This window comes from Phyllobates terribilis, unplaced genomic scaffold, assembly GCF_046119375.1.
Source record: "Phyllobates terribilis strain yellow unplaced genomic scaffold, ASM4611937v1 Scaffold_309__1_contigs__length_2245554, whole genome shotgun sequence".
In the NCBI taxonomy this organism is placed as follows: domain Eukaryota; kingdom Metazoa; phylum Chordata; class Amphibia; order Anura; family Dendrobatidae; genus Phyllobates; species Phyllobates terribilis.
Genome location: NW_027363069.1, coordinates 1,150,423 through 1,222,511, shown reverse-complemented (window position 1 = coordinate 1,222,511; position 72,089 = coordinate 1,150,423).

Here is a 72,089-nt window from a genome sequence, read left to right as displayed (position 1 = left end):
ACATGACGCGTTTGTTGTATTCAGGGGCAGGAACAGGGTAAGACAGTCCACATCCCTACAGTTTTGTATCTTGGGCTCTGTGCACACAGCCTGCTCCAAGCTTAGCCGGTAAGAGTCCTATCTATGTGGTACAATACTGGGGTTCATCGTATGTTTTCCGCATCTACTGTATGGAGGTTTCTCTACTATCAATAAAGAGAAGGGTTTTCGCAGCCTTATTCTTAAGAAGACAGGGGGTTTAGCTCCATGTCACACTACACACCGTGGTAAGGTGTATGAGGGGAGCATAGCCCGCCTAATCTAATAGTATGGGCGTCACTAATAGGCTGTAAACCAGACACTGTGCGTGACCAGCGCCAAAATATCTACCAGTACCTCATATATAGATTTTGCACGTTATTTTTATTCAGGGTTCAGACAAGCCCATCAATGCTGGATTTGTAAACTAGGGGGTCTGTCCTCATGGGGTGCACTTAGATAGTGCTTTGCAGCCTGCCTAATCTAACAGTATGAGGGTCACTAATAGGCTGTAAGCCCTATATTGAGCACTATCTGTGTTAGGCGTCAGGTGTTTTCTGGATCCGAAATGGGTTCAGAATCATCAGTGGATTCTGTGGTCTCCCATTCCGGTCCAGATGCTTCTCAGCATCGTCATCGGTCCCAACGCCTAGCTGGTGCACGAGATGTACAAGCTGTCTCTCGGGTCTTTGTTCCTAGCAACATGAAGGATAGGTTGCGGAGGGAAACAGGGCTGTTACAGCCTAAGTCCAGGATACACTGCACTGAGCATGCCCGTGACATGGTGGACCGTGATTGGTGGTTTGGGAGTCAGCTGATCCGGTGACGTGGCACCGCCTGATTGGTCGCGGGTGACGTCACCAATAATGTGACGATGGGCAGGGCTTAATATTTAAATAGCACGCCCACAAACATGGCGGCGCACTCTGATCATTGAGCTGAGTTGGTGTTATTGTGTGGACGCTTGGTCGTTTCGGCTCCACGTGTGCTTTTGCTGTTATAGCTTCTGACAGGCAGGTTTAGCAGGGGATAGACAGCCTTAAATGGAGGGAGGCAGGTAGCTTCGTCTGACACTCTGGCTCCATCAAGGGGGTCGCTATACACCCCGAGCAGACTGCGGACTCCGTATTCCCGGCACCGCCTGTTAGCCACGTGGAGAGATACTCCTCAGTCCGGTAGCAAGCCGGCTGGGAGCACGTATAAGCCGACGTGAATCACACACGCATCCGAGCGCCTGCTGCGTAGCCTCTGTGCAGTTAACAGGGCTACGGCTCCATTATTTGTCGCACATCTCTCGTGCAGTTAACGGAGATAGTGCGAATCCCTATTCCTGTTCCGGTGTGCAGTAACACGGGGGGGATTGTTATTTCAGTTGGTTGTTTTACCTTCTTACCCGGAAGGTGTTCGTCCGCAGTCCTCCAGGCTGCATCACGGACCCCGGGTTCGTTTGCTTTCCATTATTTAATAAAGTTGTTTGCAACCATTCCCCTAACAATCTGTGTGTGACCAGTGACCTATACAAGCCATTTTTTGTGTGCAGTTTTAATACTAAGCAATGACTCCCTCCAAGAATTGGTAGGTTATGAGTTGGTTGTCTCATCAGTATTTTGCACCTGTGCTGCCCCTGCCTTTATTATATGGTTTGCTTCATCCTGATTAGTGCATTCGTTTTGAGACCTGGGCTGGAGAATAAATACTGTTCCTCTTTTTTGCTGTGTTAATAATTTTTTTCAGTTTTAATTCAACTACTCTAGCATCAAGCTCCTAATTCGCTTTGTCTAAAGGAAGTTAGATGGCAATGTTTTATTGTGTGAGGTATGGAACTCTCTACCACATGACCTTGTAATACTTAATTCTCTAAAAAAAAGTTCAAGGAGGTCCTGTGTGACTTTCTTGAATAACATTACAGGTTATTCATACTAGATTTTGTTATGGGACGTTGATCCAAGCAACTAGTCTGATTGCCATATGTGGAGTCGGGAAGGAATTTTTCCCCTAATTTTGGGCAAGCAGCATCTGCCTCATGGGTTTTTTTGACTTCCTCTGGATCAACACATAAGCTTTTCACAGGTCTCTATATATAGTGTGATGGCTCCCACAGCTCTTTATATACAGTACTAGATGGTGGCCCGATTCTAACGCATCGGGTATTCTAGAATCTGTATGCGGCCGACCAGGCGCAATCAACAGAGTGGTGTTTAAATGTGGCGCCAAAATCGCTGATTGGTCGCGGCCGCCGGCCACGACCAATCAGCAGAGCGGTGTTTAAATTTGGCGCCAGTATCGCTGATTGGTCGCGGCGCCAATATCGCTGATTCCGACCAATCAGCGAATCGTATTACTGAGGACCGGGCAGCGACGCTACCTGTGCGGGTACTTCCGCTGCAAGGAACCGGGAGATGGCCGGCTGCTCACAGCCGAAGTTTCCCGACTGGCGGCGCCGCTCCCCGGTCCTCGCTTCACACTTGCCGTCGGGAGATCAGCGGCCCTAGCCATTGATCTCCCGACGGTAGCCGCATGGAGGTCAGCGGCGCCGCCGGTCGCGGTACTTCTGCTGCGAGCAGCCGGGAGATGAGCGGCTAACGCCGGTCATCTCCCGGCTGCATCGCCTCTGACCTCCGTGCGGCAGATGAGCTGCTAACGGCCGCCATCTTTTTCTGAAATCCCGCGTCGCTGATTGGCCGCGGCTGGACCAATCAGCGACGCAGGATTTCCTGGACAGAAGGACAGACAGACAGACGGGATAAGACGATTATATACAGTACAGACCAAAAGTTTGGACACACCTTCTCATTTCAAGATTTTTCTGTATTTTCATGACTATGAAAATTGTACATTCACACTGAAGGCATCAAAACTATGAATTAACACATGTGGAATTATATACTTAACAAAAAAGTGTGAAACAACTGAAAATATGTCTTATATTCTAGGTTCTTCAAAGTAGCCACCTTTTGCTTTGATGACTGCTTTGCACACTCTTGGCATTCTCTTGATGAGCTTCAAGAGGTAGTCAATGGAAATGGTCTTCCAACAATCTTGAAGGAGTTCCCAGAGATGCTTAGCACTTGTTGGCCCTTTTGCCTTCACTCTGCGGTCCAGCTCACCCCAAATCATCTCGATTGGGTTCAGGTCTGGTGACTGTGGAGGCCAGGTCATCTGGCGTAGCACCCCATCATTCTCCTTCTTGGTCAAATAGCCCTTACACAGCCTGGAGGTGTGTTTGAGGTCATTGTCCTGTTGAAAAATAAATGCTGGTCCAACTAAACGCAAACCGGATGGAATAGCATGCCGCTGCAAGATGCTGTTGTAGCCATGCTGGTTCAGTATGCCTTCAATTTTGAATAAATCCCCAACAGTGTCACCAGCAAAGCACCCCCACACCATCACACCTCCTCCTCCATGCTTCTCGGTGGGAACCAGACATGTAGAGTCCATCCGTTCACCTTTTCTGCATCGCACAAAGACACGGTGGTTGGAACCAAAGATCTCAAATTTAGACTCATCAGACCAAAGCACAGATTTCCACTGGTCTAATGTCCATTCCTTGTGTTCTTTAGCCCAAATAAGTCTCTTCTGCTTGTTGCCTGTCCTTAGCAGTGGTTTCCTAGCAGCTATTTTACCATGAAGGCCTGCTGCACAAAGTCTCCTCTTAACAGTTGTTGAAGAGATGTGTCTGCTGCTAGAACTCTGTGTGGCATTGACCTGGTCTCTAATCTGAGCTGCTGTTAACCTGCGATTTCTGAGGCTGGTGACTCGGATAAACTTATCCTCAGAAGCAGAGGTGACTCTTGGTCTTCCTTTCCTGGGGCGATCCTCATGTGAGCCAGTTTCTTGCAGCGCTTGATGGTTTTTGCATCTGCACTTGGGGACACTTTCAAAGTTTTACCAATTTTTTGCATTGACTGACCTTCATTTCTTAAAGTAATGATGGCCACTCATTTTTCTTTACTTAGCTGCTTTTTTCTTGCCATAATACAAATTCTAACAGTCTATTTAGTAGGACTATCAGCTGTGTATCCACCAGACTTCTGCACAACACAGCTGATGATCCGAACCCCATTTATAAGGCAAGAACTCCCACTTATTAAACCTGACAGGGCACACCTGTGAAGTGAAAACCATTTCCGGTGACTACCTCTTGAAGCTCATCAAGAGAATGCCAAGAGTGTGCAAAGCAGTCATCAAAGCAAAAGGTGGCTACTTTGAAGAACCTAGAATATAAGACATATTTTCAGTTGTTTCACACTTTTTTTGTTAAGTATATAATTCCACATGTGTTAATTCATAGTTTTGATGCCTTCAGTGTGAATGTACAATTTTCATAGTCATGAAAATACAGAAAAATCTTTAAATGAGAAGGTGTGTCCAAACTTTTGGTCTGTACTGTATATTAGATGATGACCCCACAGACCCTTTACACAGCATTATGTTTCCACAGCTCCTTGTATACAGTATGATTCCCTCATTGTTCCCTAAATACAGTATGATGTGCTCACAGCTCCATATACACCGTATGATGTCCCCACACATGCAGATACACAATATGATACCTATACACAGTATGATGCCCCTACATCTCCCTATACACAATATGATGCCCCTACATCTCCCTCCATCTGAACAAGTCTCTCCAGCTTCAGAAAGATTATGGACGCATCACATTTTTTTTTACGGACAGGGAAAAAAGTGCCCTATTTTTATGGACTGTCCAAGAATTTCTGGACAGTTGGCAACCCTGCTATTAGTTCCACTGGGGTGGCAGCCTAGGTGGATGCTGGAAGCACAACCGTCTCTCCCTAAGATTCGGAGAGGGAAGGCCACCGATTCCTGACCCTTGCTGTGGCCTTTTCGTTGAGAGGGATGGTTTATTGAGGGCCCATATATACACACAGTCATGGCCGGAAGTGTTTAGCAACCTTGAGACTGTTCCAGAAAGTGAAGTATTTCTCCCAGAAAATTATTACAATTACACATGTTTTGTTATACATTTGTTATAATATTTATTTCCTTTGTGTGTATTGAAACAGCACAAAAAAATGGGAAAAAAAGGCAAATTGGACATAATTTCACACAAAACTCCAAAAATGGGCCAGACAAAATTGTTGGCACTTTTCCAAAATTGTGGAAAAACAACTTTGCTTCAAGCATGTGATGCTCGTTAAAACTCACCTGTGGCAAGTAACAGTCGTGGGTAATATGAAAGTTATACCTGAGACCAGATAAAAAGTGGAGAAGATAGATAGATATGAGATTGATAGATAGATAGATATGAGATAGATAGATGGATATGTGGCACCCCAGGGTCTGGTTACCACTGTAATAGAAATATTATGTCTGAGAGCAAGTGGGAGGTTTCCTGGTTCGGAGCCCTTAAACATGCAACACCTCCTGTCCCAGACCAGATAGGGGAGGAACCTGCCCTATATAAACTGGATCTGGGGCGGGGTTAGTGAAGTCAGAGCCTGGAGTTAGTTCCAGACACAGGGAAAGTAACAGCGAGGAGCTCTGTAGGAGCAGGAGCTGAAGACCAGGGACTTGAGCTAAGCGGAGTTCGTCCTGGCAGAAGACTCTGAGAACCGGACACAGGAGTCCGAGGTTGCGGGGATTTATATATACCCAGCAGCAGAAACCCGCCGGCAGGGGATTTCAAGTCCTCTGGCCATAGAAGCCCGGAGGCTCAGTCACGCGCAAGGGACCAGCACTGCAATCGAGGAGCGGGGGCTATCAGAAGGACCCAAGTCACCAGCCATACAGGTGAGCACCACACGGAACACTCAGGGACGTGGGCTACTTCCACTCGCTTACAGCAAGGTAGCCAGGAAGAGTGCAGATAGTCAGGGAGGCCTACAACTCCACCTGGCCAGGGGAACTCCAGTTTGCTCACAGACTGACCAGGCCTCTTATGCTAGCCAGTACTCCCGGGAGGGTCTGCCTTATCACCATCAGTAAAGACCCTGAACTGCACTGCAAAGCCTCTGAGTCGTTCCTGCTGCGCTCGTGCACCATCACTCCTATCATCCACACTCACTAGCCTGAGGCTATACTCCTCCCGTGGGGAGTTATACTACACTCTGCTGCCCTCACAACATCAGCCTCAGAGGTCTGCTCAGCAGCGGCGGTTCTTATTGACCGCAATCCACGGGTGGCGTAGTCGGACATTGCATTATACTGATACAGAGACTGCCACAATATTGGTCTGGCCACCCTGAGCCACGGGACCGGGTCGCCACTACTACTCCCAGCATTGCCCTGAAGTCCGGTCCCGGGTGCCCCATGGCCCAGGGGGCGCGTCATATAGATAATAGATAGATGATAGATAGTCCTATGATATGAGATAGAGGTCGTTATAGACAGGTTTATACACTCTCTCCCGAAGTCGGTAAAATCCTGGGTTGCCCAGGGAGATCCCTATAATGCTGATGACTTGGTGGGGTTGGTGGAAAGATACCAGGCGGTTGAGAGTCCGTTGGGAAAACAAGGGGTCGTAGCCTCTCAATACTGGGGTTCCCAAAAGGTGGCGGACACCCAAAAGAAGCGAGCTAGCGCCACACCTGGGGGGCATCCTATAGTTCAGGAGGGGTCTGAGTTGCTGCCCAAGGTCCCACCCCATAATATAGTGTGTTGGAGATGTCATACCCCTGGCCATATTGCCTCCCGGTGTCCCATAACCTCTGAACCAATGGACTGTAACATGGGCCGGCGTTGCTCTTATTTTGCCTACCCCGCCTGCAGCGCGGTTCATCAACATGGCGAGGGCCCTCAGGCATGCTCAGTGTCAGTTAACGGGGCACAAGTCTCTGGACTATTGGTCTCAGGAAGTTTGGTGACCCTGATAAGGGCCACACTCCCTCATCGGCTGGTTTCTGGGAAGGTGGTGGATGTCCGGTGTATCCATGGGGACGCTAAGAACTATCCTGTGGCCCAGGTGGATGTAAACACAGACTGTGGCACTACATCTCATGAAGTGGCGGTCGTTAAGGACCTATTGCATCCCATAATAATTGGACGTTACTTTGCATTATTCTGGGAAATGTGGGGGAAAGCGGGGACACCTGGTTGCTTGGACGACAGCCAGATCGCCCCTAAGGAAACTTACCCGCAGAACATAGTAGATGAGTTTCCCATGTGTGTGCTGGTGGGCAATGAGGATGAAGTAGCATCCCCTGAGTCCAATATCCCTGAGCTGGAGGTGTCCGAGGGAAACTTTGGAACTGCCCAACTCAGGGATTTAACTCTGAAAGGGGTCTTTGAAAATGTTACTGTGTTAAATGGGGTGCCTCAGGAACCGGGGGCTGACACTCGGTTCCCTCATTTTGCTGTGAATGGGGATTTGCTGTACAGAATAACCAAGCCAAGGGGTGAGGTAATAGAACAGTTGCTGGTGCCAGGGCCCTATAGACGCAGGGTGTTAGACATGGCTCATTCTCATGTGTTGGGTGGTCACCTGGGTGCAGACAAGATTCAAGAACGGATCCTCCAAAGATTCTACTGGCCAGGTTGCTATAGAGAAATATAGAGTTATTGTCGTTCCTGCCCCACATGCCAGATAACCTCCCCAGTGGCCCACTTCCGCAGTCCCCTAGTGCCACTACCAGTCATCGAGGTTCCATTCGAACGCATAGCAATGGATCTAGTGGGGCCTCTGGTCAAGTCCGCCCAAGGGCATCAGTATATCCTGGTGGTATTAGATTATGCTACATGGTATCTGGAGGCCGTACCACTACGAAACTCCTCCACCAGGCGTATAGCCCGGGAGTTAGTCCACATGTTTTCAAGAACCGGGTTGCCTAACGAGATCCTAACAGACCAAGGAACTCCATTTATGTCGAAGGTCATGAGGGAATTGTGCAAGACACTGCAGATTGCACAACTGAGAACCTCCGTGTACTCTCCCCAGACGGACGGACTGGTAGAGAGGTTTAACAAAACCTTGAAAGCAATGTTGAGGAAAGCAGTGGAAAAGGATGGCCGAGACTGGGACTATATGTTGTTCGCCATGAGGGAAGTTCCCAAAGCTTCCACAGGTTTCTCCCCGTTTGAACCACTCTATGGACGACACCCTCAGGACTCCTGGAGGTGGAGAAAGAGTCCAGGGAAGCTGAGACCACTCCCTATAGGAGAGTGGTGGAGCACGTTGCCCAGATGCAAGAGAGGATTGCCCATGTGATGCCCATTGTGAGGGAGCACCTCCTCAAGGCACAAGAGGCACAGTCCAGGGTGTATAATAGGTCGGCCAGGGTGAGATCGTTCAACCCAGGAGATCGAGTGCTTGTGCTAGTCCCACAGTGGAGAGCAAGTTCATGGCCAAGTGGCAGGGCCCCTATGAGGTGGTAGAGAAAGTGGGGGAAGTCAACTTTAAGATCCACCAACCAGGGAAGAGGAAGTCCTACCAAATTTACCATGTTAACTTGATTAAGCCATGGCAAGATAGAGAGCCTGCGGAAGCTCCCTGTTTAGTGGCTGAGGCTGAGGCCGATGTGAAAGAGGTCAAGGTGGCAGAGTCACTGTCACATGCCCAAAAGCAACAGTGCAAAGAGTTGTTACAGCGAAATAAAGACATGTTTTCGGAGTTGCCAGGACTCACTCAGGTCATAGAGCATGAGGTTCTCACAGAGCCTCATGTTCGCGTCAATCTAAAACCATACCGGATCCCCGAAGCCCGCAGAGAGGTGATCTCTAAAGAAGTAAGGCGGATGCTAAACCTGGGAGTCATTGAAGAGTCCAAAAGTGGATGGTCCAGTCCTATAGTCTTAGTGCCGAAACCAGATGGGGAATGGCGGTTTTGCAACGACTATAGGAAGCTGAAGGAGGTCTCAAAGTTCGACGCCTACCCAATGCCTAGGGTAGATGAGCTTATCGAAAGGCTAGGACCCGCTCGGTACATCACCACTCTGGACCTCACCAAAGGATATTGGCAAATTCCCCTGTCCAAAGAGGCTAAGGAGAAGACAGCCTTCTCGACGCCAATACGTCAGGATGCCGTTTGGGTTGAAGGGAGCTCCGGCCACCTTCCAGAGAGCCATGGACCGGATCTTAGCACCCCACAAACAGTATGCAGCGGCCTACCTAGATGCTATCGTCATATTTAGCCAGGACTGGGAAAGTCATCTGGACAAAGTTCAAGCCATACTTGATGCCCTAAAGAAGGCGGGCTTTACTATCAACCCGAAGAAATGTGCCATGGGGATGGAGGAAGCCAAGTACCTAGGGTACGTGGTTGGTAGAGGGGAAATAAAACCACAAATAAATAAGGTCGAGGCGATCTTGAACTGGCCACAGCCCCTCTCGAAGAAGCAGGTCAGGGCGTTTCTAGGCATTGTGGGCTACTATCGAAGATTTGTCCCTAACTTTGCCCTGAAAGCAGCCCCACTGATGGATCTTCTGAAAGGGATGAAGTCAGCTATGGCCAAGTGGTCCCCGGAAGCAGAAGCGACCTGCCAGGAATTGAAACTGGTCCTCTGTAAACAACCAGTCTTGGTGGCACCCAGCTTCTCCAAGGAGTTTGTGGTCCAGATGGATGCATCGGATGTCGGGCTGGGAGCAGTCTTGTCCCAGGAGATTAACGGAGAAGAACACCCTGTAAAATACCTCAGTCTGAAGCTCTCCGCTTGTGAGAAGGACTACTCCATTGTAGAAAAAGAATGTTTGGCCATTAAGTGGGCGTTAGACACTCTGAGGTATTACCTATTAGGTAGAAGGTTCAGGTTAGTGTCAGACCATGCCCCATTGAGGTGGATGCGAGAAAAGAAGGGAAACAATGCCAGAGTGACTAGGTGGTTCCTCGCTCTACAAGATTTTAGTTTCCGGGTAGAGCATAGGCCTGGGAAACAACATGGGAATGCCGCTGCCTTGTCAAGGATTTATTGTATGGTGACAGAAGGTGCCAAGCCCTACGGCTTTGGACAGAGGGGGGGTGTATGTAAGGTTGCTGCCTAACAGATCGTGGACGGGAGGTATGTGTCCTCGAAGTGCCATGCTTCGGTGATGTAGGATCCGGAGAAGCAGGCTCCAGCACACATAGTGCTGAGAGGAATTTAATGGGTCCGGATTACAGGGCCGGGTTTTATGAGCAGCTGAAAGAGCACCTGTGGCACCTAACAGGTGTTGGCAATAACTAAATCACACTTGCAGCCAGTTAACATGGATTAAAGTTGACTCAACTTCTGTCCTGTGTCCTTGTGTGTACCACATTGAGCATGGAGAAAAGAAAGAAGACCAAAGAACTGTTTGCGGACTTGTGAAACCAAATTGTGAGGAAGCATGAGCAATCTGAAGGCTACAAGTCCGTCTCCAAAGACCTGAATGTTCCTGTGTCTTCCGTGCGCAGTGTCATCAAGAAGTTTAAAGCCCATGGCACTGTGGCTAACCTCCCTACATGTGGACGGAAAAGAAAAATTGACGAGAGATTTCAACGCAAGATTGTGCGGATGGAGGATAAAGAACCTCGACTAACATCCAAACAAGTTCAAGCTGCCCTGCAGTCCGAGGCTACAACAGTGTCAACCCGTACTATCCGTCGGCGTCTGAATGAAAAGGGACTGTATGGTAGGATACCCAGGAAGACCCCACTTCTTACCCCGAGACATAAAAAAGCCAGGCTGGAGTTTGCCAAAACTTACCTGATAAAGCCTAAAACTGGAAGTGCATTGAGGTGAAGGTGAAGAGGTATTGGGAATCCTGCAGAAAATACCTGTGTGAATTGCGTGAAGAGGTATTGGGAATCCTGCAGAAAATACCTGTGTGAATTGCGTGAAGAGGTATTGGGAATCCTGCAGAAAATACCTGTGTGAATTGCGGTGAGTGCTGCATTGTGATCTGCTGAGTGCTTTTCTACCTGTTTAGATTTATTGGGCTTTATAAAATCTATTTTCTCACTACAGTTTTAGTTTCTTAGTTTACTACCTGTGTATTTAAGGGTTAACTACATTGCACTAAAATCCTGAGGTGTAGATTTACTCACAAGGGGTTAATTAAGGGGAAGGGGTCATAATTAAGGGTTTATAAGGGGCAGCTGGTTGGGCATAAAGTCCTTTGGAAGTGCATTGAGGTGAAGGGTACATTGCTGGAAAAGGAAAAAAAAAAAAAAAAAACACTTTAAATCTCTTAGTTTGCGAGTGTGAACGAGCTGCGTGTGTCCGGAGCGTAAGTGCGAACGAAAGTAAGTGTGTGACTTGTTTTTCAGTGAAGAGGTATTGGGAATCCTGCAGAAAATACCTGTGTGAATTGCGGTGAGTGCTGCATTGTGATCTGCTGAGTGCTTTTCTACCTGTTTAGATTTATTGGGCTATTAAAAATCTATTTTCTCACTACAGTTTTAGTTTCTTAGTTTACTACCTGTGTATTTAAGGGTTAACTACATTGCACTAAAATCCTGAGGTGTAGATTTACTCACAAGGGGTTAATTAAGGGGAAGGGGTCATAATTAAGGGTTTATAAGGGGCAGCTGGTTGGGCATCAAGTCCTTTGGAAGTGCATTGAGGTGAAGGGTACATTGCTGGAAAAGGAAAAAAAAAACAAACAAAAAAAACCACTTTAAATCTCTTAGTTTGCGAGTGTGAACGAGCTGCGTGTGTCCGGAGCGTAAGTGCGAACGAAAGTAAGTGTGTGACTTGTTTTTCAGTGACTTTGGATTCAGGGAGTTTGGAAGGGAGGACTTAGGACTGAATTGCTGACTGTATTTCATTCTTTCTTTACTTTACTTTTTACTTAATTAATCCACCTGACCTACTTAGCTGATTCCCCCGTCCATACTTGATACTTAATTGATCCCCCGTCCATACTTAACTGATCCCCCGCCGATATCTAATTGATACACTTGCACATCCCTAATTGATCCCCGTCCATACACCTATATATAAATAATTGTGTTTTGTACTTGTATATATATACTGACTGTATCCCCATATTTAGAATGACGTCCATGTTGGACGGAGCCGTGCAGTGTACATCTTGCGCAATGTATGCATTCCGTGAGCACCCGCTCGAGGATCCATACTGCTGCGAGAGATGTGAGCATATCGTGCACTTGGAAGCCCAAATTCTGGATCTAAGTGCTCAGATAGCGGTACTGAGGAGCATCGACAACATAGAACGGAGTTTGCTGCTCACCGAGCAGACACTCAATGGGTCAATACTGGGGGTGGAGCATAGAGGGGAAGTGCAGGCTGAACAGGCAGGGAGCTGGATAACAGTAAGGAGGGATAGAGGGAAGAAGTATAGGAAGGCTGGTTCAGAACCGGCATTATTGGAGCACGACAGATCCTCTGACCGCCGGGGGAGTGTATGCTCCAGTAATGAGGGGGAGGGGGGAAGTGTAGGGCAGGCAAGACAGGTTCTGGTAGTGGGTGACTCTATTATTAGGGGGACAGACAGGGCAATCTGTCACAAAGACCGGGATCGCCGAACGGTGTGCTGCCTCCCTGGCGCTCGAGTCCGGCACATCGCGGATCGGGTTGACAGGTTACTGGGTGGGGCTGGCGAAGACCCAGCGGTCATGGTCCACATCGGCACCAATGACAAAGTGAGTGGTAGATGGAGGGTCCTTAAAAATTATTTCAGGGACCTAGGTAGGAAGCTTAGGGCAAGGACCTCCAAGGTAGTTTTCTCAGAAATACTACCAATCCCGCGAGCCACACAGGAGCGCCAACAGGAGGTTAGGGAGGTGAATAAGTGGCTAAAGAGTTGGTGCAAGGCAGAAGGGTTTGGGTTCATGGAGAACTGGGCCGACTTCGCGGTCGGCTACAGGCTCTACCGTAGGGACGGGCTGCACCTCAATGGGGAGGGTGCAGCGGTGCTGGGGAAGAAGATGGCTAATAGGTTGGAGGAGTTTTTAAACTAGAGACGGGGGGGGGGAAACCAAGGAAATAGGTGGGATGTGAGGCAAGCAAGGGGGAAGGGGAGAAGTGAATATAATGAGGGTGGAGAGGGGGGTGGGGATAGTACAGTTAGATCGTTAGAGAAGAATAGGATGCTAAATAACCACAAAGTTTTATCTTGCATGCTGACCAACGCAAGAAGCCTGACCAATAAGGCGGATGAGCTGCGGGCGCTTATATGGGAGGAGAGGTATGACATCGTAGGTATAACAGAGACTTGGCTAGACGATAGCTACGACTGGGCGGTAAATTTATTAGATTATAGTTTATTTAGAAGGGACCGGAAACAGGGGAAAGGCGGAGGAGTCTGCTTATATGTAAAGTCATGTCTAAAACCCAGACTAAGGGAAGATATAGGAGAGGGAGAAGAGGGGGTTGAGTCCATGTGGGTAGAGATAGAGGGAACTAAAAATAATAATAAAATATTACTGGGGGTCTGCTATAAGCCACCCAATATAACAGAGGAGAATGAGAAACTGCTATTAGGACAAATAGACAAAGTAGCAAAACATAATGAAGTGATTGTAATGGGGGATTTCAACTACCCGGATATTGACTGGGAAACAGAAACCTGTAGATCTCAGAAAGGAAAAAGGTTCTTGACAAATATTAAGGATAATTATCTCTCCCAACTAGTGCAGGAACCAACGAGAGGGAAGGCCGTGTTAGACTTAATATTGACTAATAGGCCTGATAGAATAACTGAGGTACAGATAGGGGGGCACCTAGGTAATAGCGACCATAATATTATCGACTTCAAAATGCCCTTCAGTAGGGTTATCAATAAGGGAACAACAAAAACATTAAACTTTAGGAGGGCGAAGTTTGATCAGCTGAAAGAAAGCCTTCAACTTATTGACTGGGACAAAGTTCTTAATCAAAGGAATACGAATAGTAAATGGGAAACCTTCAAAAGAATTCTGAATACTCAGTGCGAGAGGTATATACCGTATGGGAATAAAAGGGCCAGAAATAAGAGGAAACCAATATGGTTGAACAAGAACGTAAAAGGGGCGTTAAATAGCAAAAAAGAGGCATTCAAGAGATTAAAACAGGAAAACAGTAAGGAGGCACTAATGTGTTACAAGGAAAAAACGAGAACCTGCAAAAAACAAATAAAAATAGCGAAGGAGGAAACAGAGAGACGTATTGCTAGGGAAAGTAGATCAAATCCCAAACTGTTCTTTACGTATATAAATAGTAAAAGGATTAAATCGGATAATATTGGACCGATAAAAAGTGAGGAAGGCAAAATCATAGAGAAAGATGAGGATAAAGCTAATCTATTAAATAATTTTTTTTCGACAACTTTCACAAAGGAAATCGAACTAACAGGAGAAATGAGAAGTGACAAACTTAATCCTCCACTAAGTATGACAAATCTAACCCAAGCTGGGGTACAGAAACGCCTCAGTAACATTAAAATAAACAAATCACCAGGACCTGATGGCATACACCCACGGGTACTAAGGGAACTAAGTAATGTGATAGACAGACCGTTATATCTTATATTTAAGGACTCTGTTGAGACTGGGTCTGTGCCACTTGATTGGCGACAGGCGAATGTAGTGCCAATATTCAAAAAGGGAGCGAAAAGTGACGCCGGAAACTATCGGCCGGTGAGTCTGACGTCCGTTGTGGGCAAAATTTTTGAAGGCTTTATTAATGAGGCAATCATGGAGCATCTTGATGCTAATAATCTATTAACCCCGAACCAACATGGATTCATGAGGAATCGCTCCTGCCAAACTAACCTGATTGACTTCTACGAGGAGGTTAGCTCTCGAGTAGATCAGGGGGAACCAGTGGATGTCGTGTATCTCGACTTCTCAAAAGCGTTCGATAGCGTGCCACATAATAGGTTGGTATGCAAAATGAGAATGATGGGGCTGGGGGAAAATGTCTGCAAGTGGGTAGCTAACTGGCTAAGGGATAGAAGGCAGAGGGTGGTTATAAATGGAATATACTCAGATTGGGTAAGCGTCACTAGTGGGGTACCACAGGGGTCTGTACTAGGCCCAATGTTATTTAATATCTTTATTAACGACATAGTCAACGGGATAAATAGTAAAATATCAATATTTGCAGATGACACAAAGTTATGTAAAACAATTAATACAAAAGAGGACAGTGCAGACCTACAGAGGGATTTGGATAAGCTGGGTAGGTGGAGCATTAAATGGCAAATGAGGTTTAACGAGGAGAAATGTAAGGTCATACATATGGGAAGGAAAAATGGAAGTCACCAGTACTCACTGAATGGGAAATCATTGGGGAATTCAGAGATGGAGAAGGACTTGGGCATCTTGATTGATGGCAAACTAAATTGGAGTGCCCAAAGTCAGGCGGCTGCTGTAAGGGCAAACAGGGTAATGGGATGTATCAGAAGAGGTATAGCTGCAAAGGATGAGAACATTGTTCTTCCACTGTACAAAGCTCTGGTCAGACCACACTTGGAATACTGTGCTCAGTTATGGGCCCCAATATATAGAAAGGATATAAATGAGCTTGAAAAGGTACAAAGGAGGGCAACAAAATTAATAAAGGGAATGGAGGGACTGCAATACCCAGAATGGTTGGCAAAACTAGGACTATTCAGCCTGGAAAAGAGAAGGTTGAGGGGGGACATAATAAATGTGTACAAATATGTTAGGGGACAGTATAGAGACCTTGCCAGGGATTTGTTCAAAAGGAGGAATATTACGGTAACAAGAGGGCATTCACTAAGACTGGAAGAGAAAAGGTTTCAGCACCAGCATAGGAAGGGGTTCTTTACGGTAAGAGCAGTGAGAATATGGAATTCACTGAGTGAGGAGACGGTAATGTCGGATTCACTACACCAGTTCAAGCGGGGACTGGATGCTTTTCTAGATACCAGGCAGATTTCAGCATATACTTAAAAATAAAATAAAATAGTAGGTTGATACAGGGATTTATTCTGACTGCTGGTTTCAGAGTCGGGAGGGAATTTTTCCTCAGGTGAAGATTGGCCAAATCATTTGGGGTTTTTGCCCTCCTCTGGATCAACTTTAGCAATTACAGAACTAACAGGTCGAACTTGATGGACGCAAGTCTTTATTCGGCTTTACTAACTATGTAACTATGACTACAGCTGTGATCAGCTTATTGTCAAGGGACCCTTCAAACGAACCAAAGGGGGTCCCCGTAAAGTGAACCTGTCAGGTCCTTCAGGCATGCCAAATTCCTGCATTGACATCCACGGTATATATCTGGCAAAAATGTTTCTACCTTAAAAGACTAAACTTTTTATGTGCCGGCCGTCATATGCAAATTAGGCATGTGAAATTAAGTATTATACACCTGTCTTGGGTATCCGAGCTCTGCTTCCTTCACTTCGGTCTGCTGCCCCGTGTTGTGCTCCACGTCAGGTTTTACAGGTTGTCCTGTGTAGCTCAGTGACATAATCTCCTAAATCCTATTTATGGACCATTAGGACACACACCTGGGTCTTAGGATTGAGTTTTTAGACTTTTGTTTGGTGTGCTCCACCTTCTGCGTTAACTTTCTTCCATTCCTACTGGGTTACGCTACATCCATCCTGCAGCTCCCAAGATTCCTGAGTGCCAATTCCTTGCTGCTCATGTGCCTTCCTGCTTGCCACACCAACACCCAGGGTCCGTGTGCCCACCCAGACCCGAGGCTTAGAAGATCCACCTCGCCAGGTGAGACTAAGATGCCATGATTTGGGTGTGATCACAGCATCTGAGGTCGGATTTGTTTGTGGGAAGTGACGTCCCGCTGGACTAGTCCTAGATAACTTGTGTAGCACCCCGAGGACTCGGCTGCTACAGGGGTATTGCACCTCGAACCAGAGGTGTGGTATTCCACTCCCGGGTAAGGATGGAGTGTGGAACTGAGCTCAGTTAGCTGCATGCACTACACTCACCCCATTTCCGGGGGACAGACCAACGGTACTCCCACCAGATAGATGTGCAGGTACGACAGCTTCTGTCCCTGGCTGGAGTGGGGAGGGGGGAGGAACATCCCAGTGGTGTAGGAGCAGAGAGGGGAGGGACTCTGGGCATAGGTAGGAGCCCATTGGGTGCTAGTCACCTGGGCTCGGGTGTCAGAAGGGAGTATATAAGGTGGGCACCATCTTAGATCAGGGTCTGTTAAGAGAGGAGCTCAGCCAGAGAGGGCTGACAGGGAGCTGTGGCTCAGTCCGGGCCCAGCTCCAGAGTCAGGCCTGGAGTGGAGGCCTGAAGCAGAGAGACAGAGGAGGGAGAAAGAACAGAAACGCCAGGAGAGGCCCAGAGACGCAAGAGAAGAGGGAACCCTGAGATCCCACGAGCTAACGGGTGAAGGGTTGGCAGAACAGGGTACCGGATCCCAAACTGGTGGAGGCCAAATATCCTCATTTAGGAACCGGAGGTCGTGGACAAGTTTTGGCGCGACCCCTCGCCACATCCACCAGAAAGGCAAACCACGTATAGGGTCAGGGAAGCCGGGAAAGGTTTCACCACCAGAAGGCCCGAGGGAGCCGGACAAAGGTGGATCCCTGGTGGGGACGGCCAGTAGGAAGGAGGAGAGGGGAGATCAGGACCACGCTCTGGAACTGCCTGGGAGTTGGCCGAGTCCCGCACCTGGTGGACGCAGCACGGCTCGGGTCGTCATCACTTGCAGGACTGACGTTAATAACAACTGTGAGTAAAGCTGTAACGGGTCCGGGAGGCGGAACCTCTGAGCTACTATACAAGGGGGCGGCCCTTGTAAGGGAGCGGGTGGCAGTCTCTGGGTGAACGGACAGGGAGTTACGGCAAGTGATCAGGGCAGTCTCTGGGTAAGGGGTAGGTACGACCTGTGATGGCAGAGCCTCCGGGTAGGCTAGCAGGCAGATGGTAGATGTGTGCTCCCAGGTGAGCAAGCGAGAGTCTCTGGAATAGCAGGTGGTCACGGCACGTGACGGCGGAACCTCCGGACTGGCAGGCAGGTAGGTAACGGAGAAGCGCTCCCAGGTGAGCGGGCAAGAGTCTCTGGAATAGCTGGTGGTCACCGCACGTGACAACGGGACCTCCGGGCTGGCAAGCAGGCAGGTAACGGAGATGCGCTCCCAGGTGAGCGGGCAAGAGTCTCTGAGATAGCTGGTGGTCACAGCACGTGACAACGGAGCCTCCGGGCTGGCAAGCAGGCAGGTAACGGAGATGCGCTCCCAGGTGAGCGGGCAAGCTGGTCCATAGACAGACTGACCGGAGTAGTAAGGCAGACCGTCGGACCTCAGGCAAGCAGGCAGGTAGCTGATATGCGCTCCCAGGTGAGCGGACAGGCTGGTCCTTTAGACAGACTGACAGGAGTAGTAAGGCAGACCGTCGGACCTCAGACTGGCAGACAGGTAACAAGTATTCAGGCAGGAATCAGGCAGGTAACTGGCAGGTAACTGGCAGGAAACTGGCAGGTAACTGGCAACGGGACCTGAGGGCTGAAGCACAGGTGAGACACAGGTGCAAACAACATTGCTCGGGCACCTCCATTTTGGAGGAGGTGCCTTATATATGATGAAGTCCTCCGGCCATTGGCCGGGGACTCTTTAGGGCGGCGCGCGCGGCCCCTTTAAGAGGAGGGGAGCGCGCGCGCGCGCGCCCTAAGCACAGGGACCGGGAAGGAGCGCGCGCTGAGAGCAGAGCAGGAGGAGGACGCCGGGACGGAGCGCGTGCTGACAGCAGAGCGGGGAGAGGACGCCGGGACGGAGCGCGCGCTGACAGCAGAGCGGTGAGGGGAGCAGCGTCCCTGCCTAGCAGAGGGCAGGGACGCCAGCGCTACAGTACCCCCCCCTTTAGGCCCCCCCTTTTTTAGGCCAGACAGAAATTTAGCTAGGATGAGAGGGGCATGGATATTCTCCCGGGGCTCCCACGTTCTCTCCTCAGGACCAAACCCCCTCCAATCTACCAAGAAAAAGGTCTTTCCTCTTACCCTTTTGGTGGCAAGAATGTTCTCTACCTCAAACTCGTCCTCAGCAGAAACCGGAGCAAGAGGCGTACCTGTAGACTTAGAAAAAGAGTTAAGTACCACAGGTTTGAGGAGAGATACATGGAAGGAGTTAGGGATCCGTAAGTTGGCCGGGAGTTTCAATTTATAGGCCACCGGGTTGATCTGACTGATAACCTCCAGTGGGCCGATGAACCGAGGCCCCAACTTATAGGAAGGGATCTTGAGCCGGACATATTTGGACGAGAGCCAGACTTTATCCCCAGGACGGAATTGAGGAGGATCCAGACGTCCTTTGTCAGCGTGCCTTTTCATACGCTCGGATGACAGAAGGAGTGCGGACCGGGTACTCTCCCATATGGAGGAAGACTCGCTCTCGTGATTGTTGTACGAGAATTCGGCCCATGGCAGGAGATCCACCCAGTCAGAATGGTGAGCATTAACGAAGTGCCGGAGGTAACTGGTCAGGTTCTGATTGATCCGCTCCACTTGACCATTAGACTGTGGGTGGTAAGCGGAGGAGAAGTCCAGAGTGACGTCTAGCAATTTACAAGTGGCTCTCCAGAAACGAGAAGTGAACTGTACTCCTCGATCCGACACGATGTGACGGGGCAGGCCATGAAGACGGAAGATGTGGCGGATAAAGACTCTAGCCAGCTCGGGTGCAGACGGAAGACCTGGCAGGGGAATGAAGTGAGCCATCTTGGAAAAGCGGTCAGCGACCACCCAAATGACCGTACAACCGGCAGAGACGGGCAGATCAGTTACGAAGTCCATCGCTATATGCTGCCAGGGGGCAGCAGGTGCTGGCAGAGGAAGAAGGCGGCCGGCCGACAGGTGTCTCGGAACCTTGTTGCGGGCGCAGGACACACAGGCAGAAACAAAGTCCATAACATCCTTGTGCAGGTTAGGCCACCAGTAGTGCCGGGTAATAAGCTGGAGGGTCTTTTTCTGACCGGCGTGGCCAGCTAGTTTAGACGAATGACCCCAGTGTAGGATCCTCTCCCGATCAGGTACCGATACGAACGTCTTACCAGGAGGGAGACAATTTAGACTCACGGGAGCCACCTGCATTACTCTGGCGGGATCGATGGGGCAGTCACATGGTCTATGAGGTGGTAATGTCTCTGCCTCCTCCATATCAAAGACATCAGCACAAGACCAATAAGGAATCGGAAGTCCAGGTAGATTAGCTGGGATAGGAGAGGGACGGACGGAATGGACGGGAACCAGACAGGTTTTATGACAGTCTTGTCCCCAGCGAAGGACTTCTCCGGTTTGCCAGTCAAGCACGGGTGCATGTCTCTGGAGCCAAGGCAGACCTAGCAAGAGGGCGTGAGAGAGTCCAGGCAGAACGTGAAGGGAGATACTCTCTGAATGCAGCATACCCACTTGCAGAGTAATGGATTCGGTGATGAATTGGATGGGGCGAGATAAGAGGCCCCCATCCACGGCAACAACAGACAAGGGTACAGCCAGAGGTTTGGTGGGGATGCGGTATTTCTCCACCAGGGACAGTGAAATAAGATTTCCGGCTGCTCCAGAGTCAAGTTGGGCTAGTTCGGAAAAACGATTCTCCCCGCAGATGATTGAGACAGACAGCAGCAGGGATGGAGAGGATTTATTTTTGTCTAGATCAAGTCCTCTGAGCGAACCTAGACACAGGCGTTCTCCCGACCTCTCCGGGCAGGCACGGATCCGATGCTCCTTACTGCCACAGTAGAAGCAGCTCCCCTCGGCACGGCGAAAGTCCTGACGGGATTTGACCATCTTGGTCTGGTCGACCTGCATAGGCTCAGGAGAGTGTACCTGGGGAGAAACGGAAGGAGTGACGGGTTTCAGAAAAGTAGGAACCAGACGTGGAAGCCCCTTTTCACGGGTGACCTCTTTGGCACGTTCCTGGAACCGTAGGTCAATCCGGGTGGCAAGAGTTATTAGGTCATCGAGAGTGGTAGGAATGTCCCGACCAGCAAGTTCATCTTTAATACGGCCGGACAGACCCTCCCAGAAGACGGATACCAGAGCTTCGTTATCCCAGGCCAGCTCCGAGGCAAGGGTACGGAACCGTATGGCATATTGACCCACGGTGAGGCTTCCCTGACGGAGGCGTAGCAGAGATGATGCGGATGAGGTCCTCCGTCCGGGTTCGTCGAAGGCTTTCCGGAAAGCCGTGAGAAAGGCAGGCAAGTCGGACACCAGGGGGTCTCCTCTCTCCCATAGAGGATTTAGCCAGGCCAGAGCCTCCCCGGTGAGATGGGACATGATGAATGCAATTTTGGCTCGGTCGGAGTTAAACTGGTGGGACAATAGTTCAAAATGCAGGGTGCACTGATTTATGAAGCCCCGAGCCAGGACGGAGTCGCCTCCGAAGCGAGGAGGTGCAGAGAGCCGGGGTCCGGAAAAGGATACCATGGTACTGGCCGTAGTTGCAGGTGGTGTTGTCAGAGTATCCAGGCGAGTATTGACATTCCGCAGGTGACCCAGGATGGACTCCTGTTGGGACCTTTGACGGGACAGTTCATGACACAGGTCCGTGAGCGAGGGAGCTTGGGTGCCACCAGGTTCCATGGCCCGAGCAAACTGTAACGGGTCCGGGAGGCGGAACCTCTGAGCTACTATACAAGGGGGCGGCCCTTGTAAGGGAGCGGGTGGCAGTCTCTGGGTGAACGGACAGGGAGTTACGGCAAGTGATCAGGGCAGTCTCTGGGTAAGGGGTAGGTACGACCTGTGATGGCAGAGCCTCCGGGTAGGCTAGCAGGCAGATGGTAGATGTGTGCTCCCAGGTGAGCAAGCGAGAGTCTCTGGAATAGCAGGTGGTCACGGCACGTGACGGCGGAACCTCCGGACTGGCAGGCAGGTAGGTAACGGAGAAGCGCTCCCAGGTGAGCGGGCAAGAGTCTCTGGAATAGCTGGTGGTCACCGCACGTGACAACGGGACCTCCGGGCTGGCAAGCAGGCAGGTAACGGAGATGCGCTCCCAGGTGAGCGGGCAAGAGTCTCTGAGATAGCTGGTGGTCACAGCACGTGACAACGGAGCCTCCGGGCTGGCAAGCAGGCAGGTAACGGAGATGCGCTCCCAGGTGAGCGGGCAAGCTGGTCCATAGACAGACTGACCGGAGTAGTAAGGCAGACCGTCGGACCTCAGGCAAGCAGGCAGGTAGCTGATATGCGCTCCCAGGTGAGCGGACAGGCTGGTCCTTTAGACAGACTGACAGGAGTAGTAAGGCAGACCGTCGGACCTCAGACTGGCAGACAGGTAACAAGTATTCAGGCAGGAATCAGGCAGGTAACTGGCAGGTAACTGGCAGGAAACTGGCAGGTAACTGGCAACGGGACCTGAGGGCTGAAGCACAGGTGAGACACAGGTGCAAACAACATTGCTCGGGCACCTCCATTTTGGAGGAGGTGCCTTATATATGATGAAGTCCTCCGGCCATTGGCCGGGGACTCTTTAGGGCGGCGCGCGCGGCCCCTTTAAGAGGAGGGGAGCGCGCGCGCGCGCGCCCTAAGCACAGGGACCGGGAAGGAGCGCGCGCTGAGAGCAGAGCAGGAGGAGGACGCCGGGACGGAGCGCGTGCTGACAGCAGAGCGGGGAGAGGACGCCGGGACGGAGCACGCGCTGACAGCAGAGCGGTGAGGGGAGCAGCGTCCCTGCCTAGCAGAGGGCAGGGACGCCAGCGCTACAAAAGCATTGAAAACTGCAATCAGTCTCTGTGTTCCATCGCACCACCAGCACCATAGGTACCGGGACGCTCTCACTATCACTCCCTTCTCCCGCACCAGCTGCCCTGAGGCTATACCTCTCCCGTTGGGGGTTATACCACCATAGCTGCACATATATACCACCGGCCTCAGCGGACTGTTTTGCAGCGGCGGCCTTGTGACCGCAAATCAACGGGTGGCGTAGTCGAACTCTATAACAACATTACAAATAGACTGCCGTCGGTTTGACCACCCTGGGCACGGACCGGGTCCCCGCCACTCGGAGACTACAACCCCCGTCGGATCTGGCTCCGGGTATCCCCCGCATGCGCAACGCAGCACAACATGGCCCAGGGGGTGAGTCAACTTTGGCGTAGTCGGCAGGATTTCGTGCCCGCAACCACCGGGTACTGCGTGCCTGAAGAAAAGTGCATATATACCTCAAAAAGGAGTCTCCCGCCAATTCCAGAGGGTTCCCGCCATCGGACGCCGTCCGGAGTCGTTTCCCGCCGTTTGCCCGCCATTTGCAGCCTTTACCCGCCATCCGCGGAGCTTCCCGCCTGGCAGAGCGGACGCCATTATGGGCGTGCCAGAGGGTGGCAAGAGACCACCTCCCATCGTGGGCATGGCCCCAGAGTGGCGCCAAAGGAAGAGACCGCCCCCACCAGCCGAGACTACAGTAATGGAGATGTCCATCAGAGTGGGGGGTCTGCCCCTGAAACTGACAGTCACCAAGTTGCCCCGGGACCACTCCCAATGGGGGCGGAGAGAGAACAAAGCTGAGAAGATGGGTGCGGCCTGGAGGAGTCTGGACAGATCGCACCCGGAGATGGAGGGAGAGTCGAGCAGCACCGACCCCGTGGTCCGGAGCCTGTTGCAGGCCGCCACCCCAGAAGGCCTGGTGGAGATCCTGGCACAACTCCCCAGAGATCGGGAGCGTGCACAGACCGCGCTGGAGGCCTTGGCCCGGAAGATGGCCCGAGTACAGCAAGAAGCACTGGCCGAATGGAGAAGGGAGATGGCCCAGCAGGCTGGAACCCGCCAGCAGAGGACGCCACCCGCAACGTGGGGCATGTCTGCCCCTGAGGATGGTGCAGGAGGGACGAAGGCCGGAGACGACGCCGCGGAGGGAGCTGCAAGGATGGAAGCAGGTAATGGGGACGTCATCACCCCGTGCCCAGTAGCCGTAAGCCTGCCCCAGCTCCCCGTCGCAGAGCCCGAAGTCATACTCACCGAGCCCGTTGCCGCACCGCCGCTGCTCCCAACTAGGCCTCAAGCGGCAGGAGCCGCGGTCACGCCCTCTGTTACGCCACGCCCCTTGACCCTGAGCGCGGCAAAACAGGAAGTGCCACCGGCCTGGGCGCAAGGCCGAGTACCCCCGGGCGCCGCAGTTTCCACAGCGCCCTCTACCTCCACTGTGCCGCCGGCCTGGTCGCAAGGCCTGGTGCATCCGGGCGCCGCTGCCCCCACGGCGCCCTCCTCTCCAAAGGTGCCATACCTGGACCCAAAGAGGATGCCTCCGGCCTGGACGCAAGGCCGGGTACCTCCGGGCACCGCTGCCCCAGCGCCCTCAACTTCCACAGTGCTGCCCCTGGGCGAAGATCTCTTCGCGCAGCATACTAGCCCGGATGGGCTGCCCTTTGTGTGGCCACCGGAGTACATCAACCCCCGACTCCGGAGGGAACGACCCCTGTGTGAGCCTCTGATCCCGGCACCGGCGCCCGCCAAAATTGTCCCGATCCCGTTGGAGGACGCCCAATTTGCATGGGACCCGACCGGTGAGGACCTCATGGGGTTCACCAAGGAGACCCGGGCGGCCGCAGCCCGGCGTGAGGAGTGCTGCCGTCAACAGCTAGAGGTCTTTGGGAGAGAACGGCGAGAGAGGCGGATCCGCGAGGAACAGCTGCAGGTCCAAAGCGCGGAGCAGAAACGCCGGGCCCGACGAAACCCCCGTACGGCCCACGGTCCCCGCGCCAACGGGACCGTAATAAAGTTTCAACTGGAACACGGCTGGGGCTTTATCCGAGACCACCGAACCCCCGGCGACGTCTTTGTCACCCGCAGGGATGTCGAGAGCCACCTGCCGGAGGGACACCGTGGACGTGACCTCGACCCGGGTGATGTGGTCACCTTCACCCGGCATCAGTGTGCTAAAGGACCGTACGCCCTCCACGTACACCGGCTGACTGAGGAGGAGTTGCAGGATGAGGAAGACCAAGAGGACCCGGACGGGTCTGAAGACTACCCTCAGGAAGGAGCAGGAGGACATCGTTACTAATGTACGGTAACTGAAACTGTATATAGTTACCCGTAAGGGAACCTGTCATGCTGCTAATTGGAGTGTGGTCCCCGTTGGGACTAGCGTGGAACTGTTTCCTGTGTGCCCCTATCCCTAACCAGGCTGAGGACTGTGAGCAGCCGTTTCCTTATTCCCCACTGGCCGAGGACTGAGAGCGGTCACCCTGTAAATAGTTGCGCTTCCTAAAGCGCCCCCTATTGGTTTTATAAAGAACTGTTTTTCTATCACGAAATTAGTGACTGTTGCACTTTACCTGGTCACAAGTTGCACGGTGGCCAGAGATCAAGAACGTGTTGGTCAAGAATGTTTTATATGAAAAAGTTTTATATGATGCTAAAAGAGTTAATGGTATTTTATAAGTGTGTGCAGAAAGTCTGATAATGTTTCCGTAATGTTTTATACCTGTAACGTTAAGAAGAACAGAGTACCTCCCATAAAGGGATGAGTTCATAGTTGATATGTCTTACATGCAAGTGTACACTTTAAAATTATTGTATGTTTTATATTGTTTTGCTCTGTTTCAGCCCGAGGACGTGCTGTGATTTACCAGGGGGAATGTAGCACCCCGAGGACTCGGCTGCTACAGGGGTATTGCACCTCGAACCAGAGGTGTGGTATTCCACTCCCGGGTAAGGATGGAGTGTGGAACTGAGCTCAGTTAGCTGCATGCACTACACTCACCCCATTTCCGGGGGACAGACCAACGGTACTCCCACCAGATAGATGTGCAGGTACGACAGCTTCTGTCCCTGGCTGGAGTGGGGAGGGGGGAGGAACATCCCAGTGGTGTAGGAGCAGAGAGGGGAGGGACTCTGGGCATAGGTAGGAGCCCATTGGGTGCTAGTCACCTGGGCTCGGGTGTCAGAAGGGAGTATATAAGGTGGGCACCTTCTTAGATCAGGGTCTGTTAAGAGAGGAGCTCAGCCAGAGAGGGCTGACAGGGAGCTGTGGCTCAGTCCGGGCCCAGCTCCAGAGTCAGGCCTGGAGTGGAGGCCTGAAGCAGAGAGACAGAGGAGGGAGAAAGAACAGAAACGCCAGGAGAGGCCCAGAGACGCAAGAGAAGAGGGAACCCTGAGATCCCACGAGCTAACGGGTGAAGGGTTGGCAGAACAGGGTACCGGATCCCAAACTGGTGGAGGCCAAATATCCTCATTTAGGAACCGGAGGTCGTGGACAAGTTTTGGCGCGACCCCTCGCCACATCCACCAGGAAGGCAAACCACGTATAGGGTCAGGGAAGCCGGGAAAGGTTTCACCACCAGAAGGCCCAAGGGAGCCGGACAAAGGTGGATCCCTGGTGGGGACGGCCAGTAGGAAGGAGGAGAGGGGAGATCAGGACCACGCTCTGGAACTGCCTGGGAGTTGGCCGAGTCCCGCACCTGGTGGACGCAGCACGGCTCGGGTCGTCATCACTTGCAGGACTGACGTTAATAACAACTGTGAGTAAAGCATTGAAAACTGCAATCAGTCTCTGTGTTCCATCGCACCACCAGCACCATAGGTACCGGGACGCTCTCACTATCACTCCCTTCTCCCGCACCAGCTGCCCTGAGGCTATACCTCTCCCGTTGGGGGTTATACCACCATAGCTGCACATATATACCACCGGCCTCAGCGGACGGTTTTGCAGCGGCGGCCTTGTGACCGCAAATCAACGGGTGGCGTAGTCGAACTCTATAACAACATTACAAATAGACTGCCGTCGGTTTGACCACCCTGGGCACGGACCGGGTCCCCGCCACTCGGAGACTACAACCCCCGTCGGATCCGGCTCCGGGTATCCCCCGCATGCGCAACGCAGCACAACATGGCCCAGGGGGTGCGTCACTTGCATATGATGAACGGCGCATAAGCAGTCGATTTTTACTAGAAACATCAAAGCCAGTGCAGGGATGAGTCAATTTAATGACGGTTCGAGATAATATGCAAGAAGGTCCAATATGTAAAAAAAAAAAAACAGATTATGATCACACATACAGTACAGACCAAAAGTTTGGACACACCTTCTCATTTAAAGATTTTTCTGTATTTTCCTGACTATGAAAATTGTACATTCACACTGAAGGCATCAAAACTATGTATTAACACATGTGGAATTATATACTTAACAAAAAAGTGTGAAACAACTGAAAATATGTCTTATATTCTAGGTTCTTCAAAGTAGCCACCTTTTGCTTTGATGACTGCTTTGCACACAGTTTCTACTTTCTCCGCGGCTGAACCATCCACCAGCCAGCTGAAGCTTTCAACTATCAAATAATATAACACAGAATTTATAGTTGTATCTAGACTCATCTTAATATCGGGCGGAGAAAACTTTCAAAGAGGATTATACAGCTGATCGGACATGGATTTTTGAAAGCGAGTTCTCTGGCTTCATCAGGTCTAAGAAATCAATTTGATAATCTACATTTATATGGTGAAATCTAGAGACAGATCCTCTTTGAAGTGCTTGTTAGACCAATGATATATAGTATTTCTGCATGATAATGTCTGATAGATGAGGATCACACCTCTGGGAACCCCTAACACTGAGTTCAATGGCTTTTGGAAAGGTATCAGGATCAAAGCGTCCACAGGAATATCACGCTGCAAGCGCCGGCAGGAGATTTCTGATTGTGATTGTTCCATCCCTTTAATACTAGATTCACGTCCAGCTTCCCATATGTTCCATCGCTTTAATACTTACGATTCACGTCCAGCTTACTGTATGTACCATTCTTTTAATTATTCGCGGCCAGCTTACCATATGTACCATCCCTTTAATGACTCATGTCCAGCTTACCCTATGTACCATCCCTGTAATGACTCATGTCCAGCTTACCGTATGTACCATGCCTTTAATGATTCGCAGCCAGCTTACCGTATGTACCATCCCTTTAAAGACTCACGTCCTGTTTACTGTATGTATCATCCCTATAATGATTCACGTCCAGCTTACCGTATGTACCATCCCTTTAATGACTCACATCCTGCTTACTGTATGTACCATCCCTATAATGATTCACGTCCAGCTTACAGTATGTACCATCCCTTTAATGGCTCACGTCAAGCTTACCGTATGTACCATCCCTTTAATGATTCACGTCCAGCTTACCATATGTACCATCCCTTTAATGACTCATGTCCAGCTTTCCGTATGTATCATCCCTTTAATGATTCACGTCCTGCTTACCGTAGGTTTGGAAATGCCTGAATGGCTGGTGTAGATTGTGGCTGACGGCCTCCTTCAGCTTCAGCGCGGCAGAATCAAAGATGTAATCAGGGAGTTTGGCCTCGATGATCTGAACCGTGTTACTACCAGAAAGCCACGGCTGCACCGTCTGAATATTCTGGACAAAGAAGAACGTTCTATAAAGTGACATGAATACTGCAGAAGTCTCTAATATAAACCCCCTGAACATCCACCTATTGTGATATAAATAAATCAAAAACTCCATACAAAGCTCCATATCCTCAGCATAGACATGAAATAAAAGCTGCCATGCTGTGTATCCTCAGTGGCCACTAAAGGGAGCTTAAAGGGCATCTGTCACCCCAAAAATTCAGATTTAACCACTTATACATTTAAAACGCACCTGTCAGCAGGATTGAGCTCAGTAAAACACATACATTGTTAGGTGGGTGCCACTACACTGATTAAAATGGTATCATTTTACTCTGTGTAATGTCGCCCTCCTGACAGTGTATGTGGTTTACTGAGCACACTCCTGCTGACAGGTGCACTTTAATAGGGGACTGGAGTGGAGAGCCATCCCTTCATGGGGGCCCACCGGAGGATTCTCCATTTCTCCTGTTGGCCAGTCCGAGCCTGTAAAAGTGTTTATGCTACCCAACTCTTCTACTTATAATTCTCATATATTTTTGCAATGTGTATTACAAAGTCAATATACTCGTTGTCCTATCCCTGCATGGGGGCCCACCGGAGGATACTGCTGCGGACGCTCATATACTAGGTGACAGCCAATAGCAATTGTAAATCAGCCAGTACAATAATTTTTTTTGCTGTGATATTCCAAAATGGTGGCAGCAAATATCCAATTTTTTTTACTGCAGTTTTTACCTGTGAGCCACACATGTACCTACTATAAAAAGTAAGTTGTCAGCATTGAAAAAAAATCCTGATACCTGAAGGGTCTTGGAGATCCGAGTTAATATAAATAGTACAACTTCTTCTACGTCCTGGAAGCTTGGATAGAAATCCATTTTTTTTAATTCAAATGTAAGTTGCATTTTGAAGATTGGTAAAAATTGCACCTCTATCAGGTCAAATAAACGGACATAAGTTTCTACAGTTTTCTGCAGAAGGTCTCTCACCTGTGGGGGGAGAAATCAGCAAGTATATATTAGTGTTTATAAGGAGAAAAAATACACGACTACGAGAGTGGTGCAGAAAACAGGGAGACGGACTGGGCCATAAGAGAAGAAAGCTGAGTGACAACATTTACTGTGGGTGGGAACTCCTTAATCCCTTCAGGACCGGATCATTTTTTGTTTTGCATTTTTTCCTTCCCTTCTTCAAAAAGCCATACATTTTTTAATTTTTCCATTGATATAGCTGCAAGAGGCTATGTAATGTGCTGTAGCTTAAACCCTTCCCAACATATGACATACTGTTATGCCATGTTCCTGTAGATGTGCAAAATTTGGACCTGGGCCCCCACCAGCATATTGGTCAGATGTATGGGCCCTTGTAGCGTTCCAGATCCGATAATGATGCGCGTGTTCGCCCCTGCCTTGGATGTTTCCCATCGTAGTCCCATCCTATAATAATGTCTCTCATTCTAGGCCCCTTCCTGGTATAATGTTCCCCATCCTGCGCCCCTTCCTGTTATAATATCCCCTATCCTGGGCCTCTTCCTGTTATAATATCCACCTTCTGTGTATAATACCCCCCATCCTGAGCCCCTTTCAGCAATAACGTCCCAATCCTGGGCTCCTTCCTGGTATAATGTCCTTGGTCTTGGGCCTCTTACTGTAATAATGTCCCCCATCCTGGCCCCTTCCTGTAACAATGTCCCCCATCCTGGTATAATGTTCCACATCCTATAACAATGTCCCCCATCCTGGTACAATGTCCCCCATCCTATAACAATGTCCTCCATTCTGGTATCCTGCCCCCCATCCTAGACCCCATTCTAGTATAATGACCTCCATCCTTGTGCCCTTCCTGGTGTAATGTCCTTCATCCTGGCCCATGCCATGGTATAATGACCCCCATTCTGGTTTAATGCTCCCTATCCTGGGCCGCTTCCTTGTACAATGCCCCCCCATCCTGAACCCCTGCCTTGTATAATGCTCCCCATCCTAAGCCCCTTCCTTGTAAAATGCTCCCCATCATGCGCCCCTTCCTTGTATAATGCTCCCCATCATGCGCCCCTTCCTTGTATAGTGCTCCCCATCCTGCGCCCCTTCCTTGTGTAATGCTCCCCATCCTGCGCCCCTTCCTTGTATAATGCTCCCCATATTACGCCCCTTCCTTGTGTAATGCTCCCCATACAGCGCCCCTTCCCTGTATAATGCTCCCCATCCTGTGCCCCTTCCTTGTATAGTGCTCCCCATCCTGCGCCCCTTCCTTGTGTAATGCTCCCCACCTTGCACCCCTTCCTTGTATAATGCTCCCCATCTTACGCCCCTTCCTTGTGTAATGCTCCCCATACTGCGCTCCTTCCTTGTGTAATGCTCCTCATCCTAGGCTACTTCCTTGTATAATGTTCCCCATCCTGGGACCCTTCCTTGTCTAATTTCCCCCATCCTGGGCACCTTCCTTGTATTATGCTCCCCATCCTGGGACCCTTCCTTGTCTAATTCCCCCCATCCTGGGCCCTTTCCTTGTATAATGCTCCCCATCCTGGGCCCCTTCATTATATAATGCGCCCCATCCTGGGCCCCTTCCTTGTCTAATTCTCCCCACCCTAAGCCCCTTCCTTGTATAATGCTCCACATCCTTGACCCTTTCCTGGTATAATGTTCTGTCGTTCTTTTCCAATACATTAAATAAACAAAAATAAATGATTCTTCTTACCTTCCTCCGCTCCCACGACATGCGGCGTCTTCTTCTGTAGCTGATTTCAGTGTGCCGGTACAGGCAGCGCATGACGTCACTTCCATGCGTCGCTCGTGACTGGCACGCCGACATCAGCTACCGGCCTTTGGCTGGCGGCATGCATTGCAGCTCAGGGACCCGGCATGTTCCTGCGCAGCAATATACTTCAGCCGGATGTGCGTCCTCAGACTGTGGAAGTGCCATACATATATGAGATGGGAATACCACTCTGACTCTATGTTTGATCCAGAGATACAATAATGAACATGAATCCTTATATATCACGGATCTCGCAGCCGCCTTTACCTGGTTGGACATAAGTGTCGAGACGCAGTTATAAAAGGAATCCAATTTGTCCTCATTAATCAACTGCAGGGCATCTTGATTGGCAAATAGATTGATCACTTTGGGGTACCAAGTGTTCAGCAACTTTTCTTCTGTCTTGGCACAAGCCAAGGATACGCTGTTCCTCAGGGATTCACATTCTACAGGACCCCTGGACCTGACAAAGATTAAAGCACTTTATCATATTAAACCTGACAGGGCACACCTGTGAGGTGAAGACCATTTCCGGTGACTACCTCTAGAAGCTCATCAAGAGAACGCCAAGAGTGTGCAAAGCAGTCATCAAAGCAAAAGGGGGCTACTCTGAAGAACCTAGAATATAAGACATATTTTCAGTTGTTTCACACTTTTTTGTTAAGTATATAATTCCACATGTGTTAATTCAGAGTTTTGATGCCTTCAGTGTGAATGTACAATTTTCATAGTCATGAAACTACAGAAAAATCTTTAAATGAGAAGGTGTGTCCAAACTTTTATCCTGGGGATGGGTTATCAATATCAGATCGGTGGGCTCCGACACCCGGCACCGGCTCTACCCATCAGCTGATTGCAGCGCTCAAGTGTAAATAGTGTTAAGATTGAACATCACCGCTCCATTCACTGTACTGTGGGTCCTGCAAGTCAGCTAATATTCATGTAATAGGAGCTGATCTGCAGCACCAGGGAGCGGCCACTACACAGTGACCAGATCAGTGATGTTCAGTAGTGTTGAGCCACCCCCGTAGTGTTCGAGTTCGGTTCGGTTCGTCGAACACCCGTGTGTTCGCCGAACTGTTCGTCGAACTGTTCGTCGAACACCTTCGAACACCGTTAAAACCAATGGCAGGCAAACAAAAACACATAGAAACACATAGAAAACACCTTCAAAGGTGTCCAAAAGCTGACAAACTGCTCAGAAGACACAACTAACACATGGAAAAGTGACAAGTACATATAGTCATGCGAAAATAAAAGAGGTGGAGGAGTAAAAGGAGGGGGAGACACAGATATAGGCATGTCATGCCCTTCTACAATCCAAAAAGTGAGAAGCCGACACGGCCAGTCCGCTCCTGCCCGTGCCACCTCCGTGTCGCCGGGTTTGTGCCAGAGCCGCGGTGAACCCTGATGGCCAGCCCCCCTCTCCCAATACTGGTGCCTGTCCGCTGGTGGGTCGAGCGAGCCCCCCTGTGGTGGAGGCAGCTCTAAGCTTTTTAATTTAAATTGTCTCTCTAATTTGAATGAATACACTTTAAATCCATTTACAAGGATCTATTGGAGGGCAAGTCTCATGCCAGCAGCTGCGTAATTCCAGCTCCAGTAGCGTCCACTAAAGCTGCTGCAGTTAAAAAGCTTTTATAAGGATCGAGCTCGGCTGTCCACCGCAAGGCATCCTACTGCCAGTCCCAGCCCCTATGCCTTGGGGTGCCTCCTGATGCTCTTCACTGAGTATCCCATGGTCCCGAAGCATTTCCTTTGAAAAAATTAAGTGTCTAAACTACAGGTGGTGTAGCTTGCTTAACAGCCGGGATAATCCGCTGACTAGCAGACACTGCTACTAGGCACAAAGTATTTCCTGGGCTAGATGCAGTTAAAAATTTGTAAGTAGATACTCTCGTTGGATGCTGAGAAAGCATTCCATAGAGTCTCCTGGCACGCCATATATGATTCTCTTAAAAAGCTTGGGGTAGGGGTCTAGGGGACCCTTTTATAGCCAAAATCACGGCCCTGTATCACAATACGTCACCTAGGCTGAAGATAAATGGAACTGTAGCACCGAGGGCTCGGTTGCTACAGACGTATTGCACCTCACCCAGAGGTGTGATATCTCACTCTCAGATAAGGATGGAGTGTGGATCAGGACCCGACACCTGCATGCATTACACTACATTGCCGTGGGGCAGGGCGACCAATATGCCCCTGAGATGGGCACGACAGTCCCTGTCCCTGGCTGGAGTGGGGGGAGGGAACACTGAGGAAGGGGAACCCTGCAGTGCAGGAGCAGGGAGGAAGCAGTTCCTGGGTGCATTGAGAAGGGAGTATAAAAGGTGGGCACCATCTTAGTTCAGTGCAGAGAAGTCTGAGCAGAAGTGGCAGGGAGCAGGGGCTCTGCATGAGCTCTGCTCCGGAGGCGGGCCTAGTAACAGAGGCCCAGGCCTGCAAGAGGGAGAAGGAAGGAAGAGGAGCGGAGAAGGCTCCAGGAACGAGGAATGAAGGGATCCCAGGGGTGCGGACGGGCGAGTCGCCACCGCACGCCCGAATCCACCTGCGTGGAGGGGTCAGGCCAAAGGGGGAGACCGGTCCCCGAACTAGTGGAGGCAGGAAACGACCCTCAGCTAGAAACCGGAGGCTCTGACATTTTATGTGGCGCAGCCCCTTGCTCCACCCGCTAGGAAGGCACCACATAGGGTCAGGGAAACTGGCGCCAAGTTTACCAAGAGGAGGCCCGAGGCAGCCGGACAGAAGGGTTGGTAAGAAAGGCCAGACAAAGGACACACAAAGGGGGTCCTGTGAAGCGCTCCAAAGTTATCTGGGAGTTGTCTGAGCCCCTCACCTGGTGAGCACAGTACGACGTGGGCAGCCGTTACCTGCAGACGTGGTCTGGATAATAAGAACTGTGAGTAAAGGCCCTGAACTGCATCACTGACTCCGTGTCGTTACTGCTGCTGCCCTGCACCATCACCCCCATCCTCCGCATACACTGCCCTGAGGCTATACTCCTCCCGTGGGGAGTTATGCTACGCTCTGCTGCACCCACAACACCAGCCTTAGCGGTCTGCCCTGTAGCGGCGGTTCACTCTGACCGCAATCCACGGGTGGCGTAGTCGGACATTTAAACATCAAAACCACATAAATAGTTCCGCCACTGGTTTGACCGCCCTGAGCCACGGAACCGGATCGCCGCCACGAAGACTACAACCACCAGCATCCACCAAAAAGGGTCCGGCTCCGGGTGTCCCAAGGCCCAGGGGGTGCGTCAGAACATTTTCATCACCTTTCACAATCACCAATGGGACAAGGCAGGGATGTCCTCTGTCCCCTCTCTTATACATCCTAGTGACGGAGCACCTGCTCTCATCAATTCGCCATAACCCCAATATTAGGTGGATTGAGGTGGGAGGCACCGAGTACAAGTGCTCTCTATTTGCTGATGATGTCCTAGTATATATCACTCAATCACATATATCCATCCCTGCTGTTATGGCTGAAATAGATCACTTTGTTACATGGTAAAATTTTAAAATCAATGCAGCGAAGTCTGAGGCCCTCGATGTCTCCCTCCCTAAATCCATATAGGATTCCATCCAGTCCAACTTTCCCTTTGCCTGGCCCTCACAGGGTATCAAATACTTAGGAATTCCTATTCATAGAGACCTCTCCCATCTATGTTATCTTAATTTTGGGCCCTTTATTGAACAATTCCATACAGACCACGGTTGGCAAGTTAGAACTGTAAGATTCACTACGTGAACCGCTGGTGTTTTGTGGAAAAGCACATGTACACCGCGTTCCAAATTATTATGCAAAAAGTGTTTAGGAGCGATAAGGGAAGAATTTGTTTGTTTGTCAGTTAAACTCATTGATGGTGATGTGTGTCAGGGCTCTTTATATCACTGTAAGCAATTGCAGACACCTGTGCTAATTAGTTTGGCAGGTGTGTCCAATGAAAGGCAAGACTACTTAAGAAGGCTCTCTCACATTATTAAGCAGCCTACATTTTCTGCCAAAATGGGAAAGAAAAAGGATGTGTCGGCTGCTGAGAAGCAACAAATTGTGGAGTGTTTAGGTCAAGGCATGACTACAATCAACATTGTGCGATGATCAGGATGAAGTGTCTTGGCAATCAAGAAGTATGTAGCTGATTCACAGTACACACGTGTGCGTGCTGATAAGGGCAAATTGAGGACTCTTTCCTACAGGCAATTACGTCAGGTTGAAAGAGCAGCGGCAAAAAAGCCTTGTCATAGCAGCAGACAAGTTTTTGAAGCTGCTTGTGCCTCCAACGTCCCCCGAACAACAAGATGCAGGGTCCTTCAGAGGTTTGCAGCTGTGCATACGCCATCCTGTCGACCTCCTCTATCCACTTCACACAAGCAGAAACGGCTCCAGTGGGCCAAACATTACATGAAGACTGATTTCAAAACTGTTTTGTTCACGGATGAGTGCCGTGCAGCGCTCGATGGTCCAGATGAATGGAGTGGAGGATGGCTGGTTGATGGACACCCCACGCAAACACGGCTACAGCGCCAACAAGGAGGAGGTGGAGTAATGTTTTGGGCTGGAATCATGGGGAGAGAGATTGTCGGCCCCTTTAGGATCCCTGAAGGCGCTAAAGATGAACTCCATAATGTATGTGGATTTTCTCAAACAGCACTTCCTGCCATGGTTCAAGAAGAAGAACCGTGTATTTCACAGCAAGATCATTTTTCTGCATGATAATGCACCATCTCATGCTGCACATAAAACATCTGCATCTCTGGCTGATATGGGCATAAAAGGGGACAAACTTATGGTGTGACCCCCATGTTCCCCTGACCTCTACCCCATTCAGAACCTTTGGAACATCATTAAAAGGAGTGTCTATGATGGCGGGAGGCAGTTCACATCTAAGCAACAGCTCTGGGAGGGTATTCTGTCCTCATGCAAAACAATTGAAGCAGAAACCATCCAAAACCTGACAAATTCAATGGACGAGAGAGTTCAGAAGCTCCTTTCGAACAAGGGGTCCTATGTGAAAATGTAACATCACCTAGAATAAAGTTTTGAGTTGAAAACTGTTTGATTTCAGTTTCTAACAACCTGCTAATGCTTATAATTTCAAAAATGACCATTTTTTTGGTCTTTATTAAAATGAAAAGGTTGATCGAAAAGTTTGGGGGATCTAAGAGTGTGGCAACCCAGTAGTCATGATTACTTCGAATTCTGACAATATGAGGGTCATGCTGCAGGTAGTGCAGCAAGAAGGCACTTATGTGTCTTGCGCATCTCGGAGCCCCAAAATTATTTTCCGGGCTAGATGCAGCTAAAAATTATTTTTAATTTTAAATCTGGTGAAGCTTATTATAGATGGCCTAATAGGATCAGTGCTGCACACTGCTACAAAGCCCAAATTATTTTCCAGTCAAGATACAGATAAACATGATTAGTAATTTGAAAGCTTAAAACGGTTGGTAGGGTGATTTTAACCAATCATCAAGCTTTTACTCTCCCCAGGATGACACAGGGGTAGAAAAGTCGTTTCGGATCCATGATTTGTTCATCTTTATGAACGTGAGTCTGTCTACATTATCAGTGGAGAGCCGCGTGCGCTTATCTGTCAGCACACCACCAGCAGCGCTGAACACACGTTCAGACAGAACGCTGGCTGCGGGGCATGACAAGATCTCCAAGGCGTAAGTGGCTAGCTCCGGCCATTTATCCAGATTGGAAGCCCAAAAAGAGCAAGGGTCCAGTGACACAGTCGTGGCTTCAATGTTTACTTGGAGATACTCCTGTACCATCGTCTCTAGGCGTTGACTATGTGTCAGACTTCTTGTCTCCTGTGGCCTTGCAAAGGATGGGCTAAAAAAGTGGTGAAATGATTCCGCAAAATTGATGTTACCAGCAGATACTGTGGTTCTGTTACGGTTTGAGTGCTGAACACTTGACGGTCCCACGGTTGGCAAGTTGGAACTGTGAGATTCACTACGTGCACCACTGGTATTTTGTGGAAAAGCACATGTAAGATTCTGCAACAGTCTCTGCTGATACTCCTGCATGCGTGCATCCCTTTCTATGGCAGGAATAATTTCTGCAAATTTACTTTTGTACCGGGGATCTAACAGTGTGGCAACCCAGTAGTCAGGATTATTTCTAATTCTCACAATTCGAGGGTCATGTTGCAGGTAGTGCAGCAAGAAGGCACTCATGTGTGTTGCGCATCCAGGAGCACCAAGTCCCTGTTGTGTTGGTGGCGAGGTAACAATCATGCTTCCTTCCTCTGTCCTCTCCCCCCAACCTCGCACAACAGAAATGTGATCAAGGTCTCCCTCATCTGATGAGTCTTCCATCAGTTCGTCCTCCACTTCTTCCTGGGCTCCTGCACCTTCCTCACTAGTTTGGTTGCTACCATGCGCCCTGGTAAAATCATCTCCCCCACCCTCACATGCCTGCCGCCCTGGTGCTGCCGACCGTCTGGACCTTGCAGATGTTAGCCCTTCCGCATACAACTCCTCCTCCTCTACTTCCTCCACCTACTCTTGTGCCACCACCTGACTCCGAATTCTGTTTAACATGTGCTCCAGCATGTAAATCACCGGAATAGTCATGCTGATAATGGCATCGTCAGCACTAAACATCTTCGTCGCCATTTCAAAACTGTGCAGAAGGGTGCATAGGTCCCTGATCTGAGACCACTCCTCCAGCGTGATTTGCCCCACCTCTGAATCTCGTTGGCCCAGGCTATACGTCAGAACGTATTGCACCAGGGCTTGTCGGTGCTGCCACAGTCGCTGCAACATGTGCAGAGTTGAATTCCACCGGGTAGGCACATCGCATTTTAGCCGGTGAAGTGGCAGGCCCAACGACTTCTGTAGAGATGTAAGTCGCTGAGCTGCGGGATGCGAACGGCGGAAGTGAGCACACAGCGACCGTGCCCTCTGCAGAAGGCCATCTAGTCTGGGATAGTGGGCTAAAAATTGCTGGACAACCAGGTTCAACACGTGAGCCATACAAGGCACGTGTGTGACATTGCCCCGGCGAAGGGCCGCACCCAGGTTTGCAGCATTGTCGCACACGGCCTTCCCTGGTTTCAGGTCCAGTGGAGACAACCATTCATGAAATTGGTTCTCCAGAGCTGACCACAACTCCTCAGCTGTGTGACTCACATTTCCCAGACATTTCAATGTAAAAACCGCCTGATGACGTTGAGCCCTACTGCCAGCATAGTAAGGAGGTGTGCAGGATCCCTTCTGCGCAGTTAGAAAGCTTGTGGCATGACCAGACAGGCTTTGGGTGCAGGTGGAAGACCGAGAGGAGGTTGAGGAGGCAGAAGCAGTGGAGGAAAAATGACATAAAGAGGATTGACGCACAACTCGTGGGGACGGCAAGACTTGGACAGCAGCCCCTTGTCCTGCTGTCACCATAGTTACCCAGTGCCCAGTCAGCGACATGTAACGCCCCTGTCCATGCCTACTCGTCCAAGTGTCTGTGGTGAAATGCACCCTGTCACACACAGAGTTTCTCAAAGAAGCGGTGATGTTGTGTGCGACATGCTGGTGGAGCGCAGGCACACCTTTCTTTGAGAAGTAGTGCCGACTGGGCATCTGGTACTGGGGCACTGCGACGGACATAAGGTCTCGAAAATCCTCTGTGTCCACCAGGCGGAAAGGCAGCATTTCTGTAGCCAAGAGCTTGCAGATGGTGAAATTCAACCTCTTAGCTTTCTCATGGCTAGGAGGAAATGGTCTTTTACTTGTCCACATCTGAGGGACCGAGGGCTGGCTATTGTGCTTAGACGGGGTTGATAAGGGTGTCCCCGGCAAACTGCCGGTCTGTGAGGAAGATGCAGGCGGACATGTTAGGTTGCCTTGATCCAAAGGTGGTGCTATCGATGTCGGACAGCGCTCAAGACCAGCTGGTGTTACCACCTCCAAAGAAAATGATGACCTGCCAATCACGCTGGCTGTTGCGGGTAAAGAGGTGGCAGGTCTGCGCCCCAAAACAGGTGTGACTGCTGTCCCCCCAGTCACAGAGGATGAAGAGGCCGCGGATGCACAAGATATGGCAGACGGTGGTTGGCCCGGCCGGCTAGACCGCATTGTAGCACACTGAGCTTCCCACTGCAACTTATGCTTCATGTCCATGTGCCGGTTCATGCATGAAGTACTCAAACTATGTATTTTTTGGCCTCTACTTAGCTTTTGCTGACAAATGTTACAGATAACACGAGTTGGGTCATCTTTATCGATCTGAAAAAATGCCCAGGCTATGCAAGGCTTAGCACCCATGCGACCTGAAGAGCCACCACGACTTGTGGTGAGAGGCAGAGTTGTGTTTGAGGATGCAGTTGTTGACGTGCTTCCAGTACTACGTCTCTGTCCAGGAAGGCGCAACCTGACCTCGTCGTCACTAGCATCTTCCTCCACCTCCTCTGCTGACCTCATCTCTTGGCTGACTGTGGGTTGACAGTAAGTGGGATCTCCGACCTCATCATCATCACCCTGTGCGTTATCACACCCGTCGTCCTCAGAGCCAACCTGTTCCTGCCCTGACAAAAAACTAAAGTTGTCGCTCCAATCAGGTATTTGAGTCTTATCATCGTCTTCCTCATTGTCTCCACCAACAGGAGTTACAGTTTTGGAATGAGGGTCTACATTATGGTCAGAACCTTCTGCGTCTGGTCCTGGATCCGACTCATAAAGATTCTGGGCATCAGTGCAGATCATTTCCTCGTCTGGATTCACAGAAGCGCTGGAGTCGACCTCTGATTCCCAGGCTATAGTATGAGTAAACAGCTCTGCAGACTCAACCATCTGTTCTACCTCATACTCAGACGGGCAGCTGGAGATTTGGGAGCTGTGAGGAAGCAAGTGCGATTTGGGTGACACCTTTGAGGACTGGAGTATTTGTGATGTTGAAGTTGATGTGGAGGAGAGCCCACTTAAAGGAGCACTTGATATCCGTTGAAGCACCTGCTGTTTTTGTGCCTCATCTGGAATTTGTAGCGATTGGCGTGGCCGTAAGAAAGGGATCTTATCACATTGTCCGCTAAAAGAAGTAGACATTTTAGTTTGGCTGGAAGATGGTCTTTCTTCTGCAGATGTTACTGTTGCTTTAACACCTACCCCACGGACACAACCTTTTTTCCCCTTCCCAACACGCCTATTCCCCTTTCCACCAGCAGCAGGCCTTTTTCCACTCATTTTGGTGGTTAACTAATTCACAACTCTGGAGTTGTTTGCACAAAAAAACAATGGATGGTAACCGAGCAGAGCTGAGTGGCCAAACTGTGGTATTAGGCCAAAACTATTGGCTGGGTTAGATGCAGAAAAAAATTATTTTTAATTTGCAACCTGATGGAGGTCAGTATAGATGGACTAATAGACCAAGTCCCACACACCGCTAGAAGCCCAAATATTTTTTCAGAGCTAGATGCAGAAAAAAATTATTTTTAATTTGCAACCTGATGGAGGTCAGTATAGATGGACTAATAGACCAAGTCCCACACACCGCTAGAAGCCCAAATATTTTTTCAGAGCTAGATGCAGAAAAAAATTATTTTTAATTTGCAACCTGATGGAGGTCAGTATAGATGGACTAATAGACCAAGTCCCACCCACCGCTAGAAGCCCAAATATTTTTTCAGAGCTAGATGCAGAAAAAAATTATATTCAATTTGCAACCTGCTGGAGGTCAGTATAGAAGGACTAATAGAACAAGTCCCACACACTGCTAGAAGCCCAAATATTTTTTCAGAGCTAAATGAAGAAAAAAATTATTTTTAATTTGCAACCTGATGGAGGTCAGTATAGATGGACTAATAGACCAAGTCCCACACACTGCTAGAAGCCCAAATATTTTTTCAGAGCTAGATGCAGAAAAAAATTATATTCAGTTTGCAACCTGATGGAGGTCAGTATAGATGGACTAATAGAATGATGCTATGCCCAAAAGATTTTACTTCACTAGGTGCAGTAAAAAAATTGGTATTCTATACACAGGTGGTATATCTTGCAACACAGATAGGCTACTCCACTGACTAACACACTCTGCAATAGGCCAAAAAGGATTAGCTTTGCTAGATTCAGCCAAATGCTGTGAAAAAAACTTGCACAGCACTGGCACAGACCTGCCTGGCAAAAACTGATAGGAACTGATGTAACCTAGTCCTGAAAAGGACTCCAATTACAATTAGTCTTTACTCCCACAATCTATCTATTTAAGAGCACAGACCTGCCTGATAAAAGTCGTAGGAAATGCTGTAACCTAGTCCTTAAAAGGACTGCAATCACAACTATTCCCTACTCCCAAGCTATCTGTATATTTGTGCGAAAATTGGCTTGAAATTAACAAGGTATAGCGCACACAGCAACAGCGGTGCCGTCTAACACGCAGCTACAGCAGTGAGAAAATGGTGGCGACGGGGAAAATGGCTTGGTCTTATAGGGCAAGGACATGTGACATACACTGCCAATCACACATGCCCTTGCTTGTGTGAAAAAAAGCACTTCGCTCCGTGTGTGCGCTGCTGATAGGCTGACAGATTGCACCTCCCCACTGCAAATGCGGGAAAGAGAAAAAAAAATGGAGATCTTCATTGTTCCTGCAGAGATCCATCCCCTGCCCCTCCCCCCGCCCCGCTGTACACTCAAACTGCGTATTAACATTAATTTTCATCATTACTGAGAAAAAATCCAGTTATGATTTTGGTGCACGAACAGTTATCGAACATAACCTCGAACAGCCGAATTTTTCTCAAATTGTTCGTGTTCGCCGACCGGCTCGAACACCGCCCAAAACAGCTCGAATTTGAGATTGGCGAACAGTTCGAGTAGAACAACGCTCATCTCTAGCCACAACCACCATGGCTGTGGCATTACAGTGAGTGGCAGACAATCCCTGCATGATTGGTGCTCTAAATAGCACCAGACATGCAGGACACGCTTTTGGTGCACGAACAGTTATCGAACATAACCTCGAACAGCCGAATTTTTTGCAAATCGTTCGGGTTCGTCGAACAACTCGAACACCGCCCAAAACAGCTCGAATTTGAGATTGGCGAACAGTTCTAGTCGAACACCGCTCATCTCTACTCAACACTAATGCTAATGCTTATAATTTCAAAAATGACCATTTTTTTGGTCTTTATTAAAATGAAAAGGTTGATCGAAAAGTTTGGGGGATCTAAGAGTGTGGCAACCCAGTAGTCATGATTACTTTGAATTCTGACAATATGAGGGTCATGCTGCAGGTAGTGCAGCAAGAAGGCACTTATGTGTCTTGCGCATCTCGGAGCCCCAAAATTATTTTCCGGGCTAGATGCAGCTAAAAATTATTTTTAATTTTAAATCTGGTGGAGCTTATTATAGATGGCCTAATAGGATCAGTGCTGCACACTGCTACAAAGCCCAAATTATTTTCCAGTCAAGATACAGATAAACATGATTAATAATTTGAAAGCTTAAAACGTTTGGTAGGGTGATTTTAACCAATCATCAAGCTTTTACTCTCCCCAGGATGACACAGGGGTAGAAAAGTCGTTTCGGATCCATGATTTGTTCATCTTTATGAACGTGAGTCTGTCTACATTATCAGTGGAGAGCCGCGTGCGCTTATCTGTCAGTACACCACCAGCAGCGCTGAACACACGTTCAGACAGAACGCTGGCTGCGGGGCATGACAAGATCTCCAAGGCGTAAGTGGCTAGCTCCGGCCATTTATCCAGATTGGAAGCCCAAAAAGAGCAAGGGTCCAGTGACACAGTCGTGGCTTCAATGTTTACTTGGAGATACTCCTGTACCATCGTCTCTAGGCGTTGACTATGTGTCAGACTTCTTGTCTCCTGTGGCCTTGCAAAGGATGGGCTAAAAAAGTGGTGAAATGATTCCGCAAAATTGATGTTACCAGCAGATACTGTGGTTCTGTTACGGTTTGAGTGCTGAACACTTGACGGTCCCACGGTTGGCAAGTTGGAACTGTGAGATTCACTACGTGCACCACTGGTATTTTGTGGAAAAGCACATGTAAGATTCTGCAACAGTCTCTGCTGATACTCCTGCATGCGTGCATCCCTTTCTATGGCAGGAATAATTTCTGCAAATTTACTTTTGTACCGGGGATCTAACAGTGTGGCAACCCAGTAGTCAGGATTATTTCTAATTCTCACAATTCGAGGGTCATGTTGCAGGTAGTGCAGCAAGAAGGCACTCATGTGTGTTGCGCATCCAGGAGCACCAAGTCCCTGTTGTGTTGGTGGCGAGGTAACAATCATGCTTCCTTCCTCTGTCCTCTCCCCCCAACCTCGCACAACAGAAATGTGATCAAGGTCTCCCTCATCTGATGAGTCTTCCATCAGTTCGTCCTCCACTTCTTCCTGGGCTCCTGCACCTTCCTCACTAGTTTGGCTGCTACCATGCGCCCTGGTAAAACCATCTCCCCCACCCTCACATGCCTGCCGCCTTGGTGCTGCCGACCTTCTGGACCTTGCAGATGTTAGCCCTTCCGCATACAACTCCTCCTCCTCCTACTTCCTCCACCTCCTCTTGTGCCACCACCTGACTCCGAATTCTGTTTAACATGTGCTCCAGCATGTAAATCACCGGAATAGTCATGCTGATAATGGCATCGTCAGCACTAAACATCTTCGTCGCCATTTCAAAACTGTGCAGAAGGGTGCATAGGTCCCTGATCTGAGACCACTCCTCCAGCGTGATTTGCCCCACCTCTGAATCTCGTTGGCCCAGGCTATACGTCAGAACGTATTGCACCAGGGCTTGTCGGTGCTGCCACAGTCGCTGCAACATGTGCAGAGTTGAATTCCACCGGGTAGGCACATCGCATTTTAGCCGGTGAAGTGGCAGGCCCAACGACTTCTGTAGAGATGTAAGTCGCTGAGCTGCGGGATGCGAACGGCGGAAGTGAGCACACAGCGACCGTGCCCTCTGCAGAAGGCCATCTAGTCTGGGATAGTGGGCTAAAAATTGCTGGACAACCAGGTTCAACACGTGAGCCATACAAGGCACGTGTGTGACATTGCCCCGGCGAAGGGCCGCACCCAGGTTTGCAGCATTGTCGCACACGGCCTTCCCTGGTTTCAGGTCCAGTGGAGACAACCATTCATGAAATTGGTTCTCCAGAGCTGACCACAACTCCTCAGCTGTGTGACTCACATTTCCCAGACATTTCAATGTAAAAACCGCCTGATGACGTTGAGCCCTACTGCCAGCATAGTAAGGAGGTGTGCAGGATCCCTTCTGCGCAGCTAGAAAGTTTGTGGCATGACCAGACAGGCTTTGGGTGCAGGTGGAAGACCGAGAGGAGGTTGAGGAGGCAGAAGCAGTGGAGGAACTTTGACATAAAGAGGATTGACGCACAACTCGTGGGGACGGCAAGACTTGGACAGCAGCCCCTTGTCCTGCTGTCACCATAGTTACCCAGTGCCCAGTCAGCGACATGTAACGCCCCTGTCCATGCCTACTCGTCCAAGTGTCTGTGGTGAAATGCACCCTGTCACACACAGAGTTTCTCAAAGAAGCGGTGATGTTGTGTGCGACATGCTGGTGGAGCGCAGGCACACCTTTCTTTGAGAAGTAGTGCCGACTGGGCATCTGGTACTGGGGCACTGCGACGGACATAAGGTCTCGAAAATCCTCTGTGTCCACCAGGCGGAAAGGCAGCATTTCTGTAGCCAAGAGCTTGCAGATGGTGAAATTCAACCTCTTAGCTTTCTCATGGCTAGGAGGAAATGGTCTTTTACTTGTCCACATCTGAGAGACCGAGGGCTGGCTATTGTGCTTAGACGGGGTTGATAAGGGTGTCCCTGGCAAACTGCCGGTCTGTGAGGAAGATGCAGGCGGACATGTTAGGTTGCCTTCATCCAAAGGTGGTGCTATCGATGTCGGACAGCGCTCAACACCAGCTGGTGTTACCACCTCCAAAGAAAATGATGACCTGCCAATCACGCTGGCTGTTGCGGGTAAAGAGGTGGCAGGTCTGCGCCCCAAAACAGGTGTGACTGCTGTCCCCCCAGTCACAGAGGATGAAGAGGCCGCGGATGCACAAGATATGGCAGACGGTGGTTGGCCCGGCCGGCTAGGCCGCATTGTAGCACACTGAGCTTCCCACTGCAACTTATGCTTCATGTCCATGTGCCGGTTCATGCATGAAGTACTCAAACTATGTATTTTTTGGCCTCTACTTAGCTTTTGCTGACAAATGTTACAGATAACACGAGTTGGGTCATCTTTATCGATCTGAAAAAATGCCCAGGCTATGCAAGGCTTAGCACCCATGCGACCTGAAGAGCCACCACGACTTGTGGTGAGAGGCAGAGTTGTGTTTGAGGATGCAGTTGTTGACGTGCTTCCAGTACTACGTCTCTGTCCAGGAAGGCGCAATCTGACCTCGTCGTCACTAGCATCTTCCTCCACCTCCTCTGCTGACCTCATCTCTTGGCTGACTGTGGGTTGACAGTAAGTGGGATCTCCGACCTCATCATCATCACCCTGTGCGTTATCACACCCGTCATCCTCAGAGCCAACCTGTTCCTGCCCTGACAAAAAACTAAAGTTGTCGCTCCAATCAGGTATTTGAGTCTTATCATCGTCTTCCTCATTGTCTCCACCAACAGGAGTTACAGTTTGGGAATGAGGGTCTACATTATGGTCAGAACCTTCTGCGTCTGGTCCTGGATCCGACTCATAAAGATTCTGGGCATCAGTGCAGATCATTTCCTCGTCTGGATTCACAGAAGCGCTGGAGTCGACCTCTGATTCCCAGGCTATAGTATGAGTAAACAGCTCTGCAGACTCAACCATCTGTTCTACCTCATACTCAGACGGGCAGCTGGAGATTTGGGAGCTGTGAGGAAGCAAGTGCGATTTGGGTGACACCTTTGAGGACTGGAGTATTTGTGATGTTGAAGTTGATGTGGAGGAGAGCCCACTTAAAGGAGCACTTGATATCCGTTGAAGCACCTGCTGTTTTTGTGCCTCATCTGGAATTTGTAGCGATTGGCGTGGCCGTAAGAAAGGGATCTTATCACATTGTCCGCTAAAAGAAGTAGACATTTTAGTTTGGCTGGAAGATGGTCTTTCTTCTGCAGATGTTACTGTTGCTTTAACACCTACCCCACGGACACAACCTTTTTTCCCCTTCCCAACACGCCTATTCCCCTTTCCACCAGCAGCAGGCCTTTTTCCACTCATTTTGGTGGTTAACTAATTCACAACTCTGGAGTTGTTTGCACAAAAAAACAATGGATGGTAACCGAGCAGAGCTGAGTGGCCAAACTGTGGTATTAGGCCAAAACTATTGGCTGGGTTAGATGCAGAAAAAAATTATTTTGAATTTGCAACCTGATGGAGGTCAGTATAGATGGACTAATAGAGAAAGTCCGACACACTACTAGAAGGCCAAATATTTTTTCAGAGGTAGATGCAGAAAAAAATATATTCAGTTTGCAACCTGATGGAGGTCAGTATAGATGGATTAATAGAACAAGACCCACACACAGCTAGAAGCCCAATATTTTTTCAGAGGTAGATGCAGAAAAAAATATATTCAGTTTGCAACCTGATGGAGGTCAGTATAGATGGACTAATAGAACAAGTCCCACACACTGGTAGAAGCCCAAATATTTTTTCAGAGGTACTGTAGATGCAGATAAAAATTAGTTTTAATTTGCAACCTGATGGAGGTCAGTATAGATGGACTAATAGAGAAAGTCCGACACACTACTAGAAGGCCAAATATTTTTTCAGAGGTAGATGCAGAAAAAAATATATTCAGTTTGCAACCTGATGGAGGTCAGTATAGATGGACTAATACAACAAGTCCCGCACACAGCTAGAAGCCCAAATATTTTTTCAGAGGTACTGTAGATGCAGATAAAAATTATTTTTAATTTGCAACCTGATGGAGGTCAGTATAGATGGACTAATAGAGAAAGTCTGACACACTACTAGAAGGCCAAATATTTTTTCAGAGGTAGATGCAGAAAAAAATATATTCAGTTTGCAACCTGATGGAGGTCAGTATAGATGGACTAATACAACAAGTCCCACACACAGCTAGAAGCCCAAATATTTTTTCAGAGGTACTGTAGATGCAGATAAAAATTAGTTTTAATTTGCAACCTGATGGAGGTCAGTATAGATGGACTAATAGAGAAAGTCTGACACACTACTAGAAGGCCAAATATTTTTTCAGAGCTAGATGCAGAAAAAAATTATATTCAGTTTGCAACCTGATGGAGGTCAGTATAGATGGATTAATAGAACAAGACCCACACACAGCTAGAAGCCCAATATTTTTTCAGAGGTAGATGCAGAAAAAAATATATTCAGTTTGCAACCTGATGGAGGTCAGTATAGATGGACTAATAGAACAAGTCCCACACACTGCTAGAAGCCCAAATATTTTTTCAGAGGTACTGTAGATGCAGATAAAAATTAGTTTTAATTTGCAACCTGATGGAGGTCAGTATAGATGGACTAATAGAGAAAGTCCGACACACTACTAGAAGGCCAAATATTTTTTCAGAGCTAGATGCAGAAAAAAATTATATTCAGTTTGCAACCTGATGGAGGTCAGTATAGATGGACTAATAGAGAAATTCCGACACACTACTAGAAGGCCAAATATTTTTTCAGAGGTAGATGCAGAAAAAAATATATTCAGTTTGCAACCTGATGGAGGTCAGTATAGATGGATTAATAGAACAAGACCCACACACAGCTAGAAGCCCAATATTTTTTCAGAGGTAGATGCAGAAAAAACTATATTCAGTTTGCAACCTGATGGAGGTCAGTATAGATGGACTAATAGAACAAGTCCCACACACTGCTAGAAGTCCAAATATTTTTTCAGAGGTACTGTAGATGCAGATAAAAATTAGTTTTAATTTGCAACCTGATGGAGGTCAGTATAGATGGACTAATAGAGAAAGTCCGACACACTACTAGAAGGCCAAATATTTTTTCAGAGGTAGATGCAGAAAAAAATATATTCAGTTTGCAACCTGATGGAGGTCAGTATAGATGGATTAATAGAACAAGACCCACACACAGCTAGAAGCCCAATATTTTTTCAGAGGTAGATGCAGAAAAAAATATATTCAGTTTGCAACCTGATGGAGGTCAGTATAGATGGACTAATAGAACAAGTCCCACACACTGCTAGAAGCCCAAATATTTTTTCAGAGGTACTGTAGATGCAGATAAAAATTAGTTTTAATTTGCAACCTGATGGAGGTCAGTATAGATGGACTAATAGAGAAAGTCCGACACACTACTAGAAGGCCAAATATTTTTTCAGAGGTAGATGCAGAAAAAAATATATTCAGTTTGCAACCTGATGGAGGTCAGTATAGATGGACTAATACAACAAGTCCCGCACACAGCTAGAAGCCCAAATATTTTTTCAGAGGTACTGTAGATGCAGATAAAAATTATTTTTAATTTGCAACCTGATGGAGGTCAGTATAGATGGACTAATAGAGAAAGTCCGACACACTACTAGAAGGCCAAATATTTTTTCAGAGGTAGATGCAGAAAAAAATATATTCAGTTTGCAACCTGATGGAGGTCAGTATAGATGGACTAATACAACAAGTCCCACACACAGCTAGAAGCCCAAATATTTTTTCAGAGGTACTGTAGATGCAGATAAAAATTAGTTTTAATTTGCAACCTGATGGAGGTCAGTATAGATGGACTAATAGAGAAAGTCCGACACACTACTAGAAGGCCAAATATTTTTTCAGAGCTAGATGCAGAAAAAAATTATATTCAGTTTGCAACCTGATGGAGGTCAGTATAGATGGATTAATAGAACAAGACCCACACACAGCTAGAAGCCCAATATTTTTTCAGAGGTAGATGCAGAAAAAAATATATTCAGTTTGCAACCTGATGGAGGTCAGTATAGATGGACTAATAGAACAAGTCCCACACACTGCTAGAAGCCCAAATATTTTTTCAGAGGTACTGTAGATGCAGATAAAAATTAGTTTTAATTTGCAACCTGATGGAGGTCAGTATAGATGGACTAATAGAGAAAGTCCGACACACTACTAGAAGGCCAAATATTTTTTCAGAGCTAGATGCAGAAAAAAATTATATTCAGTTTGCAACCTGATGGAGGTCAGTATAGATGGACTAATAGAGAAAGTCCGACACACTACTAGAAGGCCAAATATTTTTTCAGAGGTAGATGCAGAAAAAAATATATTCAGTTTGCAACCTGATGGAGGTCAGTATAGATGGATTAATAGAACAAGACCCACACACAGCTAGAAGCCCAATATTTTTTCAGAGGTAGATGCAGAAAAAACTATATTCAGTTTGCAACCTGATGGAGGTCAGTATAGATGGACTAATAGAACAAGTCCCACACACTGCTAGAAGCCCAAATATTTTTTCAGAGGTACTGTAGATGCAGATAAAAATTAGTTTTAATTTGCAACCTGATGGAGGTCAGTATAGATGGACTAATAGAGAAAGTCCGACACACTACTAGAAGGCCAAATATTTTTTCAGAGGTAGATGCAGAAAAAAATATATTCAGTTTGCAACCTGATGGAGGTCAGTATAGATGGATTAATAGAACAAGACCCACACACAGCTAGAAGCCCAATATTTTTTCAGAGGTAGATGCAGAAAAAAATATATTCAGTTTGCAACCTGATGGAGGTCAGTATAGATGGACTAATAGAACAAGTCCCACACACTGCTAGAAGCCCAAATATTTTTTCAGAGGTACTGTAGATGCAGATAAAAATTAGTTTTAATTTGCAACCTGATGGAGGTCAGTATAGATGGACTAATAGAGAAAGTCTGACACACTACTAGAAGGCCAAATATTTTTTCAGAGGTAGATGCAGAAAAAAATATATTCAGTTTGCAACCTGATGGAGGTCAGTATAGATGGACTAGACTAATACAACAAGTCCCGCACACAGCTAGAAGCCCAAATATTTTTTCAGAGGTACTGTAGATGCAGATAAAAATTATTTTTAATTTGCAACCTGATGGAGGTCAGTATAGATGGACTAATAGAGAAAGTCTGACACACTACTAGAAGGCCAAATATTTTTTCAGAGGTAGATGCAGAAAAAAATATATTCAGTTTGCAACCTGATGGAGGTCAGTATAGATGGACTAATACAACAAGTCCCACACACAGCTAGAAGCCCAAATATTTTTTCAGAGGTACTGTAGATGCAGATAAAAATTATTTTTAATTTGCAACCTGATGGAGGTCAGTATAGATGGACTAATAGAGAAAGTCCGACACACTACTAGAAGGCCAAATATTTTTTCAGAGCTAGATGCAGAAAAAAATTATATTCAGTTTGCAACCTGATGGAGGTCAGTATAGATGGATTAATAGAACAAGACCCACACACAGCTAGAAGCCCAATATTTTTTCAGAGGTAGATGCAGAAAAAAATATATTCAGTTTGCAACCTGATGGAGGTCAGTATAGATGGACTAATAGAACAAGTCCCACACACTGCTAGAAGCCCAAATATTTTTTCAGAGGTACTGTAGATGCAGATAAAAATTAGTTTTAATTTGCAACCTGATGGAGGTCAGTATAGATGGACTAATAGAGAAAGTCCGACACACTACTAGAAGGCCAAATATTTTTTCAGAGCTAGATGCAGAAAAAAATTATATTCAGTTTGCAACCTGATGGAGGTCAGTATAGATGGACTAATAGAGAAATTCCGACACACTACTAGAAGGCCAAATATTTTTTCAGAGGTTGATGCAGAAAAAAATATATTCAGTTTGCAACCTGATGGAGGTCAGTATAGATGGATTAATAGAACAAGACCCACACACAGCTAGAAGCCCAATATTTTTTCAGAGGTAGATGCAGAAAAAACTATATTCAGTTTGCAACCTGATGGAGGTCAGTATAGATGGACTAATAGAACAAGTCCCACACACTGCTAGAAGTCCAAATATTTTTTCAGAGGTACTGTAGATGCAGATAAAAATTAGTTTTAATTTGCAACCTGATGGAGGTCAGTATAGATGGACTAATAGAGAAAGTCCGACACACTACTAGAAGGCCAAATATTTTTTCAGAGGTAGATGCAGAAAAAAATATATTCAGTTTGCAACCTGATGGAGGTCAGTATAGATGGATTAATAGAACAAGACCCACACACAGCTAGAAGCGCAATATTTTTTCAGAGGTAGATGCAGAAAAAAATATATTCAGTTTGCAACCTGATGGAGGTCAGTATAGATGGACTAATAGAACAAGTCCCACACACTGCTAGAAGCCCAAATATTTTTTCAGAGGTACTGTAGATGCAGATAAAAATTAGTTTTAATTTGCAACCTGATGGAGGTCAGTATAGATGGACTAATAGAGAAAGTCCGACACACTACTAGAAGGCCAAATATTTTTTCAGAGGTAGATGCAGAAAAAAATATATTCAGTTTGCAACCTGATGGAGGTCAGTATAGATGGACTAATACAACAAGTCCCGCACACAGCTAGAAGCCCAAATATTTTTTCAGAGGTACTGTAGATGCAGATAAAAATTATTTTTAATTTGCAACCTGATGGAGGTCAGTATAGATGGACTAATAGAGAAAGTCCGACACACTACTAGAAGGCCAAATATTTTTTCAGAGGTAGATGCAGAAAAAAATATATTCAGTTTGCAACCTGATGGAGGTCAGTATAGATGGACTAATACAACAAGTCCCACACACAGCTAGAAGCCCAAATATTTTTTCAGAGGTACTGTAGATGCAGATAAAAATTAGTTTTAATTTGCAACCTGATGGAGGTCAGTATAGATGGACTAATAGAGAAAGTCCGACACACTACTAGAAGGCCAAATATTTTTTCAGAGCTAGATGCAGAAAAAAATTATATTCAGTTTGCAACCTGATGGAGGTCAGTATAGATGGATTAATAGAACAAGACCCACACACAGCTAGAAGCCCAATATTTTTTCAGAGGTAGATGCAGAAAAAAATATATTCAGTTTGCAACCTGATGGAGGTCAGTATAGATGGACTAATAGAACAAGTCCCACACACTGCTAGAAGCCCAAATATTTTTTGAGAGGTACTGTAGATGCAGATAAAAATTAGTTTTAATTTGCAACCTGATGGAGGTCAGTATAGATGGACTAATAGAGAAAGTCCGACACACTACTAGAAGGCCAAATATTTTTTCAGAGCTAGATGCAGAAAAAAATTATATTCAGTTTGCAACCTGATGGAGGTCAGTATAGATGGACTAATAGAGAAAGTCCGACACACTACTAGAAGGCCAAATATTTTTTCAGAGGTAGATGCAGAAAAAAATATATTCAGTTTGCAACCTGATGGAGGTCAGTATAGATGGATTAATAGAACAAGACCCACACACAGCTAGAAGCCCAATATTTTTTCAGAGGTAGATGCAGAAAAAACTATATTCAGTTTGCAACCTGATGGAGGTCAGTATAGATGGACTAATAGAACAAGTCCCACACACTGCTAGAAGCCCAAATATTTTTTCAGAGGTACTGTAGATGCAGATAAAAATTAGTTTTAATTTGCAACCTGATGGAGGTCAGTATAGATGGACTAATAGAGAAAGTCCGACACACTACTAGAAGGCCAAATATTTTTTCAGAGGTAGATGCAGAAAAAAATATATTCAGTTTGCAACCTGATGGAGGTCAGTATAGATGGATTAATAGAACAAGACCCACACACAGCTAGAAGCCCAATATTTTTTCAGAGGTAGATGCAGAAAAAAATATATTCAGTTTGCAACCTGATGGAGGTCAGTATAGATGGACTAATAGAACAAGTCCCACACACTGCTAGAAGCCCAAATATTTTTTCAGAGGTACTGTAGATGCAGATAAAAATTAGTTTTAATTTGCAACCTGATGGAGGTCAGTATAGATGGACTAATAGAGAAAGTCCGACACACTACTAGAAGGCCAAATATTTTTTCAGAGGTAGATGCAGAAAAAAATATATTCAGTTTGCAACCTGATGGAGGTCAGTATAGATGGACTAATACAACAAGTCCCGCACACAGCTAGAAGCCCAAATATTTTTTCAGAGGTACTGTAGATGCAGATAAAAATTATTTTTAATTTGCAACCTGATGGAGGTCAGTATAGATGGACTAATAGAGAAAGTCCGACACACTACTAGAAGGCCAAATATTTTTTCAGAGGTAGATGCAGAAAAAAATATATTCAGTTTGCAACCTGATGGAGGTCAGTATAGATGGACTAATACAACAAGTCCCACACACAGCTAGAAGCCCAAATATTTTTTCAGAGGTACTGTAGATGCAGATAAAAATTAGTTTTAATTTGCAACCTGATGGAGGTCAGTATAGATGGACTAATAGAGAAAGTCCGACACACTACTAGAAGGCCAAATATTTTTTCAGAGCTAGATGCAGAAAAAAATTATATTCAGTTTGCAACCTGATGGAGGTCAGTATAGATGGATTAATAGAACAAGACCCACACACAGCTAGAAGCCCAATATTTTTTCAGAGGTAGATGCAGAAAAAAATATATTCAGTTTGCAACCTGATGGAGGTCAGTATAGATGGACTAATAGAACAAGTCCCACACACTGCTAGAAGCCCAAATATTTTTTCAGAGGTACTGTAGATGCAGATAAAAATTAGTTTTAATTTGCAACCTGATGGAGGTCAGTATAGATGGACTAATAGAGAAAGTCCGACACACTACTAGAAGGCCAAATATTTTTTCAGAGCTAGATGCAGAAAAAAATTATATTCAGTTTGCAACCTGATGGAGGTCAGTATAGATGGACTAATAGAGAAAGTCCGACACACTACTAGAAGGCCAAATATTTTTTCAGAGGTAGATGCAGAAAAAAATATATTCAGTTTGCAACCTGATGGAGGTCAGTATAGATGGATTAATAGAACAAGACCCACACACAGCTAGAAGCCCAATATTTTTTCAGAGGTAGATGCAGAAAAAACTATATTCAGTTTGCAACCTGATGGAGGTCAGTATAGATGGACTAATAGAACAAGTCCCACACACTGCTAGAAGCCCAAATATTTTTTCAGAGGTACTGTAGATGCAGATAAAAATTAGTTTTAATTTGCAACCTGATGGAGGTCAGTATAGATGGACTAATAGAGAAAGTCCGACACACTACTAGAAGGCCAAATATTTTTTCAGAGGTAGATGCAGAAAAAAATTATATTCAGTTTGCAACCTGATGGAGGTCAGTATAGATGGATTAATAGAACAAGACCCACACACAGCTAGAAACCCAATATTTTTTCAGAGGTAGATGCAGAAAAAACTATATTCAGTTTGCAACCTGATGGAGGTCAGTATAGATGGACTAATAGAACAAGTCCCACACACTGCTAGAAGCCCAAATATTTTTTCAGAGGTACTGTAGATGCAGATAAAAATTAGTTTTAATTTGCAACCTGATGGAGGTCAGTATAGATGGACTAATAGAGAAAGTCCGACACACTACTAGAAGGCCAAATATTTTTTCAGAGGTAGATGCAGAAAAAAATATATTCAGTTTGCAACCTGATGGAGGTCAGTATAGATGGATTAATAGAACAAGACCCACACACAGCTAGAAGCCCAATATTTTTTCAGAGGTAGATGCAGAAAAAAATATATTCAGTTTGCAACCTGATGGAGGTCAGTATAGATGGACTAATAGAACAAGTCCCACACACTGCTAGAAGCCCAAATATTTTTTCAGAGGTACTGTAGATGCAGATAAAAATTAGTTTTAATTTGCAACCTGATGGAGGTCAGTATAGATGGACTAATAGAGAAAGTCCGACACACTACTAGAAGGCCAAATATTTTTTCAGAGGTAGATGCAGAAAAAAATATATTCAGTTTGCAACCTGATGGAGGTCAGTATAGATGGACTAATACAACAAGTCCCGCACACAGCTAGAAGCCCAAATATTTTTTCAGAGGTACTGTAGATGCAGATAAAAATTATTTTTAATTTGCAACCTGATGGAGGTCAGTATAGATGGACTAATAGAGAAAGTCCGACACACTACTAGAAGGCCAAATATTTTTTCAGAGGTAGATGCAGAAAAAAATATATTCAGTTTGCAACCTGATGGAGGTCAGTATAGATGGACTAATACAACAAGTCCCACACACAGCTAGAAGCCCAAATATTTTTTCAGAGGTACTGTAGATGCAGATAAAAATTAGTTTTAATTTGCAACCTGATGGAGGTCAGTATAGATGGACTAATAGAGAAAGTCCGACACACTACTAGAAGGCCAAATATTTTTTCAGAGCTAGATGCAGAAAAAAATTATATTCAGTTTGCAACCTGATGGAGGTCAGTATAGATGGATTAATAGAACAAGACCCACACACAGCTAGAAGCCCAATATTTTTTCAGAGGTAGATGCAGAAAAAAATATATTCAGTTTGCAACCTGATGGAGGTCAGTATAGATGGACTAATAGAACAAGTCCCACACACTGCTAGAAGCCCAAATATTTTTTCAGAGGTACTGTAGATGCAGATAAAAATTAGTTTTAATTTGCAACCTGATGGAGGTCAGTATAGATGGACTAATAGAGAAAGTCCGACACACTACTAGAAGGCCAAATATTTTTTCAGAGCTAGATGCAGAAAAAAATTATATTCAGTTTGCAACCTGATGGAGGTCAGTATAGATGGACTAATAGAGAAAGTCCGACACACTACTAGAAGGCCAAATATTTTTTCAGAGGTAGATGCAGAAAAAAATATATTCAGTTTGCAACCTGATGGAGGTCAGTATAGATGGATTAATAGAACAAGACCCACACACAGCTAGAAGCCCAATATTTTTTCAGAGGTAGATGCAGAAAAAACTATATTCAGTTTGCAACCTGATGGAGGTCAGTATAGATGGACTAATAGAACAAGTCCCACACACTGCTAGAAGCCCAAATATTTTTTCAGAGGTACTGTAGATGCAGATAAAAATTAGTTTTAATTTGCAACCTGATGGAGGTCAGTATAGATGGACTAATAGAGAAAGTCCGACACACTACTAGAAGGCCAAATATTTTTTCAGAGGTAGATGCAGAAAAAAATATATTCAGTTTGCAACCTGATGGAGGTCAGTATAGATGGATTAATAGAACAAGACCCACACACAGCTAGAAGCCCAATATTTTTTCAGAGGTAGATGCAGAAAAAAATATATTCAGTTTGCAACCTGATGGAGGTCAGTATAGATGGACTAATAGAACAAGTCCCACACACTGCTAGAAGCCCAAATATTTTTTCAGAGGTACTGTAGATGCAGATAAAAATTAGTTTTAATTTGCAACCTGATGGAGGTCAGTATAGATGGACTAATAGAATGATGCTATGCCCAAAAGATTTTACTTCACTAGGTGCAGTAAAAAAATTGGTATTCTATACACAGGTGGTATATCTTGCAACACAGATAGGCTACTCCACTGACTAACACACTCTGCAATAGGCCAAAAAGGATTAGCTTTGCTAGATTCAGCCAAATGCTGTGAAAAAAACTTGCACAGCACTGGCACAGACCTGCCTGGCAAAAACTGATAGGAACTCATGTAACCTAGTCCTGAAAAGGACTCCAATTACAATTAGTCTTTACTCCCACAACCGATCTATTTAAGAGCACAGACCTCCCTGATAAAAGTCATAGGAAATGCTGTAACCTAGTCCTTAAAAGGACTGCAATCACAACTATTCCCTACTCCCAAGCTATCTGTAGATTTGTGCGAAAATTGGCTTGAAATTAACAAGGTATAGCGCACACAGCAACAGCGGTGCCGTCTAACACGCAGCTGCAGCAGTGAGAAAATGGTGGCGACGGGGAAAATGGCTTGGTCTTATAGGGCAAGGACATGTGACATACACTGCCAATGACACATGCCCTTGCTTGTGTGAAAAAAAGCACTTCGCTCCGTGTGTGCGCTGCTGATAGGCTGACAGATTGCACCTCCCCACTGTAAATGCGGGAAAGAGAAAAAAAAATGGAGATCTTCATTGTTCCTGCAGAGATCCATCCCCTGCCCCTCCCCCCACCCCGCTGTACACTCAAACTGCGTATTAACATTAATTTTCATCATTACTGAGAAAAAATCCAGTTATGATTTTGGTGCACGAACAGTTATCGAACATAACCTCGAACAGCCAAATTTTTCTCAAATTGTTCGTGTTCGCCGAACGGCTCGAACACCGCCCAAAACAGCTCGAATTTGAGATTGGCGAACAGTTCGAGTAGAACAACGCTCATCTCTAATGTTCAGCTCCTCCACACTGTTTACATCTGACCTCTGCCGAAGCTGCAAACAGCTGAGTAGTGGGGGTGCCACGTGCCGGACCCCCACAGATCTAATATTAATGAGCTAACCAGGGGATAGGCCATCATTATGTTTGTCCTGGAAATTCCCTTTAAGGTCCACCTGCACATACTATGTATATAATATATATATATATATATATATATATATATATATATATATATATATATATAATATGGCCAAGAGTAGGAAGGGGTTAATCACAGGCTCATAAAACGGACAAGCAACACAAATATTGGTTCTATCTTTTACACATTTGGGGTAGCCCTTAAGAGGGCCGTTGGGTCAAAGAGAGAGAGAAGAGAGAGGGGAGGGAGAGATACCGGGAGATACCAAGAGAGAGAAAAAAAGAGAGACCCAACCAGTGCAAGGCTAAGCCAGGCAGGCGGCAGCGGCTATTTATACCCACTGCTGATCTCTGATTGGTGGAAAATCTGGGTGTGGCTGCTCTCTGATTGGTGGAAAATCTGTGTGTGGCTGCTCTGTGATTGGTCAGCATTATGACCTCACAGTGGCGATGACTCATACCTCCTGGGTGGTTCTTCTGGACGGTTCTGTTTTCTGACTGGTGGAAATTCTAATCAGCATTATGACCTCACAGTGGCCGTGACTCATGTTTCATGGACTGTTCTATCTGGGTGACCTGAAACATGCTGATCTCTGATTGGTGGAAATTCAAGTCATCTTCATGACATCACAATCAGCATGTTATTACTGCTAAGATGTTCAGTTTTTTCCTAAATTTCCTACGTTTTGTCCTAATTTATTAGCACATATATACCACTCATTCCTACAATAAAAGGATCAGGAAACCACTCTGAAATCAATATCCTACAATTTACCCCAACAGCAAAAAAACAACTACAGTCATGGCCAAAAGTATTGAGAATGAGACAAATAGTAATTTTTCCAAAGTTTACTGCTTCATTTTTTGTAATGGCAATTTGCATATACTCCTGAATGTCAAAGAGTGATCAGCTTAACAGCAATTACTGTACTTGCAAAGTCAATATTTGCCCAGTAAATGAACTTTAACCCCCAAAACACATTTCAACATCATTGCAGTCCTGCCTTAAAAGGAGCAGCTAACATCGTTTTAGTGATTGATCCATTAACACAGGTGTGGGTGTTGATGAGTACAGGGCTGGCGATCAATCAGTCATGATTAAGTAAGAATGACATCACTGGACACTTTAAAAGGAGGCTGGTTCTTGGTATTATTGTTTCTCTTCAGTTAACCATGGTTATCTCTAAAGAAACACGTGCAGCCATCATTGCACTGCACAAAAATGGCCTAACAGGGAAGAGTATCGCAGCTACAAAGATTGCACCTCAGTCAACAATCTATCGCATCATCAAGAACTTCAAGGAGAGAGCTTCCATTGTTGTCAAAAAGGCTCCAGGGCGCCCAAGAAAGACCAGCAAGCGCCAGGACCGTATCTTAAAACTGTTTCAGCTGCGGGATGGGACTACCAGCAGTGCCGAGCTTGCTCAGGAATGGCAGCAGGCTGGTATGAGTGCTTCTGCACGCACTGTGAGGCGGAGACTCTTTGAGCAAGGGCTGGTTTCAAGGAGGGCAGCAAAGAAGCCACTTCTCTCCAGAAAAAACATCAGGGACCGACTGATATTCTGCAAAAGGTACAGGGAGTGGACTGCTGAGGACTGGGGCAAAGTCATTTTCTCTGATGAATCCCCTTTTCGATTGTTTGGGACATCTGGAAAACAGCTTATTCGGAGAAGAAGAGGTGAGCGCTACCACCAGTCTTGTATCATGCCAACTGTAAAGCATCCTGAAACCATTCATGTGTGGGGTTGCTTCTCAGCCAAGGGAATCGGCTCACTCACAGTCTTGCCTAAAAACACAGCCATGAATAAAGAATGGTACCAGAATGTCCTCCAAGAGCAACTTCTCCCAACCGTCCAAGAGCAGTTTGGCGCCCAACAATGCCTTTTCCAGCATGATGGAGCACCTTGCCATAAAGCAAAGGTGATAACTAAATGGCTCATGGAACAAAACATAGAGATTTTGGGTCCATGGCCTGGAAACTCCCCAGATCTTAATCCCATTGAGAACTTGTGGTCAATCATCAAGAGACGGGTGGACAAACAAAAACCAACAAATTCTGGCAAAATGCAAGCATTGATTATGCAAGAATGGACTGCTATCAGTCAGGATTTGGTCCAAAAGTTGATTGAGAGCATGCCAGGGAGAATTACAGAGGTCTTGAAGAAGAAGGGGCAACACTGCAAATATTGACTTGCTGCATTAACTCATTCTAACTGTCAATATAACCTATTGGTACTCATAATATGATTGCAATTATATTTCTGTATGTGATATAAACATCAGACAAACACTAATAAAAACCAGAGGCCAGCAGATCATGTGAAAATATAATTTTGGTGTCATTCTCAAAACTTTTGGCCATGACTGTATACACAAAATACCAAAAGATATATCAGATTATTAATGAGCAAATAAAAGACACAATCACATAAAAATAATTTTTAGAAAGGTGTAGAAAAAATGCTGTAAAGTAAGAACGCTTCAAAAATAGAAATGTTAATGATTTATTTAATCAATTAACAAAATACAAGCGAATGAACAAACGAAAAATCTAGATACAATCAATATTTGGTGTGACCAACTTTTCACTTTAAAACAGCATCAATTCTTTTAGGTACACCTGCACAAAGTCAGGGATTTTTTAATAATACAGTCAGGTGTCTGGTCATACACCATGGCAAGACTGAGCAAGAATACACAAGGAAGTTATACTACATCAGCAAGGTCTCTAAGGCACAAATTTCAAAGCAGATTGAGGGTTCAAGATGTGTCATTCAAGCACTTATGAAGAAGCACAAGAAAATGTGCAACGTTGAGGTCAGTAGATGCAGTGGTCGGCCAAGGAAACTTAGTGCAGCAGATGTATGACACATTATGGTTACTTTCCTTCAAAAGCGGAAGATGTCCAGCAGTGCCATCAGCTCAGAACTGGCAGCAACCAGTGGGACTCAGCTTCACTCATCTACTGTTCAGTGAAGACTGGCCAGAAGTGGTCTTCATAGCAGAATTGTGGCGAAAAAGACATATCTTCCACATCAAAACAAGGCCAAGTGACTCAACTATGCATTAAAACAGAGGAACCAGGGTGTAGAAAATTGGCAGGATGTGCTCTGGACGGTTGAGTTAAAATATGAAAAATGTTGTTATTACAGAAGAGATTTTGTTCACTGAAGGGCTGGAGAGCAGTACAATAATGAGTGTCTGTGGGCAATAGTGATGCATAAGCACGGTGGAGGGTCCGGTAAGTTTGGGGCTGCATTTCAGCAAATGGAGGTGGAAATTGGGTCAGAATTATTGGTCCCCTCAATGCTGAGATATAGAGGCAGATACTTATCCATCATGCAATATCATCAGGGAGGTGTCTGATTGTTTTCTTCAGCAGAACAACAACCCCAAACGTACAGCCAATGTCATTAAGAATTATCTTCAATGTAAAGAACAAGGAGTCCTGGAAATAATCTGGTCCCAACCAGTGGAGTAACTAGAGTCTGATAGGCCCCCACCTGCATGTTGGTCAGATGTATGGGCCCTTGTAGCGTTCTGGATCCTATAAAGATATATGTGTTCTCTCCCTATGTAGTAATGTCCCCCATTCTGGCTCCTTCTTGTAATAATCTCCCACATGCTGGGCCTTATGCTATAACATTTTCCCCCACCTGTGCCCCTGTCTGGTAATGTCCCCATTCTGGCATCATTTCCTTCATTCTGGTTTAATGTCCCCATCCTGGTATGGTGTCCCCAGTCTGATAAAATGTCCCCATTTTGGTATAATGTCTCTAACCTGGTATAATATCCCCCATGATGGTGTAATGCTCCCAATTCTGCTATAATGTCCCCAAAGCTGGTATAATGCCCCACATCCTGGTATAGTATCTCCAGTTCTGGCATAATGTCCCCCATGCTGCTATAATATCCCCCATACTGGTATAATATCATCATTGTGATATAAAGTTCCCCATCCTGGTATAACATCATCATTGTGATATAATGTCCCCATTCTGATATAGTGTCACCCCTCCGGTTATGGTGAACCTCATTCTGGTATAGTGTTCCTTATTCTGGTATAATGTCCCCAATTCTGGTATAATTTCCCCATTCTGATATAATGTCCCCATTCTGATTTAATGTCCCCGTTCCTGGTATATTGTCCCCATTCTGATATATTGTCCCCATTCTGATATAGTGTCCTTCATCTTGGTAAAACGTCCCCATACTAGTATAGTGTCCCCATTCTGGTATAATGTCCCCATCCTGGTATAATGACCATCATACTGGTTTAATGTCCCTCGCCCTGGTTTAATGTCCCCCATCCTGGTACAATGCACTCCATTCTGTTACAGTGTCTCACATTCTGGCATAATGACCTAATTCTGATATAATGTCCCCATTCTGGTATAATGTACCGATTCTGGCATAATGTCCCCCATCCTGGTATGGTATCTACTGAGCTGCCATCCTGGGGATGGGTTATCAATATCAGATCGGTGGGCTCCAACACACGGCACTGGCTCTACCCATCAGTTGTTTGCAACGCTCAGATGTAAATAGTTTGAAGATCTGAACATCACTGCTCCATTCACTGTACTGTGGGTCCTGCAAGTCAGCTAATATTCATGTAATAGGAGCTGATCTGCAGCACCAGGTAGCAGCCACTACACAGTGACCAGAGCTATGATGTTCAGCTCCACAACAATGTTTACATCTGACCTCTGCCAGAGTTTCAAACAACTGAGTAGTGGAGGTGCCACGTGCCGGACCCCCACAAATCTGATATTAATGAGCTAACCAGGGGATAGGCCATCAATATGTTTGTCCTGGAAATTCCCTTTAAGGCCCACCTGCACATACTATGTATATAATATATATATATATATGGCAAAGAGTGGGAAAGGGTTAATCACAAGCTCATAAAACGGACAAACAACACAAATATTGGTTCTATCTTTTACACATTTGGGGTAGCCCTTAAGAGGGCCGTTGGGTCAAAAAGAGAGAGAGAGAGAAGGGAGGGAGAGATACCGGGAGATACCAAGAGAGAGAAAAAAAGAGAGACCCAACCAGTGCAAGGCTAAGCCGGGCAGGCGGCAGCGGCTATTTATACCCACTGCTGACCTCTGATTGGTGGAAAATCTGGGTGTGGCTGCTCTCTGATTGGTGGAAAATCTGTGTGTGGCTGCTCTGTGATTGGTCAGCATTATGACCTCACAGTGGCGATGACTCATACCTCCTGGGTGGTTCTTCTAGGCGGTTCTGTTTTCTGACTGGTGGAAATTCTAATCAGCATTATGACCTCACAGTGGCCGTGACTCATGTTTCGTGGACTGTTCTATCTGGGTGACCTGAAACATGCTGATCTCTGATTGGTGGAAATTCAAGTCATCTTCATGACATCACAATCAGCATGTTATTACTGCTGAGATGTTCAGTTTCTTCCTAAATTTCCTACGTTTTGTCCTAATTTATTAGCACATATATACCACTCATTCCTACAATCAAAGGATCAGGAAACCCCTCTGAAATCAATATCCTACAATTTACCCCAACAGCAAAAAAACAACTATACACAAAATACCAAAAGATATATCAGATTATTAATGAGCAAATAAAAGACACAATCACATAAAAATAATATTTAGAAAGGTGTAGAAAAAATGCTGTAAAGTAAGAACGCTTCAAAAATAGAAATGTTAATGATTTATTTAATCAATTAACAAAATACAAGTGAATGAACAAACGAAAAATCTAGATCCAATCAATATTTGGTGTGACCAATTTTTCACTTTAAAACAGCATCAATTCTTCTAGGTACACCTGCGTAAAGTCAGGGATTTTGTAATAATACAGTCAGGTGTCTGGTCATACACCATGGCAAGACTGAGCAAGAATACGCAAGGAAGTTACACTACATCAGCAAGGTCTCTAAGGCACAAATGTCAAAGCAGATTGAGGGTTCAAGATGTGTCTGACGCGCCCCCTGGGCCTCTGTTGTGTAGCGTTGCGCACGCGGGGACTACCCGGAGCCGGATCTGATAGGGGTAGTAGTCCTCGTGGCGACGATCCGGTCCGTGCCCAGGGTGTCAAACCAAGTGGCAGAATTTAGTAGAAGATGTTATAGTGTTCGACTACGCCACCCGTTGAATGCGGTTATGAAGCCGCCGCTGCAGGGCAGACCGCTGAGGCCAGTGGTACAGTTGTGCAGCGTGGATAGTATAACCCCCAACGGGAGGGGTATGGCCTCAGGGCAGCGGACGTGGATGATGGGGATAGCAGAATTGCACGCAGGCACCAGGAACCACTCAGAGACGGTGCGGTGTAGTTCAGGGTCTTTACTGGTGGCAAAGGTAGACCCTCCCGGGAGTACTGGCTAGCGATCGGGGCCTGGTCAGTCCGTGAGCAGATAGGATCTCCCCCGGCCAGGCGGAGTTGTAGGCCTCCCCAACTTATTGTACTCTCCCTGGCTACCTTGCTAGAAGCGGGTAAAAGTAGCCCACGTCCCTGAGTGTACCGTGTGGTGCTCACCCGTATGGCCGGTGACTCGGGGCCTTCTGGTAGCCTCCGCTCCACAACGGCGGTGCTGGTCCCTTGCGTGTGACCGTGCCTTCGGGTTTCTTGGCCAGAGGACCTGAAATCCCCTGCCGGTCGGTTTCTGCTGCTGGGTATGGATCAGTCCCCACTGCCTCGGACTCCGTGTCCGGTGAGATCTCTTCAGTCAGGACGAGCTCTATAGCTTCCAGTCTCTGACCCCTTTTATCACTGCTCCCACATAGCTCCTGATCTTGCTCTCCCTGTATCTGCTCCACTCCAGACCAGACTGTGTCTCTGTCTGGGACTCCTCTTCTTCTCCTCTAACCCCGCCTCAGCCCCAGTTTATATAGGGGAAGTTCTTCCCCTCCCAGGACTGGGCAGGAAGTGTTGCATGCTTCGGGTTCCTGACCAGGAGACCTCCCACCTGCTCTCAGACGTAATATTGCTATTACTGTGGTAACCAGACCCCTGGGGTGTCACATTCCCCCCTAGTAAAATTTAGTACTCCGGGACTAAACATATTTTTGAAAACATAACAGGGTATAAACAGGAACAATACAATAAGGGAAAACACGTTAGGGCGGTCACAGCGTGTCCGCAACCGGGTGCAGTTTTTGAAGCAATAAGGGTGTCCATTTCACCAAAGAACAGGGAGCCGTAACCAGGTGGGGGTCTGTCCTACCCCGAGTCTTTAGCAGTCTTAGTCCATTCCTGGGTTACGCTCCAAACATATATACAAAGAATTCCGGTTAATCCACAAAAGACACCTATAAAATAACTGGAAAAACATAATTATTTACAAGCAACAGTAAACAGGTAAATACCAATAAAACAGTCTGAACACTTTAGATCCTCCAACGTACTGGCAACTGGCCTCTAGTGGCCCTAGTAGACCTACGGAGCTTACTGACCGGTCCTAAGCTACAGGGTGTAGGAGCTGTCAAAGGTAAGCTGGGCAGCTGTCTACGGGTTCTTTGGCTCACTAGGGGCACAGCAGGCTCACTACTAGCAGAGGGTTGATCCTCCTGTACTGCTGGTGTGGACTCTTCTGCCTCTTGGGCCGGCTGCTCTTCCAGCTCTACCGGTTCCTCTGTAGGCACTTGCAGGGCTGGCTGGAGAAAGGTGAGGACGGGTACCACGACAGCGCCGTTTACTTGTGTCCAAGACCGGGGGAAGTCTCCGAGTACGGTACTGATCATTTCTTCCCTTTCCTCTGCGGGTTGAGGGTTTTCTTGATCTTCTTCAGGGCTTTGCAGCTGCTCGGGACACTTCTTCAGGTGGTCTCTGGAGACAATGGCTGTGGTTTCTCCTCCATCCTTACTGATTACGCAGATTTTTGGGTTCTCATGGCTTGATGGCAGTACGGTGTACGGGTCCTTCTCCCACTGGTCGTCCAACTTGTGGAGCCGCCTCTTCCTCTTCAAGACCTGCTCTCCAGGTACCAGGGGAACAGCGGGAGCATACTGGTTATAAGCCTTCTCTTGCCTTTCTCTAGCTTGAGACAGACTTCGCTCGACGCTCTCCTGTACTTTCCGATACTGCTGCTGCCGTTCTGTATCCCAGTCTGCCTCTGGCGAGGTGTCCTCAGGCGTCAGGACTCCCATATCCAGGTCAATAGGCAGCTTACCAGGTCTTGCTCTCATTAGGTAAGCCGGGGTACAGTTGGTGGAACCTACAGGGATGTGGTTATACAGGTCCACCAGATCGGGCAGTTTCCCAGGCCACAGACTGCGTTCTTCCAGAGGCAATGTTTTTAGCAGATCTATCACCACCTGGTTCATCTTCTCGCAGAGTCCATTGGTTTGAGGGTGATAGGGCGTTGTTCTTATCTTCTTGCAGCCATACAGGTTGCAGAACTCCTGGAAGACCTCCGCTTCAAAGGCTGGTCCTTGGTCTGTCAGCACTTGGTCCGGGTACCCGTGTGGACGGCAGAAGTGCTGCTGGAAGGCTCTAGCTGCTGTTTGAGCCGTTAAGTCCTTGACCGGGACCACCACCAGGAACCGGGAGTAATGATCTACGATTGTGAGGGCGTAGACATACCCAGATCTGCTTGGAGCCAGTTTCACATGGTCCAGGGCTACCAGTTCCAGCGGCTGTCTGGTGATGATGGGCTGCAAGGGAGTCTTCTGGCTGGCACGGTCCTTTCTTCTCAGGTGGCACGGGCCACAGTCTCTGCACCACCTCTCGATGGCTCCTCTCATGCCTACCCAGTAGAACCGTTCACGCAACAAGAACTCCAGCTTCTTCCATCCGAAATGCCCTGCTCCGTTGTGGTATGCCTCCAGAACCATAGCCGCGTCTCGTCTTGGGACCACTACCTGCCAGGTCAACTCATGTGTTCGAGAGTTAACCATTCTACGGCACAACTTCCCCTTGTAAAGGAACAGTCGACTCTTCTCAGCCCACAGTTGCTTGGTTTCCTCCGGAGCGTCTGGGTCAAGGCGAGCATCTGGCTGAGTCAGCATCTCCTTCACCAGTCGGACGGCGGGGTCACTGTCTTGCGTTTCCGCCCAGTTGTAATGAGGTAAGGGGTTGAACGTAGCGGATTGCTTACCCCTTACACGGTGGGAATACTGGATAGTCCCATGACGGTGGAACGCGGGGAGTTCAACTTCTTCCAGTTCCTCTGGATCTTCCCCTACGTCCGGTAGGTTTGGCATTCTGGACAAGGCATCCGCGTTGGTATTGGAGCGTCCTGCCCGGTATTTGATCGTGAATTCATAGTTGGACAGGCGGGCCATCCATCTCTGCTCCAGGGCACCGAGTCTTGCAGTGTCCAGGTGTGTCAACGGGTTGTTATCCGTGTACACGGTGAACCGGGAAGAGGCGAGGTAGTGCTTAAAGCGTTCGGTGACTGCCCACACCACTCCCAGGAACTCTAGCTTGAATGAGCTGTAATTCTCAGGGTTTCTTTCGGTGGGTCGCAGTTTTCGGCTGGCGTAAGCAATTACCCGTTCTCTCCCCTGCTGGATCTGGGACAGTACGGCTCCTAGCCCGATGTTACTTGCGTCGGTGTAGAGGATAAAGGGCTGGCTGTAATCAGGGTATGCCAGGATTTCATCCACCGTGAGGGCCATCTTCAGCTGGCGGAAGGACTCTTCTTCCAGCTTCTCCCATCTGAAGGGCGGCTTCTGGTTCTTGGCCTTCCTGGACTGGCCTATCAGGAGGTCCTGCATAGGAGCTGCCTTTTTGGTGAAACCGGGAATGAATCTTCGGTAGTAGCCTACCAACCCGAGGAACTGCCGTACTTCCCTTACGCTGGATGGTCTTGGCCATTCCTTAATCGCGGTGATCTTATCAGGGTCGGGAGCCACTCCGTCAGCACTCACCACGTGTCCCAGGTACTGCACTTTTGGTTTTAGCAGGTGACACTTCGACGGTTTCACCTTCAGACCGTATTTTGCCAGGGCTTCAAACACTTCCGCCAGGTGTTTCAGGTGGTCCTCGTAGGTTTTGGAATAAACTATAACATCGTCCAGGTACAGCAGGACCGTCTCAAAGTTCCGGTGTCCCAGACAGCATTCCATCAATCGTTGGAAGGTTCCTGGTGCGTTGCAGAGTCCGAACGGCATGCAGGTAAACTCGCTAAGTCCCATCGGGGTGGTGAATGCGGTCTTCTCCCGGTCCGCCTCTGCTACAGGAACCTGCCAGTACCCGCTAGTGAGATCCAAAGTGGAGAAGAAGTTAGCAGACTTTAAAGCAGCCAAAGACTCCTCTATCCTTGGTAAGGGGTACGCATCTTTGTGTGTGATACGGTTGATTTTCCGGTAGTCTACACACATTCTCATGGTGTTGTCTTTTTTTTTAACCAAGACTAGTGGAGCTGCCCAGGGGCTACAGCTATCCCTGATTACCCCAGCCTCCTTCATGTCTCTAAGCATCCCCTTGGCGTGTTGGTAGTGTGCAGGGGGTACGGGTGGGTATCTCTCCTTTATGGGAGGATGGTCTCCCGTGGGGATGTGGTGTTCTACCCCCTTTACTCGCCCGAAGTCTAACGGGTGTTTACTAAACACTCTCTCGTACTCTTGAACCACCCGATAGACTCCCTGTTTCTGGTGTGAGGGAGTGGAGTCAGTACCCAAATGTAATTGCTGACACCAGTCCTCCATTTGTTGCTTAGAGCCGTTACCTTCCTCTGGTTGAGATGGAGGCAAGGGTTCCACGGCCTGTACAGAATTCTGGTTTATGGTGAACAATTTGGCTAGCGTGGCATACCGGGGCAGGTGTACTTCTCTCTCCCCGATATTTATGATGCGAACGGGCACCCTCCCATGGCGTACATCGACCACCCCCCGTGCTGTCAAAATGGTGGGCCTACTGTCTGAGTAGACTGGTTCCACCATTGCCTGGTAATCTCTACCTCTCAGACCAATAGCTGCCCGGCACCAAATCATCATTTCACTTTTCGGGGGCATGGCAATAGGGAAAGGGTCACACATTCTCACGCTACCAATCTCACCACCGGAGAGTTGCACCTGTTGCCGTCGCATCAGTGCCCGGATCTCTTTTTGGAGCACTCGCTGCTGGCCGGAACTGGCGTTCTTGGCAACCTGCTGTAAAATGAGAATCACCTCTGCAAGACAATTTTCAATCACATTAGTTCCTAGAGTTATCTTTGGGTGACTCTCGCGCTTGTCAATGTCCACAATGATCAGTCCCTGTGCTGCCAGTTCGACTTTACCGATTTTAATGGTCATCTCTTTAAATCCGATCTGTGGCACGGGCTGACCATTTCTGGCGATGATACTCAAGTCGTCGTCAGGGTAGCGGGTTATATCCGAGTCATTCCAGTACTGCTTGAAGAGCACGTACGGGATGGTGGTGACCTGTGACCCGGTGTCCAGTAGGGCACTCATAGGAATGCCATCCAGTACCACAGGCAAGACTGGACGTCCTCCCACGTATTTGTCACGCCAGTTCGATGGGCCTGGTGATCTTATTCCTAGGGGTTGGCCCTCTACCCCAGGTTGTGCCAGTTTAAAGGACAGCACCTTGCCATATGTCCGGGTTGATTGCAGCGGCGGCAGATGGGTTGTCCGTCCTCGTTGTATCGGTCGCTGGGTTTTCCTCTGGCCGGTGGGGTCCTCCTTGGTTGGCTCCACGGGATGTCCTCCGGTCCGGATGCCAGCTGGATCTTCCCTGGAGTAGAAACCTGTAAAGACTGCACAGTTCGGGTTAGCGCAGCAACGCTTTTAGTTAGCTCTTGGACCTGATGGTGCAGGTCTGTAGCCGGGTCATTGTTTAAAGCCTGCGCATCAGCTCCCACAGGCCCTGCCGACAAGGGCGCCGTCTCCTGGTGGTAAGTGGTAGTAGGGCGTCTGTGGGTCACAGCGCCACCTGGTGCCGGTTCTCGGAGCACCCGGATGGCTCTGTCCTTGAACTGTGCAAAGTCCAGATGAGGGTCCTGTAAGGCCATTGCCCGCAACTGGGTTCGGTGGGCATTGCAATGTAGACCCTCTATAAATTGTTCAGTCAACAGCTTGTCTTCGTTTCCCACGCCGTCAGGGTCGGCCTGCTTAATGGCTCTCAGGGCCTCTTGTAGGTTTAGTGCATAGTCCCTTATATTCTCATGTGCTCGCTGCTTGCACCCGTAGAATCTAAGCTTGATCTCGGCTGAGGTACGGGTATCAAAGGTGTCCTTCAGCCGGGCTAGTATCTCTGCGACAGTCCTCCTCCTCCCGAGTGGCCAGGACTTTACCTCCCTTTGGGCTGCCCCTGTTAATTGAGCCACCAGGATGCTCACTTTTTGCTCCTCTGTGAGGGGGTACACCTGGAAGAGGCTATCCAGCCTTTCTCTGAAGTCATTTAGGGTATGTGACTCCCCTGAGTACTGGGGTAGCCAGGCTGCCCCCGGGATATAGGGCATAGTGAAAGGCATGACCGCAGCAGCGGTGGCGCTGGCGGTGGCTGTGGCAGTGAAGCTCTCCTCTGTATCCAACATCCTCCTCCCCCCTAGTGGACCGTGGCCTACCTTGCGATGATCCTCTTCCGTAGGCCGCGGCTCCGCAGTGGATCGTCAGGGTTGAGGACCTTCCGTCGCGCTCCTGTGACGTCGGCGTCTGCTGGGCTCCTTCCAGGACCTTACGCAACGTCCGGACGTGAGGCGAAGCTTCAGTTCTCGCGTGCTTTCGGAGTCCACGCCCCTCTTCTTCCCGCGCGGCGTCCTCAAGATGGCGTCCAATGGCGGGAAAACTCCACGGATGGCGGGAAGAAGGCAGAAGATGGCGTCGGATGGCGGGAAAACTCCACGGATGGCGGGAAGAAGGCAGAAGATGGCGTCGGATGGCGGGAATCCTCACCACAGGTAAGTTTAACAGTCTCTTTTTTTTTTTTCCAGGCACGCAGTACCCGGTGGTTGCGGGCACGGTATCCTGCCGACTACGCCAAAGTTGACGCGCCCCCTGGGCCTCTGTTGTGTAGCGTTGCGCACGCGGGGACTACCCGGAGCCGGATCTGATAGGGGTAGTAGTCCTCGTGGCGACGATCCGGTCCGTGCCCAGGGTGTCAAACCAAGTGGCAGAATTTAGTAGAAGATGTTATAGTGTTCGACTACGCCACCCGTTGAATGCGGTTATGAAGCCGCCGCTGCAGGGCAGACCGCTGAGGCCGGTGGTACAGTTGTGCAGCGTGGATAGTATAACCCCCAACGGGAGGGGTATGGCCTCAGGGCAGCGGACGTGGATGATGGGGATAGCAGAATTGCACGCAGGCACCAGGAACCACTCAGAGACGGTGCGGTGTAGTTCAGGGTCTTTACTGGTGGCAAAGGTAGACCCTCCCGGGAGTACTGGCTAGCGATCGGGGCCTGGTCAGTCCGTGAGCAGATAGGATCTCCCCCGGCCAGGCGGAGTTGTAGGCCTCCCCAACTTATTGTACTCTCCCTGGCTACCTTGCTAGAAGCGGGTAAAAGTAGCCCACGTCCCTGAGTGTACCGTGTGGTGCTCACCCGTATGGCCGGTGACTCGGGGCCTTCTGGTAGCCTCCGCTCCACAACGGCGGTGCTGGTCCCTTGCGTGTGACCGTGCCTTCGGGTTTCTTGGCCAGAGGACCTGAAATCCCCTGCCGGTCGGTTTCTGCTGCTGGGTATGGATCAGTCCCCACTGCCTCGGACTCCGTGTCCGGTGAGATCTCTTCAGTCAGGACGAGCTCTATAGCTTCCAGTCTCTGACCCCTTTTATCACTGCTCCCACATAGCTCCTGATCTTGCTCTCCCTGTATCTGCTCCACTCCAGACCAGACTGTGTCTCTGTCTGGGACTCCTCTTCTTCTCCTCTAACCCCGCCTCAGCCCCAGTTTATATAGGGGAAGTTCTTCCCCTCCCAGGACTGGGCAGGAAGTGTTGCATGCTTCGGGTTCCTGACCAGGAGACCTCCCACCTGCTCTCAGACGTAATATTGCTATTACTGTGGTAACCAGACCCCTGGGGTGCCACATGTCATTCAAGCACTTATGAAGAAGCACAAGAAAATGTGCAACGTTGAGGTCAGTAGATGCAGTGGTCGGCCAAGGAAACTTAGTGCAGCAGATGTATGACACATTATGGTTACTTTCCTTCAAAAGCGGAAGATGTCCAGCAGTGCCATCAGCTCAGAACTGACAGCAACCAGTGGGACTCAGCTTCACTCATCTACTGTTCAGAGAAGACTGGCCAGAAGTGGTCTTCATAGCAGAATTGTGGCGAAAAAGCCATATCTTCCACATCAAAACAAGGCCAAGTGACTCAACTATGCATTAAAACAGAGGAGCCAGGGTGTAGAAAATCGGCAGGATGTGCTCTGGACGGTTGAGTCAAAATATGAAAAATGTTGTTATTACAGAAGAGATTTTGTTCACTGAAGGGCTGGAGAGCAGTACAATAATGAGTGTCTGTGGGCAATAGTGATGCATAAGCACGGTGGAGGGTCCGGTAAGTTTGGGGCTGCATTTCAGCAAATGGAGGTGGAAATTGGGTCAGAATTATTGGTTCCCTCAATGCTGAGATATAGAGGCAGATACTTATTCATCTTGCAATATCATCAGGGAGGAGTCTGATTGGATCCAAATGTTTTCTTCAGCAGAACAACAACCCCAAACGTCAGCCAATGTCATTAAGAATTATCTTCAATGTAAAGAACAAGGAGTCCTGGAAATTATCTGGTCCCACCCAGTGCAGTAACTAGAGTCTGATAGACCCCCACCTGCATGTTGGTCAGATGTATGGGCCCTTGTAGCGTTCTGTATCCTA